Genomic DNA, 71,256 nt, shown 5'->3' with positions numbered 1-71,256 from the left:
ACATGGCCCAATCACAGTTCGAGACCAGCGACAACTTTATAATCTCCCTAACATCTCATATTACAATCGTACCCTTATTTGTAATATTTTGTTCATACATCCACGATTCCATCATCGTGCCACATGCTACTCCGATTCAATTTTATTATAAGAAACTATTAAAACATTTTTTTAAGACAAGGAATGGAAATGTGCACACTATTGCTACAACAAAGCAAAAATTTGCTTCCACCCCTTGTGGATAAAGTCTCTTACTGACTCCTGCCATGGAAGGGACGACTTACCACTCTAGCTGGCCATTCTATACTGGTCCAGTCGGTTCTCTCTTCCATCCCGGTCCATGTATCTATGGCGATTAGCCTTCCAGTCTAGGTTATTAAGGCCGTTGACAAGAAACATGACGTCTTCTTGTGGATGGGTATGGACTCGGCTCATTGGGGGGAGGGAGGGGCAGTGTCGGGTGTCCTGGACGAACGTCTGTCGTCCCAAAACCTACGGTGGGTTGGGGATTCCTGACCTCAGGTTGGCAGGATTTGCCATGCGTGTTCGCTGGCTCTGGCTTCAGTGCTCAGGGCACCCCTACTGGCAGGGACGAAGCTAGCATCAAAACAAGGGGGGTGCACTACCATTGAGAATCTACAAAATTTCACTACAACACTGTACATTCTAGTGTTTTTTAGTGAGAAATTAGGAATTTGGGGGGGGGGGGGGGTTCATGTGCACCCCCCAACATAATATAGCTTCGCCACTTCCTACTGGGATGGCCTGAAGGCCCCAGTTGAGCAATCCGTCTCTGACATGTTCGCGGCATCTACTTTCATCGTGCTGGGAAATGGTGAGTTTATGCTCTTCTGATCTAACCAATGGATCGACGACCGCTCGATGGCATCCTTGGTTCCAGATCTCTTCTTCGCCGTTCCCTAGCATCTCCGAGGTTTGAGCACGGTTGCTTCTGGCCTGGTGAACAACTTGTGGGTCTCTGACATCCACGGTGACCTCACTGTCCTGATCATCTCCTAGTTTCTCCTTATTTGGGATATGGTGCTTCACGTACAGCACTCGCCGGGTGTCGAGGATCGTCTCGTTTGGCGTTGGACGTCTGACCAGCGGTAAGCGTGTTGGGCGTACTAGGCTTTCTTCTATGGCCAGCATTACTTTGCCTGTGCTAATCATTTTTGGTACGCAAAGGGTCTTGCTAAATGCAGGTTCTTCCTTTGGTTTGCATTCCAGCAATGCCGCTGGACGGCTGATCTCCTCCAGAAGCATGGCATCGTAGTCACTCGGCCTGCCCCTTTTGTGCTCAGGATCTTGAGACGACAAACCACATCCTCCTCGACTGCGTGTTTGCTCGGCAGGTCTAGCTCCGTGTGCAGCTGGTTCTAGGACCGGTGGCTGTCCTCCAGGGCCTGCTTACGTGAGCATCTCCGCGCCGGCTTCGACTCCCTGGTGCTCCTGGTTTCTTGGCAGCTGTGGAAGGAATGGAATTATAGGGTTTTCGACTCTGCTTTCTCTTCAGTCTCAGTGATTCTGGAGTCCATCCACTCGGAAGGCCATCTGTGGTCTTTAGCTGGCGTTGTTGCCGCTTTTGGGATCTGTTGGGAGTGTAGCATGGCTCGGCCCCTTCTCGCTGCTTGGAGTTTGTGTTTAGCCACCGTAGTTTTCTAAGCTTCAGCTTTTTATTTTGCCTTTTCTCCTTTTGCTTGGCATAAGCCGGTCTAGCTGATTGCGTTATGTAACTATAACTTTTTTCTTCTAATATATTAACGTGCAATCCTTCTACGCGTTAAAAAAAAAGTTTGCTTCCAACACTCTTAGCAACGGGGAACATCTTAATATGGGCATTAGATTTGATTTCACTCGTGTTCTGGATATCTCAAACTAATTGTACTTAAATTATTGCTAATTAAGTAATTGACTGGTATAAAGCTCACATAATCTCGATATGAACCGAACCAGAGCCAGAAGTTATGATCGTTTCAGCAGCAGATGAGGGCTTACTCTACACCCTTAATTTCGTTTGGTCAGACAAAATTAAGTACTCTATGTTACTAGTAATATTTGCAAAATTCTGTTCCGAAATGATTTCTTAGCTTAAGAGATGGTGTTTTTCTTTTCTCTGAGATAATACTGTTCTCTCCAGATATGAATGAATTCTGGACTTCAGTTTATCCAATGTCTGAAATAGCGCTGCTCTGTTCTGTTGCGTGTTCAATGTGATTCCATTATTGCAGCAAGATTTGAAGAACCATGAAAGTTAAGTATGCTGGATGTTTACAGTAGCCACTCCACTACCCAAGGGACAGAAATATGAAAACCGTTGCATAAAAAAAAAGTTTGCATTCATCACAAAATTATATAAACTCACAGGTTTGCAACGGGGAAACAATTACAATACTCACGAGCAAATGAGTATCACAGATTAATGATACTTTGAGTGGTGTTAGTTAAAGCTCACCTGACAGCACATAGCAAAGTCGAGTAACAACAAGTTGATGTTAAAAAACTACTAGCTGGATATGAAATTTCGCACATGTATATCGACTGGCACATTGATATAGACGCACTTTGCACTAGAGAATCGAGCTGTGCTAGTGCATAAAAGCATGCAAAAAGAATGATAAGTTCAATTAAAAAAAATGCAAAAGAGGATGATAGGTTACTTCTCAGTTGTATCCCTTCAAAGTTCTTTTTTACAGAGAATTTTTAAGTTAAAAAGTTTGATGCACGCGTTGATGACTCGGATCTTCACATGAACATTTAACGAATACAACCTGTTAAATTTCTCACCATTTAAGGTAAAGGGCTGGATGTTGCCACTAACCTTGATTACTTGGATCACTAGATTAGACTGAACATGTACTAATAATCTTCTAAACACACACCGTCCTTTGAGGTTTAGCTTGCACTTGTAGCATTTGCTTGGCTTCACTGATTATTGTTTACAAAGTATAAAATGCACACATGATCAAACGCTGGGCCGGGCCGGGCCGAGCTGACGGGCCAATACCGAGCCACGGAGTGCTAGCTAGGCCTGAGCTCGGCCAGACTCCAATTCTCTTAGACCGATACCCAGCCCAGGCTCGAGCTTGCGGGCCTCCATGTCCAGGCCCGAGCCCGGGCCCAGCTGCTCAGGAACAGGTCTTGTGCCACGGAGCATCTCAAGGAAGAAATCCGTGAGGGCCGCCTCGTAGCCCGGCATCTTGGCGTAGCCCGGGAAGTAGTTGATGTCGATGATGAAGTACCTGTCGCCGTGCTCCTCGCTCCTCTCCCGGATCATGTCGAAGTTGAACAGGTGCAGGCCCAGCCCTCGCCGGAGCCCGCGCGCCACCTCGTCCACGAAGCCGGCGGCCGGCGTGTCGTCGTCGGCGGCGCCGCCGTCGTCATCAGGTGGGGGGAGCGGCTGGTTGGAGATGTTGGCGAAGGGGACGGAGGGCTCGGCGTCCAGGTCGAGGAGGCGGTGGGCCGGCACGTCGGGGAGGCTGCTCCGGCGCACGCAGGTGGCGCGGTCGCCGACGACGTAGACCTTGAAGAGCACCCCGCCGTGGTTGACGAACTCCTGGAGGACGAGCGCCGCGCGGAGGAGGGGGAGGACGCCGTCGCGGCGGTAGACGAGGCGCATGTCGTGCGACTCGGCGCTGCCGTCGACGGCGAGCGGCTTGGCGATGAGCGGGAAGCGGAGCGCGGCGCGGGCGAGGAGCTCGTCCGCGTCGGCGGCGGCGTCGCTGACGACGACCTGGGGCGGGACGGAGACGGGGGCGCGGAGGCCGGAGACGACGTCGAGCATGGTGGCGCGGTCGAGGAGGCGGTCGATGGCGCCGGGGGAGTCGACGACGACGGGCACCCCGGGGTGGCGCGCGGCGAGCTCCTCCAGCTGGGCGCGCCACCCGCGGTCGTACATCTTGTGCACGAGGAGGTCGAACGGGCCCTGCTCGGCGAGCGGCCGCGACACGTCGACGGCGACGAGGCGCACCCCGCGGTCGGCGGCCAGCGCCACCAGCGACGGCCGCACGACGCTGCTCACCTTCTCCGGCAGCAGCGCGTAGCCAACGGTGTAGCGAGGTGACGACGACGGGGAGGACAGCTCGGGCGCCATGGCCGCGCGAATCGATGGAATCGATGCGATGCGAGGTATATATATGTGATGACTTGTGTGTTGTACTTGTTGGTAGTGACCAGCTGTAACGGCTGTGATGTGCACCTGGTGGATGGATGCGTGCGAGGCCTTTTATAGGCGGCGCGAGGAGGAGAACGGTGTGTGGTTGATAGTGGTGGCAGTGGTGCATGCATGGCGCGTGGCGAAAGCGGCACGTACGTACGTATACAGGAGGAGAAAGGGAGAAACGTGCGAGTTTGGGACGTGGTGGTGGTGGTTGCAGGGAGGAAAAGGGTCAATATTTTGGTCGTCGTTTGCCTTTTCGTTGGCTTTCTTTTCTTCGTTTTCTCTCTCGTGTGTGTGTGTCAAGCTAGGTCTCGATCTCCTCTCCCGTCCGGGCTCTACTTTCCTACTACTATCAGACAATTGGTGTGTTTTGGCAGTTGGTAACCTTACATGCACCTTGCGTGTCGACTTTGTGGAGATCAAGTGGTGTGTTCAGGACTGAGGATAAGATAACCCAATCAGGCCGGCCGGGATTTTGATCTCTCCGCTATGGCCTTCCACGAAATTAAGACAGATATGCGACACGGAATCAATTGTACCTTGGTCGGTTGTGGGAGGAGAAAAACTATCGGGATTTCGGCACAAAATTCGATTTTTCTTTTAAAATATATTTTTTAGAAGGTATGACATAAATATACTCATTTTAAACTATTAGCAAAATTATACCGTTGTCACATCCGCGAGATATAGAACTGGTGACACAGTGATGATGTGTGCGAGTTCACACTGCCAACGCGTGAACTCGTTAAGTCATCGGCATGAAGTCGTGCGAGTTCGCGAGTTCACCATGTGAACTTGTGCGAGTTTGCCATTTCAACGCACAAACTCATGACGTCACTCGTGCGAGTTGATAGCGCGAATTCAGGACGTCATCAACACAAACTCATGCAAGTTTACGCATGGGTGGAGATACACTGGATAGTGCAGCGGTGAGTCATGTGTGTTCGGTTTTCAACATGCTCATATTTTTTTTCCAATTATCCGATAACAGGTTATCCTCATTTTTATCTTTAGTTTGCAAATGGTTGGTATGAACTCGCGCATGCCATCGTCATATCCAGCGTTTTTGCGTCCCCCAGATATGATGACAGTATAATGTTACTAATTATTTTGAAAAGAGTATATCTATGTCATAGCGATAAAAATATTTTCTTTTTATTTTTTAAAATTGACCTTCTTGGTCACATGGAAAATGGAAAATCCAGCTAATTATCCTTGTACGTACGTGCGAGGGAATGTCCCGTTACAACCATCACAGGTACTTGTAACCATGGTTGGGTCGTAATACCTTGGATCGAAATTTCTAAAATTCAGGTAAATTGTTTGGCCAAAGAAATTATTATTTGGCTAACCAAATTAATTCAAATTTCAATAGTGGATCGCCGGGACCTTTTTGGCCAAGGATTTACTGGGCCTGTTCAGCTGCGCTGCAGCTGCACATATAAAGTACTGTCCGTATAGGCTGCAACACAGTGCAAATAAGGGCAGCCAAATAGGTCCACTAATGATCCTTACTCTAGTTAGCAATATTGCTAACTAATAGGTGTGTGTGCATGTAGTGGCATCACTACTAGAATTAGGATATATGATATATCCTATGTCCTGTGTGGGTGAACCCACAAGAAAATACGACTTCACATCAGAAGTTATTTTTCTGATGGTTGACCATTAATTTAGCACATGGAAAAATATCAGAAAAACAATACTACGACAACATAGCGACATAATTATAATTTATAGTGCTAATTCACCCTAAGTAAGAATCTTGAGAATGTTAGGTTGTACGGTTAGTTTTCCGCGTCGAATGTCTTCTACATAATAGTAAAAGAAATTGAAAAAAAAAAGACGTCATGGAATATGTTTGCACCGTGGGCTTCCTTTACTTTTTGTCGACATATTTAACTAGTGGATACCTCGCACGGTGCGGTAGGAAGTTTAGAAATACTGGGTGAAACTCCGCGCGTTGCTGCAGGAGTTCAATACTATATCAATAAGTAAAAATAATGTGTAAAATAGCTAGACAACATGAGCTCACATAAGTTGATATGGTTTATGATAATTTAAATAGTATGTAGAATGATGATCCAAATGTAAGAGTAAAGCGATATAGCTTTATGAGAGAAAAAAAGGAGGGAGGTAATTTGGACCATAGATTAATCATCTAAGGACTAAAAAGAATTAAGGTGATATGACTTAATGAGAGAAGAAAATAAGGTATTTGAGCAATTGTGCTCATTTTGAGAGAAGAAAATGTGCTCTTTTCGCTTTGATAGGTGTTGGAGTATTTGTGCTCTTTTAGTTTTATGTAGGGTATTTGAGCATTTGTGCTCATTTTGGTTGTAAACTTATGTGTAATGACTAAGCTATTACGCTTGGAATTTCTGTAGTTGTATGCACCACGTTGGTGTAGAAGCCGGGTTTTATAAACTCCTATTACTTAAAAAAAAATCTATATCTCCAATAGAAGCAGCGCGAGGCTCTCCAACAACATATCAATCAATGTACGTTGTCTCCCTTAGTTTCATGGGCGGATGGTTAGGGGGGTTGAGCTCCCTTACCCCACTAGATGATCATTGAGAAAAGAAGAGAGGAGAGGGAAAATAGGGAGAGGAGGAAGAAGGAGATCAACCTCTCCAATCTATTTTTGGATCCGCCCCTGCTTAGTTTGGACTTGGACTTATACGTAGGTTTGCATATGATGTAGGAGCGGCCGTGAGGCAGATGTATCAGTGGTTCGCCGTGCTTATGTGTAGGGGTGTTTTAATGTTTTCTCGATCCTCAGCAACCACGATTCACACACGGATGAATGTATTGGGGTAAGTACATGTTGTGAGATCTTTTGATGTGCTTGAGAGGTACCTCAAGTACCTCCACCTCCAGTAAAACACACACCGTTGATTTATTAAGGATAACTGGGCATAAAAATATTTTAAAAATCTCTTTCTTTTTTCTTTTCTCTAGGAACACTATATGAATCTGAGCATATAGATTAATTTAAGGAAAATATATAGTTATTGATTACTTACTTAGCTTTATCATTAATTATACATTCAGTGTATTAAATATTGCTACGTTGTTGCGAAAGGGCCTGTAGCCTAGTAGTTACAAGAGCCTCAGTAGCACCTGAGGTCCTAGGTTCGACTCTCCATGGGAGCGAATTTTTCAGGATTTAACGGCGTTGTGCTTTGAGTGGTAGGCGACGTACCCGTCGACAGCGAGGCGCCTGTGGTGACTTCGTCAATCTCTCCAGAATTTGCCGGCCCAATCTTCGAAGATGCTCATAGGGGTAGGGTTTACGTGCGTGTGTCCATAGGGTATTGCTACGTTGTTTTGTGCGTTACAATAATAAACTACACATCAATCAACTTGTCCTTCCCATAAAAAGTTAATTAATATTATTTAAATATTGTACATTATCAACAGGTATTTATCGCCTGTTATATAATCTATATGTTCAGCTATATATGGTTTATTTGCATAGCATAAGTTGTGATCGCCCTCTCTTTACCATATCTAATCTGATAAAAGGGATACACACTACTGGAGAATCGCTTTTTAATCCCGGTTGAGAACCCCTATAGTCCCGGTTTTCCAACCGAGACTATATATCCGGGACTAAGATATTTTTAGTCCCGGTTGAAATAACCAAGACTAAAAATAGATTTTCTATTTACCATATCTAATCTGATAAAAGGGACACACACTACTGGAGAATCGCTTTTTAATCCTGGTTGAGAACCCCTATAGTCCCAGTTTTTCAACCGGGACTATGTATCCGGGACTAAAAATATCTATTTTTAGTCCCGGTTGAAATAACCAAGACTAAGTTCGTAACACCAGCCGGGACTAAATCGGTTCGTAACACCAACTGGGACTAAATCTTTAGTCCTGGTTGGTGTTACGAACCAATTTAGTCCTGGTTGGTGTTACGAACCGGTACAAAAGTTTTTTTTTTCCTTTCTTTTCTTTTCTGGCGCCAAATATCTCCAAATCATTAAAAAAATAATAAATCACAGATTGTGTTCACACATCACAGATCGTTCACACATCTCAACATCCCAAATCATCCACAGCAACAACACAATATTTCAATATCCCAACTCATCCACAACAATAAATCACAAATCATTCACACATCATTCTCAAATCACAGATCAAATCAACAAACAATTATTCACACAACGAGAAGGAAAAAGAGAAAAAAAAAGAAAAAAATCCATGGAGCCTGCCGCCGCCGCCACCTTCCGCGGCGGGCCGCCGTCGCTCCGCCACCGCTTGGCCGCTGTCACTCCGCCACCGCCTCCCTAGCCCGGCACGGCCCGGCCGCCGCCTTCCTCGCCTGGCACGGCCCGGCCGCGGCCACTGCCATCCCCGCCCAGCACGGGCCCGGCCGCCGCCGCCCTCGCCCTGCACGGGCCTGACCGCCGCCGCCCCTCCCTGGCACGGGCCCGACCGCTGCCGGCCGCTTGTCCCGCAGATCTGAGGAAGAGAAGAGAGGAAAACTTAACAGAAGGTGAGATGAGAGGAAAACTCAGATGTGGAAGAGGAAGGGGGAGAGGAAGAGATGAGAGTGAAAAAGGAAGGTGAGGAAAAGAAGGGAGAGATAAAGAGTGGAGGGGAGGAAGAGATAAGGATGATGAGGACTCAGATCGATGCGCGCGGAGAGAATGATGGAAGAGAGAGAGCGAGACGTGGGAAACTGATTTGTAGTCCCGGTTGGTATAAACAACCGAGACTAAAAATCTGATCTTTAGTCCTAGTTATTCATACCAACCGGGATTAAAAATATTAGGAGACCTGCCACGTCGTGCTAATAAATAAACCGGGACAAAAGATGATCTTTAGTCCCGGTTGGTAACACTAACTGGGACTAAAGATCATTGCACTTTTAAACCCTTGGTTTTTGAAGCAACCGGGAGTATTGTTGTTTTTGGTAACCGACCAAAGATGATTTCTCAAGTAGTGACAATTACATATTTAACCTTTCACCTAATCTACAAATTAACTGCCTGGCCCATTTTTTACTACCTTTTGTAAGACATCTTTTTTTTATTGTTTGAACCGTTAGATTTTTATTGATAGACGGACCAGATATATAACATCCAAGCACGATAGAACGCCTCACATGTTGGAGCTATGAAGTGCATGGGGCTCTGGGAATGGAATGTCGTCCCTTCCTTCTGTTTATTTGCCTGCTTTTGGTGAGTTCCTACAAGGAAGCTACCGACGAACCGTTACAATCGCACCTGCATAACGGGGTGAATTAAGTTAATTAAACCCGTTTATGCTCGGCGCACGAACAAAAAAGTTGCAGCAATTTCATCAGACCAGAATATATGCTGCTAGCTACTGCACATATGGCATTGCTTTTTTCTGTTTATTATTTTGTGCGTACAAAGTGCTCAATCATATATGCTTGGGAAATTTTTTTTTGTCAAAGCATATGTAACCTTGTAACTTTCCTATTGGGAATGAGGATGTGCTTTAGTTGGTAGCTTTGGGTGTTCTTTACTTTTTGCATACGTATGGGCATATCGTTTAATTTGTACATGTATATGCATGCGCCATGAACATTTTATTTTACCGAAAGCAAGATAGCACCGGATCCGCCCGCGGCAAAGGCCCTCTCTGAGTTTCCTCCTCGTGTTCTTTCGTTTCACACCGACCGAGCGGGTGAGCTTAGGGACGGGCAAAATAAAACGAAATCAAATGATTCGGTCACTAGTTCAGACAACAGTTTCAACGACTGAATTTATTCCGATTAATTTGGTCATCTTCATTAATAAACCGATATAACGAAGTGCAGGCTGGGATAATGGTCGCATGTAAAAATTGTATATTTTTGGAGGCCTTAAAGTGCGGACGGGGTTAATGACCGCCTGTAATTTTTTTTCCCGTTTGAAAGAATCAGTTTTCTAGTTGTGTAGGTGGGTGTGCCTTTTAATGGATGCGTACCCGCAAAGGAGCGGGCGACGTGTAGTAGGGAACGTTTGAAAAACGACTCCGCTTTTAAAGTAGTAGAGAAATCAACCAACTTTTATGTTGCAAATCTCAACGAATGAAAAGTGAAACCTAAGATATAAATGTGCCACATTATCCGATGAACATTGGCCATCAGATTCACAATGACAAAAGAGTTGGAATCGATTTTAACAATAGGATCAAACTTAAGTAGCAATAAAAACATGGCAAATTTTGGTACAGGACACTATGATTTTGTGGTTTTAGCCGTGGGACACTGCCCAAACTCACTTTTGGGGGAAAACACTTTATAAACGTGGTAATTTGCCAATGGACACCGCTTCGATTAAAATAATGATTTCCGGTTGAGGAGGAGAGAGAAATCACGTGAAATGTCAAAAATGCCCTTAGGCCCACATGTCAGCTCTCCATCTCTTTCTCCCTCCTTTTCTCTCTTCTCCCCGTCACGGCTTGCTCGGTGGCGGCGGCGACGCTCGGAGCGCCGACGCCTCAACGCATCTGAGAAACTGTTCCAATCTCGCCGCCGACGACCCGTCCGGCCCCTCCCACGCCGCTGCCATTGCGTCTGCTATCTCCTCCGCCTTCCTCCTCATCGCCTCGCCCTTCTCCTTCTCCCGCATTACCGTCTCCTCCTCCCCACTCTCCACCACCGAGCTCTCCAGGCTCCCACGCGCCACCTCCACGCAGACCCCCCCCCCCCCCCCCACTCCACCACCACCATCGCGTTGAAGAACTGCTCGGCCCCCACCGGCCACCCGAGCAGCGGCACGCCATGGCGGATGCTCTCAAGAACGCGCCCGTGGACGAGTGCGCCAGGATCCGCGCCCACCCACCCACCACTAGTCCCCTGCTTGCCTACGCCATCTAGTCCTCAAATCCGACGGGGAGCCAGCCGGGATCGAATCCGTCCTTGTGGTCGAACCCCACCAGCGGCTGGACGGCCCAGAGGAACGGCCGTCCGCTCGTCTCCAGCCCCAGTGCCAGCTCCGCCATCTGATGGATGCTGATGCTGTTCTGCGACCCAAATGAGATGTACAGCACCGAGCGCCGCGGATGTGCGTCTAGCCACTGGATGATGCTGGTGTCGTCATCCTGCGATTTCAACGGAGCCGGCGCCGCGAGGATTGGCCCAATCGCCCATGCTTGGACGTCGATTCGTGCTTGGGTGCTTCGTGATCGGTGCAGTGCGAATGGTCGCCGGAGTCCCGCCGCATCTCCCTTAACCACCGCCGAGCCGCCCTTGCTTCACCCCGGCATGCCCAGCCGTCATGCTCCAGGCGTCGCCGCCGCTGCCGAGCAAGCCGTGACGGGGAGAAGAGAGAAAGGAGGGAGAAAGAAAGGAAGAGAGATAGAGAGTTGACATGTGGGCCCAAGGGCATTTTTGACATTTCATGTGATTTCTCTCTCCACCTTAACCGGAAATCATTATTTTAATTGGCGCGGTGTCCATTGGTAAATTACCACGTTTATGCAGTGTTTTCCCTAAAAGTGAGTTTGGGCAGTGTCCCACGGCTAAAACCACGAAATCATAGTGTCCTGTAGCAAAATTTGCCTAAAAACATACAGTGATCTAGATCCTTCTAGCATGCTACACAAGAACCTCTTACTTGAGATGGTAGAAAGATATTGCATAACCATAGTATCTAGACTTCATTCAAGTATGCAAAAGAAAAAAAAAGTAAATTTGCTAAAAGCAACAATGAAAATGGTGTTTATGTAAAAAGCATTAAACAAAAAATGGTTCGTACATTTCAAATTAAGCTTATTTAATCGAGAGGAAAGTATAGTTACGTAAACACCATAGTAAAATTATTTCATAGAATAATTATATGTTTTATATGTTTTGGACAACAAACTATGTAATTTCATATTATCATTAATATATTTTTCTTACATGTACACCATTCATAAAATTATCAAGTTTAGCATAATTATTGTAAATTATTTATTGTCATGGTAATATTTATTTATTACAGATCAAGATAAAACAATTCGTGTTATACATAGACTTACTGCTAAATACGTTATCTTAACATATATTCATGTATGCAAAAGAAATTAAATTTGCTAAAAGCATCAACGAAAATGGTGTTTATGGTTGGACTCACTATTTTGTTCAGACTAAAGATGGGACACACAATTCAAATTACAAGTCTATTTACACTATTACTAGAAATGAAACATTTAAAAGTTCAACAAGAGGGAGGCAATGGACACAATAATGTATGTTAAATTATTTGTTGTTATGATAATATTCTTATAAAGTATGTTTGAAAAAAATATATATATTGTTAATTATAAAAAATTAAGCTAATCACTGTAAATAATGTGTAAAATATATTTAATAAAGAGGGAGGTTATAGTCACGTAAACACCGTAATAAAATTATCATAAAATAACTATATGTTTTATACTTTTGAACAACAAATTATAATTTTTGATTAACGTTAATATGTTTTCTTACACACCATTCATAACGTGATGGCTGTAGTCGCACGAATGCACGACTTAATACACTAGTACATATATATTATACAACTCACACTAAAAATTTTAAAACTTATATTAATTTTTTTAAGTACAAACCATATTAGGATAAAATAAGTTATTACAACAAGGGAAAAACAAGAAAAACATATGAATAACCAAGAGCAAGGAACATGTGTGCGCGATGAAACCGGATCCTCTGATGTGAACTGCCCCTGACGTGGTCACTGACAGGTGGCCCCGCGAGCGGTGAGGCTCACATATCAGTCACTATGTTCCTCTGACTTCACGTCAGAGGATCCCAATCCATGCACAACATGTGAGGATGCCCCAAAATTTGGCTGAAATCAATCGAGAAATTAATATAACGATAGTTTTCTAGCAAAACCGTTAGGCCATTCGTTAGCTGACTCAAAAATCCTGGGCCATACATAGTTTAGCTAGGGAGCAATTCTTGCCTGGGACAAGCTTAATTATTGGAATATGAAGCATGAAATAATCAAGTCCAAAATGGTTAGGCTGCATTCAGTTTTCTCATATCACAATCGGACATTACGATGGAGGTTCTGAACTCTGAATCACAATCGGACATTACGATGGAAGTTCTGAACTCGATCTGAAGTGGCCAGCCCACAACGTTCGCACATATTGGGCCGCCCAAAAGTCCAAGAGAACTGTTCATCGGGGAAAAGTGTCATCTATGCTGTGTAGTACCAAAACACACACAAGATGAGATAATAAAGAATATTTTTTACAAAACTATGTATACTTCGTCCAATTATTAGAAAACTACTTATATTGATTTAAAAATATGTACTATAAAACTATATTTAGTGTCAATTATATATATAAAACTACATATTGACGATATCATATCATAAAAACCACGGATTTAATATCAATTATCACAAAACTATATGTATGTATAAATAACTTATAGTGCTATGGATCTAAACTCTAAAAATATGTAGTTCTTTAATAACTTTATCACTAAATTTATAGTTTTATGATATGATACTTTCAATATGTGATTGTATGAAAGGTTTGATGCTAAATTTTTAGTTTTATAATCGCTAAAAGTATTTTTTAAAAAAGTTTACTTGAAATAAATGATAGGAAGAGACATAGAAGAGGGGGTTTTTATCAAGGACAAGTGTTTGGGAGGTGGAGTTGGAGTTGGGAACTTCACCTCCCTGTGCGCAGAAAACGGAGTGCGCGTGATTAATTAAGTATTAACTAATTTCTTTTAAATCAATATGATTTTTAAAGCAACTTTCATATAGTAATTTTTGCATCATTATTTAGCAGCTTGAAAAGCGTGCACGTGTAAAATGAGGGGAGTGAGTTTGGAACTCAAAGAAAAGAACTCAGCTGAAAGCAGTGTGTACCCTTAATCAAATTCTAAGGTGTATGTACTCAATTTCTTAAAAAAGAATGGGACACCCAAAAGAATAAATGGAAGAAATAAGAAGAGAACTGATTGTATTTTTATCATTTTCTTTCGCCTCATTGTCCATATGCTTAGTATATATTACATTGTATAAAATAATGACTAGTATATAAACAATCAAGTACGTTTAGACTGTTTCCTAATGAAGCCACTACTTTGTGAATTCTTCTACTAGCAAATATCATATTTTTCTAATACCTAGTTGTAAACTTCATCAATTGGCAAATTCTCTTCATCCCAAAATAACTTAACTTAAAATATGATGTGACTTTGAGTACAACGAATCTGGATACGCTTTTATTCAGAATATATAGGACGACAGCAAAATTTGACGTGACCTTATGGTTATTATGAGGTGTTGCCATCGATAAATATCACCGCAGTTCACAAAAAGCACCGAATAAAATTTATTCGTGGTATAGAATAGGCCGCAGGAATATATTCGAATATCATGCATGTTTGCACGAATAGCATATTGAACTGCTCTATATCTCCTTAAGAAATATCAGAATGTGTCGCTGGATCGTAGACTAGAAAATATTGAGTTTGCAAGACTGAATAAAGTAACATAAATAAAATAATACATGTAGCAACTATATGCGTATCATATTTCTTCTCTATATGTCATGCCAATTCAGAATATATGGGACGACAGCAAAATTTGACGTGACCTTATGGTCATTATTAGGTGTTCCCATCAATAAATATCACCGCAGTTCAAAAAAAGCACCACAATTTAATAACGGATTACATAAGGTTAATATTGATGTAGTGAAGAATTAATCCCCCTCATCATCCTAAACATCAATGTTATTATCACGAGTACCGCATAAATAATTAAGATAAATTTAACATGTACTAGTAGGTAAGATATATATATATATATATATATATATATATATATATATATATATATGCATCACAACTAGAGTTTTAAATAAATCCCTTAAGAAACTATATTAAATAAACATAAAGATCCGCAAAGAAAATATAAAAAGAAATTTACTCCCACATTACAAGTGAGCAAGTACGTCATGATTTCAGTTTTAAAAAATACGCCACGATTTGGTAAAGAACTTAAATTTTGTGCAATTTGATACATTTGACTTAGCAACTGGGTGTAATTTTTCCCGAAGTATATATAGGCGTATTAAAAAGCGACCATGTCTTCCAAGCTGACTTGGAACAAATTTACAAAGTGCCCTCTTGCCAACAATGATAACCAACCTCTAAACCATGCGCATTGTGTCTATCATATATTTGAATAAATTATTGATTTGCCTATGTAAGTTGACCATATTAATGGTTTGACCCTTTGAAAAGGCCTCTCTCTCTCTCTCTGTGTTATGCCTTATTTACCCGTTTTACTAATTTACTGTTGGATTACTGTTAAATGGAACACAAAATGACAGATCTCTCTTACTTGAGAGATTTCCTCTCGACCTTCCTCCTCATCATTTTTTTTAAAAGAAATCTCAGAAACAATCCCCAATACATCGCCAAACAGATAAATTTAAAGCATTGAACCATCTTCATCTAAAAGATGGATAGCTAAACTAAGAAAGCAAACTTGCTAGTGAAACCAAATAGCAGCAGAGGAACTAATCGAGAGGGATTTGTGGTGTGGCTCCTTATATCCTTGAGCCTCTTTTGATATGAACTCCGCTTGATAAAGCGGTAAATCTCGTTCGGCTGTCTCTACGGAAATAGCACAATTTAAAGGTTTGTTGACCCTAGATTTTGGTGTGAGCTTCACCAAACTCAGCAAAGAATATCCATGAAGTTCACCGTCGTTGAATTTGAGAAGCTTGAACTGCATGGGCGGCTAATACTTGCACTGCACGCATGCTTGGGCTTCATCAACCACGGGCATAGGCACAACCACTTGGCTATGCATCTAAAAGAAGAAAGGCAATTACTACTTTTTCCGTTTCACAATATAAGTCATTCTAGCATTTCTCATATTTATATTGATGTTAATGAATCTAGACATATATATCTATATAGATTCATTAACATCAATATGAATGTGGGAAATGCTAGAATGACATACATTGTGAAACGGAGAGAGTAATATATAACATTCCTTAACCGTAGTTTAGGCCCCCCTTTGATTCAAAGGAAATTCATAGGAATTTTAGATGATTTCATTCCTATAGGAATTTTTCCAACAAAGCCCTTTAATCAAAGGAATGAACCCTATGGAATCCTATAAAATTCCTATGGAATGGCTCTTCCCATACAAGTTTTAGAGGAATTTTAACAAGAGGTAGAACCTCATGGAAAAAATCCTTTGAGTCTTTATCTCTCCTCAAATTCCTGTGTTTTTTCTGTGGTCCAATCAAATGATCATTCCTATGTTTTTCCTGTGTTTTGCAATCCTCTGTTTTACACTTACATTCCTGTCAGAATCCTACGTTTTTCCTATTCCTCCGTTTTTCCATTCCTGTGATTCAAAAGGGCCCTTAACGATAAATCAATATAATGGGTAAATAAGGAAATAGAATTGCTAGAAAACTTCAAGTTTCTTTCCTCTAAAACTTTTAAATTTGTGACCATAAGACCACATCGAGATTTGTGCATGCGAACAGAAAAAAATTGTTAGAAAGAAAATTTCACATATGTCGTGTTTAGGATCCCAATGCTATTTAACCAAATCATAGTTAAATACAAATTTTATATAAATTATATCGTAGTTACAATATAGGTACATTATAGTGTATCATGCTATAGTTACACCTGAATGTTTTTCACTCGAAAAAAACTTGTGGCTGTTTCTGAAGTACACCGATCAGGAAAACAAGTTGAGAACGATTTTATGGAGAGGCAATTTCAAAGCAAATAATGGATACGGTCAACTTAAATGGGCCAATAAATAATTTACTCTTTATATGTATGTTTGTATATTCAGCTTACCTTTGAACCAGCAACGAGATTTGTCAAGAAGCTCGTGTTTCATCACTTAACTTGGCTTTTACGGTGGCATAAATGTAACTAAATATCTTTTTTTTAAATGATTTCTCCATACTTACTAATTCACCATGATTTTTTTTACGAATTACACAGTATAACGCAGATACTCACAACGCACGCACGCTGACCCTATAAACGCACGCACCCAAACCCTACTCCTATGAGCATCTTTAAAGACTAGGCCGGCAAATACTTGAGATTGACGAAGTTATCACAGACGTCTTGTTGTCGACGGGTATGTTGCCTACCACTGAAAGCATAATACCGTTAAATCCTGAAAAATCCGCTCTCATAGAGAGTCGAACCCAGAACCTAAGGTGCTACTGAGGCTCTTGTAATCACCAGCGACTATTATAACAAAACCAATCCATATTAACCAATGAAATAAAAAAACAATCCATTTGATTGTTTGGTGGGAAAAATATTCAAATTTCACTAGTACAGAAATGATTTTCCTGGACAAGCACCCCAATAGGTTGCAGACGGGCCATAAGTCTGCGAGGGAACGGTGGCCCCCTCCGGTGATGGCGGCCAAGCCCCGCACGAATCCAGCGACGGCGGCGGGTGTAGGCGATGGTGACGGCAGGCGAGGGCACGACGGCCCCCTCCGATGGTGGAGGCGCGGGATCCAGCGGGTGGCAGCCAACCCCGACATGGATCTGGCGACGGCGACCATCCTCGCATGGATCCGGCGGCCAGTCGCCCTCCCCCTGAGCGGAATCCGGCGCGTGGCGACCTCCCTCCCGACGACGGTGTGCGCTGGTCCTCTACTCCCTCTCCCTCCAGCTCCCCTCCCCTTCCTTCCCTCCCCTCCTAGATCCGGCAGAGGGGAGGGGCGTCAGCTGCGTTGCGGCCGGAGAGGAGGGTGGCGGCTGTCGCCTGCTTCTGCGGAGAGGGCGGATGCATCATCGGCGATCACGGCGATGACGACGGCGGGCCTCGGATAGGGCGGCAACGATGACGGCGATGGCGGCGGCAGTCTCCCAACAACGGTAGCGTTGGATCCTCCGCCGCCGGGCCTCGGGCGGCTGAATCCGTCACCGGCGACCGTAGGGATGACGACGGTGGGCCTCGGGCAGGACGGTGGCGGCGGCGGCGGAGGTGGCTAGATTAGGGTTCCAGGGCTAGGGTTTTTATTTCGTTTTTTTCTTTGTTGTGAATTTTTATTTTCTTGTGCGGACGGCTTAAGTGCCCGCACGCGAAAACTGGATTTTCGTGTGCGAGTGTGTCACCCTCACAAAAAAATCAAATTTTTGCAGACCCCTCGGTGCAGACGGATGGGAGATCCGTACGCGAAAACCCCTTTCGACCTCACGGAAAAAATCATTTTTGTAGTGGTGTTTACATGGCTAAGCATGTTTGAAGGTCCGAGCGTGGAATCTTATATCTTCATCTCTTTCGTCCGCTCTATTTTTTCCTCATACTCTTGTGACACGATGTCGTTGCTACCAACTCATCCTCGACAACACCTCCATGTAACTGGGCTAGCCCCATCAGTCACCTATTCCCTTCTACCCTCCCAGCTATTTTCTTGATCGATTCCATACTCGAGTCAATGTCTTCTTCTACAATTTTGATAATGACCTTTCCCCATGCTACTGAGCCTTCTCCATCTCTGATGGCTAGCATTGCCGGATCCGGTCACCACCCTGTCGCCTTGTGTGACATCCTGGGCCAATTAGGATGAGGTCTGTGTGGCCCATGAGAGCTGTGTGGGCATGTTTAGTACCACCTTGCTAGTTTAGCAAGGTTGGAACCAACTTATAAGGCATCTTCCCTTCAACCTTATCACTTCCGGTTTAACCCTTTTGCACAAAGCGAGGGCAAAATTGTAAGTGGAGTGGTATGTGTTAGTGGCCCGCTTGTCATTTAGGCTGGGCTGCACGGTTGTGGAGGGAGTGCTGTTACACCTTGTAACCTTTTCGATTTTGTGTTGCAACAATTGACTTCGCTCTCATGACTCCGATGGCACCACCGTCACTCGGACCCTTCCTCTAAACCCTATATCCATCTCTTCACACTCCAATAAGGCCTCTTAGATCCCTAATTCCATTCGTAACCTAATCATGCATGCCATTTCTGCACGACCACTGGAGCTAAAAGGAGCACTTTTAAAAAAAAGTCTGAGTACAAATCTTTGCATAGATCCAAAGTCGAGGAATTTAAGTGCTCTTGAAAATATTTTAGGCTATTGTTGACAGTCGTTAAGTGCAAACTTTAACTATCAACTCTTGCATAAAAGAATTCAAAATATAATATCAAACTTAGTGGTAGGGTATTACTAACCATTTCCACTAGTATTGGTAAATATGTTTATGTTGGTGAATTTGGAGAGATTTACACCCGCCATGCGACGCCACTTCCGGCCAATCAAAATCGACTTAAAATGGATCCAACCAAAGTGCAGCGCCATAGGGGCCCACCTGTCAGCCTCCCAGCCGAAAGAGCAGCTGAGAGGTGGGGCCCACGGTTTGGCCTAACCAAAATAGACGCCAGCCTCCATCTGCTTCCACGTGGAGGGCCTGGATCACTCCCCAATGACGGTTGTGGGTGAACCAACCTCCACAACCATCATAAACACCCTATAAAAGAAGGAGAAGCTCTCACTTTTAACTTGCACAACAATGCGAAGTACAAGTCATTTTTATATTTTAGGCACCACTTTAGTATGTGGAATTAGGTAGAGAGTGAGGGGAGCTCCAGAAGGAGTGCCCAAATATCGGAGTTCTCTCCGGGAAGTTGGTTTTGTCAACATTCTTCCACTGGAGTTCTGAAGAAGCGCTGGAGTTGTCGTTCTTCTGCTATCGCTTGTACCTTGGCGGATGCTTCTTTCAATAAAGTAAGTATTCGATATCTCCTTATGGTATTTAATTTATTTGCTTGAGTGAGTTATATTCCCATTGTTGCGGGTTCGTCTCTTAATTGAATTATTAACTGCTCTAGTACTAGGACTCTGGATAAAAAAGAAGTTCATGCGCGAGACTAGAGTAGTAATCAATAACTTAGGCGTGATTTATAGGTTAGCGGTTACCTCCGTTTGTTGTGTGCTCCATGGAAAGTGAGGTAGGCGGTAGGTCGTGACAGTCATGTCTGCCCTTTGTATCCCTCCATGTTCGGGTACATCATAGAGCCGTAGGCTAGACTCAGCTTGAGAGACCAGTGGAGAGCCGGTGTGCCCGAAGCAATCGACAGAGTTTTACCTTTAACTCAACACTAGTAAATTAACCCATAGGAATCCTCTTTAGTCTAAGCCTACCCTTAGTTGTTGTCCTTGGATTGAATTCTATTCTTAGATATACACACACATTCCCTATGATTTGATACTCTTGGAATGCTATGAGAATGTTAACGCCAAAATTTGATAAGATTCTTTAGTGGATTCGGTTAAGGAAAGATTACAATCAGCCGATTAAAAGCTTATCCAGAAGAGAACGGGTTCGAGAAGGAGTCACGAAGACCACGACATAGCAGCTTGAGTTTATATATTAATTAGGCAAGTTTTGTATTTAGGAAAGTTTGTGTCATGTCCAATCAGAACTTATGTTTTTCCTTTTATCTTTTGGAAAGTTTGTGTCGTGCCCGACTAGGACTCTTATCGGCCTATGGGTATAAATACGTACACCCGGGGTCCCTGTAATCTATCTCTCGATCAATATAACTAGTCTTGATGCATCACCACCTTATTTTCCAAGGTTTTTATTTATCACCGGCGGAACTTGGCACTTAACACGGGGCTGCATCGGCTTCGATCTCCTGCAAAGGAGTAAGCCCTATGTTCCGTCGGCCCTTGAATTATGTCGGCTGCATTGGTGTTATTCATGGCTATATCGCTTTGACCTCTTGGATCACTCTGGTTTGGTTGATATTTTGCCTAACTGATATTTCGATTCTATCTTTAATCACATTGTGTTTAGAGACACATCAGTTTAGTTGAGACTGTATCGGTTAGGTCTGGTCTTCTGTCTTAGACGATATATCTCTACAATTACAATGTTGTTTTAAATATATGTGGTATGTCCATCATGTTTTCATAGGCTTATCGGCTTATTGAGTATTAGATTATTATATACAATCATCGGTTAGGTTTGACCTACTACATTATTGTTGATAATCTAAGTATTGTTAAGTCGATAGGTTTCTTACCTATGTTTTATCGGAGTGCTAGCCAATAAATTATTTGTGCACCAGATTTCCAGCAACGTAAGTTTTAACCACTGAACCAACATTTAATATTCAGCATAAATATCGTCGATTGGTTCATCGGACATCTACTTCATTATATTATCATCAGCTGATTGGATTGTTTGTTAAAGTTCTATCATTGTTTATACAAGTGTTAGAATCTATATCGGACATATAGTCGATTGTTCAAAATTCTATGGACATTGGCTAGTATCGATATCAACTAATATCGCTACATTGGCTTGTTAGCCGATCGGCTTTTCGATCATTTACATATTTATATGTCTTGTTAGTCACAGGATCAAACTGACTAGCGCGCCCGCATCTCATCAATAATTTAGAACCTGCACTAGCGTTTTTTTTCGGAGACCTGCACTAGAGTTAAGCAGATCTCCCAGACAATTGTGTTGTTTTTCGCGTCAACGGAGGTGAGTGTTACATCGATAATGGTGCGCTTGCGAATTTTATATGTGACCATATCACAACGACGACTATGCAGTTTTTTTTTGTTAGTTCTCAACTTCACCTTTCTCTTTTTCACACGCATGTTTTCTCAACTGCTAAATGGTATGTATTTTACAAAAGTATTAGTAAGAAAGTTACTTTAGAAAATTATACTCCCTCCATCTACTTTTGATAGTCATATTTCATCTTGACACACAGACCAATGATAAGTGATTCTACTTATCATCTATTTAAACATGCTACTAGTCATTCCTCGTAAACAAGCGATTCATTAATATTTACATTTCTCGATGTCCATGCAACCAATCTTGTGTGGAAGAATGGAGAGTCATGCATTAAATCCGAGAAAGTCATTAAGATGATAGGTTGTTGGATTAAAATATGTCTATCAAAAATAGATTTTTCAGATTTGGAAATATGATTATCAAAAGTAGTAGATGGAGGGAGTATTAACCAAAATTTTAAGTTATTTTAGTTAATACTTAATTAGTTAGGTATTAATCTATCGTTTTCCATGTTGCATACGGAGGGGAGGAGGAGTTGAGAATAAGTCACATCAACAGTAAATAAAGTCAAACTCGCGACAGGCGTGGCCGACCACAACCACACCCGACCGTCCACTGAACCGGGACATCCTCACGGCTCTCCCCAATCCCCTATCCCCCAAACCCGTCCAGATCCATCGTGCCAGCTACTATAGCTCCCAAACACCGGTCGTAACTCGTAACCCCGTACGGAGCGTGTCGGTGTCCGGTGCCCCCCCGTATCTCCGTGCCCCCCCACCACCCACCCACCCACCCCCGTCACGTGCCGGCCATCCCAACCAAAACCAGCTCGTTTTCCGCGAGAACCCACGCCCCCCTCGGTCTCCCCTCCGTCTGCAGGGAGCCAGACACGCGGGGTCGCGGCCCTCACGTGCCTCGCGCCGTGCGGCCCCCATCGCCGTCCTCATCCTGATCCTAATCCCGATCGACCGCGGCGCGATCACGCGGCGACCAACCATCTCTCGTCGACGAGACGACGTGCCCGCCGCTCGCCACCCCCCCACCCGCTCGCGCGGCATAAATACAGCACGCCACGCCCATCCCTCTCCCTCTCACCAACAACAGTAACCCAACCAGAGAGCTTGCGGAAGCGGGGGTTGGGTGCGGGCGCGCGCGTGAGGGGGGAGAGAAGGCCAGGAGGAGGCGACGCCGTCGCCCGAGGGAGGCAAAAATCCGATCCTCCTCCTGCCCTGCTCGCTCGCTCGCTCGCCTGCGCTGCGCGCACTTGGCCCCGTCCCGTCCGTTCCCGCTCGCCAGGTGATTTCTTGCAGCCATTTTTCCCCGAGATTACATGGTTTGTGGGGTTAGTTGGGTGGGTGGTGATGCCATTGTTGCGTCGAATGGCCCGCTGGGGTTGGATTTGAGGTCGCAATCCTCGTCGGTGTGCCCCGAATAGAGTGATTCTTGTCTGCTTCGGGGGATCTCGATTTGGGGATTAGGAGAAGCTTTACAATCTTCTCGATAGTATACAAGATTTTCTTTCTGATTTATCTGCTGTTTTTGCGCTCAAAATGTGCAGGCATAGAAAGATGGTGCTCTGGGTCTTCGGCTATGGCTCCCTGATCTGGAACCCCGGATTCGACTTCGATGAGAAGATCCTGGGCTTCGTCAAGGGCTACAAACGCACCTTCAATCTTGGTACGATAGATTTACTCCTGGTTGTCTTGGAAAATGGGCTTGGAAATGCAGAATCAGTAGCTTAAACTTGCCGCTGTTCTATATTGGCCTCAACTTTTATGTGTGCATCTTCATATTTTTCTTCCTCCCTGCAGCTTGCATTGACCATCGGGGCACGCCGGAGCATCCTGCGAGGACCTGCACACTTGAGTCCGACGAGGAGGCCATATGCGTAAGCGAGCTGTCATCTTCGTTTTCCCATTTCACCGATGCACCGCATTGAAATTTTTGCACTGAATTGAAGTATACTTCACTTATTGTGCTATATATAAATACAACTATCTTGACGATTCTTCCGTAGGATTTGCATCGGTGACATTACCGATACTCTGTTGAACCTTGTAGATGCTTTTGTTTTAGGAACTAGCCATACAAAATGGTAAGTTTTGATGACAATTAAAATAACCTTCTTAAAGGTGTCAATGATTTTGGAGAAATAACTGCTACATGAGGGATTTTTTTTAATTGAATACTTCAGTTTTAAATAGTCTCTTGTGCAGGACTGGAGAGAAAAGTTGCTTCTGTGCCTTGCTTGATTTGTTATTTGGGAGAGGAATACAACAGTAACTAACTCTATAACTTCATTAGAAAAAGAACACAATAACCCTGTAGCCTCCCTCATCATAGGGGCATACTGACCTTCACTGTTCGAATTTCCAATAACCTATAGTTTTTTTGACTAAAAAAACGACTCTGCAATAACCTCTAGTAACTTACTCACATTGGTATGGTGGATCGGCAGTCTGCAGATTAGCTTAATGCAAAGCATGACTGACCAACTCATGCACCTGATATTTACAGTTTGACATATCATGCTGAGCAGTGGCACCAAAGCACAATCCTATTAGGGACTCAAAAGCTCATGTAAAGCAGATGACTACTGGAAATCTGGAATCAGATGGCAGATGACTGAGCAGGAATCTGCCGGTGGATTCTCCTCACAAACCATGCTTTACACTCTTGTGCTATTTGTCTCTTGTTTTGGTCCAAAGACACGTCATTTGCCTTAATTCATAACATACAGGCAGGACATGAACTCAAACCAGATTTACTGTTTTAGCAAGTTCTGTGCACTGGAAATCATTATCCTGACATATGTGACTTTTCTCAGGCTTTATCATTACCACAGAGATGTTAGTTTTACTAATTTCCAAAGATTCATTTCTGAATATTATATCAGCTGTATTTACAGTCCGATATGAATATTTGCAGTGGGGGATTGCATACTGTGTCAAAGGGGGGCTTAAAAAGGAGCAAGAAGCAATGAAGGTTGGTGCTTCTTTTCCTTGTAGATTAAAAGAATGAGTAGATTTATGAGGCTAGAATTATCTTGACAAATTTATTTTGCAATTCAGTACTTGGAAAGAAGAGAGTGTGAGTATGACCAGAAGATCTCTGTGGATTTCTACAAGGTACTCGTTTTGCATCAGGCATTATTTTAGAAAATAAAAGTCAATTATTTGCATTACTCTAATATCCTATTGTTGAATTTTATTGTTTAGGAAGGAGATTCTTTGAAGCCAGCTGTGACAGGTGTACTAATGTAAGGGTTCAATCTGCACGATTGAAATTTCCATGATATAACTTGTTAATTTTCTGTTTAACTCACTTACTTTGGTGCTTGTGCAGCTTTGTATCCACTCCTGATCCAGTAGGCAACAAATACTATCTTGGGCCTGCTCCTTTGGAGGACATGGCAAGGTGGGCTATTCATCTCATGGTGCACTTTTACTGGCTTACTGCTTGATTAGCATCATTTTCTGACTACTTGATCATTTTTTTTAATACCAGGCAAATTGCTACAGCCAATGGCCCCAATGGGAATAACAGGGATTACCTGTTCTCAATGGAGAAGGCATTGTCCAACATATGTAAGAAAAAGATCTTTTTACGTTATCTTTATTTGATCAAAGCTCATGACATACTCATTTCTAATATTCCTATTCATTTTTTTATATAAAAAAAAATGACTGCATCAGTTTTCAGTACATGTATGTGCTAGTTGATGGCCTGCTGCTTATATATTTGGACAACAGGACCGCACTCACAGAGATTTTCATAGTACAATTACAAATGATGCTACGTTGCTTTGTTCAGGCCATGAAGATGATTCAATCATCGAGCTAGCTAACGAGGTCAGGAAGGTGTTGAGCCGGCCGAAGGAGAAGATCACTGGCTCCGATAGCCCACTAAAATCTCACGCTCTCGTACACCTGTCTGCGCTTCCTGAGGGCACTGTTGTGGACTCAAGATAGCAAGCTCGGCGGTGGAAGAGATGAGATCTCCTCTGGCCTACTCACTCTTGACGCTGGATTGAACGAGTTTAACAGTCTGCTTCGAGCTCCCTGGCACACTGGGGAACCAGAATGTGCTGATTTTCTTTCGCAACCGCTGCGGCAATGCTGTAACTTTCATTTTGCTAATACTAGAGCCGAGACTGGTGTGCTGCTGTTTCCTTTGACACACTAAATAATAAAGGGATTCCATGAGCTTTTCACTCTTGAGCTGTTGCAACTTGGTTCTCCTCGATTGTTGATATTTGGAGAGTTGTAGGAGAGCTCGAGAAAATGAAATTTTCACCTATCCATGATTTCCCCGTTGTCTACACATCATCTGTGCACATGAATTTTGTTGAACAGATAGATGTAAAGCGAAGTTCTGTATAATAGCATATCAGTTGGCATTTCCCACGATTGACAATTTAGGAGAACGGGAGAACCGAACCATCGCGAATGCGTTTTCGTGGTAGGTGAAGAAGCCTGTGGTAGTGGGAATCAGATCCTCTAAAGTCGGACAAATCGACTTCCCTCTCCAGTCACTCATCTGGACCATCCGATTTGGATCTAACCGTGAGACCAGCAAAACACTAAAACAAACCAGGCCTGTAACCGGCCCATATCTGCCCAATGACTAGCGTCCCTGACTCTGGTCGACTCGTTCTACTCCGCCGCCGCGATGGCCAGGTCAGCGTTCCCCTCCACGACCGGCCGCCACCGCGACGCTCGGCGCTCCCTACCTCACCCCGGAGGTCCGCCCCTGCGAGCCAGCGCCCCAGCGATCTGCGCCCCGTGGGATATTGTGAATGAAATCCAAAAGATGTTTGCTGATTACTGCAAGCTCATATGGCTGCACAAAATAATTGCAAGTCCGTAACTTGCAACTTTCATATGGCATTATGGCTCATTACACAGAACTAGGAAACTAAAACTGTCTGAACATGATGGACAAGGAGGTTGTTGAGCCATACTCCTGAGTGCATATGGGATATAATCTGTACTACTAGAATTCACCAATAACAATAACAGCATCTGTCATTGCTCCCTGATAATTAGAAAAACAAAATTCAACATAATGGCCATGTATGATTCAGAGAAAAAGTGTATTACTTTGAAATATTACCATCAATAGTTCAGATAAGCTATTGCTGACCCCGTAGGATTCAGAGATCCCTTCTTCAGGCAATGATGTATGATTCAGACATGTATTTTGTATTGCTGCACCATCATCGACCACCACTTTTATAGTTTCTTGCTCCTTTAAATAAAAGATAATTAAATAGTTACATACAATTGAAACTTTTTGCAGGAAATACAACTAGAGATAATCTGGTATATTTTGTGCTGTCATTGTTGAAATTATAAGCACATAATGATTTAATTTATTCTATAAATAAATCATGACATTGCAGATGTAAACTAGCATGAACGAATCATTAGATCTACACATGTAAACTAAGCAGTAAAGCATGAACAGATCAAATATGCGCAGCATGTCGAACACGTACTGAGGTGGCGGAAAGACCGGTTGCTTGGCAGGAACTACTCGCGGTTGCAGGCGTCGACGAAGGCTCGCAGCACGCGAGTGGAGAGGAAGGCGAGCAGTCGCGGACGAACAGGGAACAGTCGCGCGAAGCGCTTCCCAAAAACCTTATGCCGCATTCTCCCGGTGCAGGACGTCAAAGGCAGAGGTTCCGGAGACCTGCTCTCCCGATCGCCGGTGCACGCCGGCGAGCGGGATGGAGTAGTCTACGAGCGACGGCGCAGCACAGAGTAGGAGGCAAACCCTAGATTGATTTCGCGTATATTGCGTGAAGGCGGCGGCTCGGCTTATATAGAGATAGGTCGCTTGAACAGGGCGCCCGCACGATCTCCACTCCGCGTAACCGAATCGGATAAGTCGCACATAACTTATCCGGACTCCATGCCGTTTTCACGCACCGGATTTTTCGGAATGTTTGCAAAACAAAACAAATCCGAATTTCTTGCAGCAAAACAAAACTGCAAAAGGAGGCTGCATCTGCGCAAGGGTGAGGAGCCAATTTTGCGGACCATTCGACGCGTACGTCATGCACGCCCGCCGCCTGCCCTGCCCTGCCAGGCCAGGCCAGCGAGCGCGCACGTGTGTTTCCCCTCTTCTCTCCACCACACATGCTTCAAGTGGCTAGGAGGGCATCCTCCCTTTTAAGGAGGTCTCCCTCTCCTAGAATAAGCAAGGTGGTACTAAACTCCACATGCATGCCATCCCATGAGGTGCGCTTTTGTGATTTTCCAAAGAATTAATCTTCGAATGGGCCTTAGCCCATCTATTAATTCCAACAATCCCCCACCAAATCTCAAAATCCCACTTAGATTTGCCTTTTTCAATGTACTATTTATATACCAGCGGTTCGATGGAGACCGATTAAGGTTGAACATCCACCTAGAACTCCAAGCTACACTTACTCACAACTTGAACAATGGACTACACCTTGAATTGCAACTCTTGTACAAGCAAGTTTCACTCAGAGTCTTATCTGGTACTAGACCGTTTGTAGACTACCCCTCGGGTGGAACGTATAAGTCATACTCCTAGGTCTTTAGTAAGCTTCCTAGAAGATTCACCCAAAATCTCTATAGACTGCGACCAACAGTCAAGCTCACAAAGGTGAGTTCTTTCAAGAATGCTCTGCGGGACAGCATCTTCGCTAATTAAAGCCAACAGAACTCATTAAGGCATAGCCAACCTGCCTTGCAGCTCACGAGAGTACATACATCTTCACTTAAAGAGGGTATTGATTGGTACTCTCCTCTAGTTTACTAATGGTTTGTTCTTCCCAGGTTCTAATTCACGGGATCTCCGATCACATAGACTGGGTTACCACCATAGTATAACTCACATGGGTCTCAAGCCCATCTCCTTCGATGCATTGTCTATCACATTTCGTGATAGTCCCTTTGTGAAGGGATCTGCTAGGTTTCTAGCTGTTTGGATGTAATCCAACGTTATAACTCCGGAGTTTCTCAATTTCCTAACAGACTTCAATCGTCTTTTCACATGTCTAGATGATTTCATATTATGCTTAGAACTATTCACTTTGACGATTACCATTTGATTGTCACAGTTCATAAGGATAGCCGGCACCGGTTTTTCAACAATAGGCAGATCCATTAATAGATCACGCAACCATTCTGCCTCAACAGTAGCAGTATCCAGTGCCGTCAACTCTGCTTCCATGGTTGACCTCGTCAAAATGGTCTGTTTGCAAGATCTCCACGAAACAGCACCACCACCTAGTGTGAAAACATATCCACTGGTGGCTTTCATCTCATCCACATCAGAGATCCAGTTAGAATCACTATATCCCTCCAGTACCGCAGGATACCCAGAATAGTGAAGCCCCAATTCCATAGTACCTTTCAGATAGCGCATTACTCGCTCAAGCGCACGCCAGTGATCATCTCCCAGATTAGAGGTAAACCGGCTCAACTTGCTCACAGCAAAGGAGATATCAGGCCTAGTTGCACTAGCCAGGTACATCAGTGAGCCAATGATTTGGGAGTATTCCAATTGATTCCTAGCAATTCTCTTGTTCTTGCGAAGCAACAAGCTAGGATCATAAGGTGTTGGAGAAGGCTTACTATCAATGTAGCCAGAGCGATTCAAGATCTTCTCCACATAATGAGACTGCAAGAGTGTAATCCCATTCTCACCTCTAATTAGCTTAATGTTTAAGATAACATCAGCTACTCCCAAATCCTTCATATCAAAATTTTGAGACAAGAATGATTTAACCTTATTTATCACCTCAAGGTTTGTCCTAAATATCAGTATGTCATCAACAAACAAGCACAGAATAACTCCCTCACCCCCACCATGGCGATAATATACACATTTATCTGCCTCATTGACAGCAAAGCCTGCGGATGTCAATGTTTTGTCAAATTTCTCATGCCATTACTTAGGAGCTTGTTTTAGGCCATACAAAGACTTCAACAATTTGCACACTTTGACTTCTTGACCTTCAACTTCAAACCCATCAGGCTGATCCATATAGATCTCCTCATCCAGCTCTCCATTAAGAAAAGCTGTCTTAACGTTCATTTGGTGAACGAAAAGACCATGTGAGGCTGCTAGGAAAAGTAGCACACGAATTGTGGTCAGTCTAGCAACAGGTGAGTAAGTGTCAAAGAAATATTCGCCTTCTTTCTGAGTGTAGCCCTTAGCAACAAGCCGAGCCTTGTACTTTTCAATAGTACCGTCAGGCCTAAGCTTCTTCTTGAACACCCACTTGCACCCCACAGGTTTACACCAATAGGGTCGCTCTGTCACCTCCCAAGTCCCGTCAGCGATAATGGAATCCATTTCACTACGGACAGCCTCCTTCCAGTAGTCTGCATCAGGAGATGCATATGCTTCTGAAATTGACTTAGGAGTGTCATGCACGAGGTACACAGTGAAATCATCACCAAAGGACTTAGCCGTCCTTTGTCTCTTACTCCTTCGAGGAGCTTCACTGACATCCTCCTCAGTGACATGTTCATGTGTATGTTCAGTTTGTTCTGGTGGTGTGATTGACTGGGAATTATTTCAGAGGGTTGGCTCGAACTACTATGTGTATCCTTCATTGGGAAAAAGCTCTCAAAGAAGGTAGCATCACGAGACTCCATAATTGTACCAACATGCATGTCAGGTACCTCAGATTTAACTATTAAAAATCTATAGGCAATGCTGTGATGAGCATATCCCAGAAAGATACAGTTCACAGTCTTAGGTCCAAGTTTGCGCTTTTTCGTTATTGGTACATTGACTTTCGCCAAACACCCCCATGTGCGCAAATAAGAAAGTGATGGTTTTCTCCCAATCCATATCTCATATGGTGTTTTGTCCTTATTTCTGTTAGGAACTCTGTTTAACACATGATTCGAGGTCAACAATGCCTCCCCCCACCATGCCTTAGGTAGTCCCGCGGTGTCCAACATGGCGTTCACCAAGTCAGTCAGAGTGCGGTTCTTCCTTTCAGCAATCCCATTAGACTCGGGAGAATAAGGAGGCGTCCTCTCATGTATGATGCCATGTTCCTCACAAAATAAGTCAAACTCGTTTGAGAAAAACTCTCCACCACGATCAGACCTTAAGCCTTTTTATCTTTCTGTCAAGTTGATTTTCAACTTCTGCCTTATAAATTTTAAAATAGTCTAGAGCCTCGTCTTTCATTTTCAACAAGTACACATAGCAAAATCTAGTAGCATCATCAATCAACGTCATGAAATATCGTTTTCCACCCTTCGTCAACACCCCATTCATTTCACAAAGATCTGAATGTAGGAGTTCTAGTGGTGCCAAGTTTCTCTCCTCGGCAGCCTTGTGAGGCTTGCGAAGTTGCTTCGATTGCATACAACTATGGCACTTAGAACCTTTGACAATGGAAAACTTAGGAATTAAACACATGCTGGAAAGCCGAGACATCAAACCAAAATTAATATGACATAAACGTGAGTGCCAAACATTAGCCTCATCATCCACACTGCCACAAATATAGTTCACAGACTTATTGCAGAAATCAGAAAGGGAAAAGCGGAACAGGCCTCCGTACTCATAACCTTTACCAATAAAATATCCATGTTTAGACACAACTACTTTATTAGACTCAAAAGACCAACTTAAATCCATCTCTAGTCAGACGGGAGCCACTAACAAGATTCCTGTCGATAGAAGGGACATGCTGCACGTTCTTTAGCTGCATGATCTTTCCCGAAGTAAACTTTAGATCTACCGTGCCAACACCATGAACAGAAGCATGTGACCCATTCTCCATTAGGACGGTGGAACCCCGTGTGGCCTGATAAGAAGAAAACAATGAGATGTCAGCACAAACATGTACATTGGCCCCTGTATCAACCCACTAATTAGTAGACTGATTAACTGAAAAAACAGTAGGTAAATTACCATACCCGCTTCCATCTCCAGTGTTGCCAATGGTCACATTAGCAGACTTAGAGGTCTGCCCTGCAGGTGCCTTCATCCCCTTGCGTTGTGGACACTTCCTGGCCAGATGGCTAGGTTGACCACACACAAAGCAAGTCCTCTCATCCTGATTAGGATTGTTGTTGTTGTTCTTCTTCTTGAAGTTGGTGGTCTGCTAAGCTTTGTGTTTTCCCTTGCTTTTGTTCTGGGCCTTGTGCACAACATTGGCAGTGGACTGCCCACCATCGCCCTTAGATGCGGCATCTTTTTCCCGAGCTTTCTCCTCAACATCAAGAGACGCTATCAACCCCTCAATGGAGTATTCCTGTCTCATGTGTTTGAGTGCAGTACCGAAACCTCTCCAAGATGGAGGTAGTTTCGCGATAATGCACCCAGCCACAAATTTGTCAAGTAAGACACACTTAAGGAGTTCGAGTTCCTTAGCCATGGTTTGTATCTCATGAGCCTGTTCGACTACAGAACGGTTGTCAGCCATCTTGTAGTCATGAAACTGCTCCATTATATACAGATCATTGTTAACATCAGTAGCACCGAATTTAGTATTCAGTGCATCCCACAACTCCTTAGCGTCGGTCATATGCATATTGTAACACCCTGAAAATTCCCGACAATAAAAATCACTAAAATTTCAAACTTTTTAAAACTTTTGCATCATGCTGGTTGTTATGATTGCTATTGCTTGCAGAACCATAAATGATCACAAAGAAAGTAAAGTAAAGATCTAAATTTAAGTAATAGATAAATTTATGAGAATATATTATTTATGGATAACCCTACAAATATTTACGTACGCACAAGAAAACAAAGCCAGACAAAGGGAAGGTTAATTACTAATTTAATTTATGGAACAATTATTAAATACTTGAACCATGTGATGCGTGCCATGAAATATAAACACACATGAAATGATGATCACCACTATCATGATCCTATTTACAAAGGAGTATTTCATGGGAATATATAAGCTAATATTTAGGACATTTCATTAAGTCCCTTGTGTCATAAAATCAACTAATGCAAAATAATTGGTCACACAAATAAATTGAGCAAATACATCACTATATTTATAATGGGCTCATTAGGATAAATTTTAGGATAATCTAATTAAAAAGCAAATTCATTTGGGGAGAAACAAACAAAAAAATAAACATTCAAATAAAATATTTGAGTTCTCAAAACAAAATGTATAGATTGCATCTCAAATAAAATTCCAATCCCAGCCATTTTTCAGTTTGGCCCCTCCATCTTTCCCTTTTTCCCTTTTCTTCTTTTCTGTGATTTTCCCAGCTGGCTACTGTTCATGGGCCGCCAGGTGCTCGACCAGAGCCCAAGCCGTACACCCAGCGACCCACGTCGCATCGCTCCCATGTGCCACGCTGATCTCGCGCATGCGCCGCGCGAGCGTCCCATCGCCGCCCTCCCCCTGCCGCGCCGTGCCTAGCCCTGCGCACGCCGCGCGCGTCGCGCCCCGTGCCGCTGCCGCGCGTGCCGTCGCGTCGCGTCGTCATCATCGCTGTGCCGCGCGCCGTCGCCATCGCCGTCGCGTCGGCTTCGCTGCCGCGCCGCGCGCCGTCTTGTCGCGCCTCGCACCACGTGCCGCCAAGCCATGTGCCGCTACCGCGCCTCGAGCCCCACGCTGCTGCATGTCGCCGCGTCCCGTCGCTGCCACATGCCGCCGTCGCCGCACGTCGCCCTCACCCTCGAGCCCCGTGCGCCGCCCGTCGCGTCGACCATTAAGTCGGCCACCCTTCCTGCACCCTATAAATACCCCCTCCCATCTCCCTTCCTCTCCACACACCATGTTGGCTGCCATCACAAGGCCCCAAGAGCCCCCACGAGCTCGTCCACCCCTCTCTGCCTCTTCTTCTCCCTTGTATGCATTTTCTCAAACACCTTGTGTGCATGCCTGTCCACCAACGCCGCCGAGCTTCGTCGTTCCTCCATCCCTCGGTAAGTCCTCGCTCCTATGTCCTCTCCTAGTTCCGTAGAAACTAGAGCCCCCTTTAATTTCACCAATTAGCAACCGTAGCCATGCCGGTCCGGCCACCGTTTTGCCGCCGGTGAGCTCGCTGTGGACAAGCCATCCCGGAGCCCCTTCTCTCCATCTAGCTAGCAAAATGGAACCCTCACACCCCGTAGATGCTCCCACGCCCATCAATTCGGTCAGAAATTATCGCTATCGCCCTAGCCCCATGTTGCCCGAGCTCGGCCATGGCGTGGCCGAGTTTAGCCGCCTGTCCACATGCCGCCATGCGCCGTGGCCGCCTTCGGGTGGTCGCTGGAGTTCCTCCGAGCCTCCTCTGGTCGCCGCCGGGATGCCCTCGCCTGGGCTGGGCCACACGCGCCGCGCCTCTGCTCCGCTCGATGGCCGGCGCGAGGAAGAAGACGACGGGAAAAGAAAGAACGAGAGAGAGAGAGAGCAGCCGGGTCCACCTGTGCAATTTTGCATTGAAAAATAATTCGGTAGGAAAAAGGAATAAACCCGGGGTCCCACTTGTCAGTTGGTACAAGGCTGTGGATATGTCTTGGGTTAAAAATAAATCGTTTATGAACGGCAGCTTTTCGCATTTTCTCGGATTAATTCAAATTTGAATCTTTACACTAGCGTAATTTATTCATTTTAACTCGGATTTAAGTGAAACTTGAACCTAAATTCATATAAATTCATAAGCTTTCCAATAGTATATAATTCACTATTTAATAAAATATATTTATAATTTTTAATAATTAGTATCAAGATGATGCATAATAGTCAACTTAAAAATGAGCTAATGAATAGGATTGATATTGTACAGTAGAGTAGATGTAATAATATTGGTCTTTGATATGTTTTGTCACTGTAGCAACCACATAAATTAATTATAATTAATGTTTCAAATCAATAGGAGCATAGGAAATATTAGTGCCATTAACTAATAGATGCCCATATATAATTATATCCATGACTTATAAATTATTTACATAAAGTTTAGCCTCATATTTTGTAACTAAAATATAAACACACATAGATGAATCCTTAACTTGTTTAGGAGAATAATAACAGAGCTAGTTGTATTTGGACCACTTAAAAGTTAGTCAATACAATGTCAATGTCATGTGAAGTAGAATATATATATATATATATATATATATAGTTCGGTTGACATCCATTAGTTAACCAAACAGAGCCATCTTAAAATCAACATGTATTGTATAGCTTACAGTAAAAAGCAACTACTCAAATATATGATCCAATAATAAGATATTGTTGCTTACACATATACTATACATCCCATTATAGTTGTACGGTATAGTATTATAATTTGCGTGTTGAATATATTAAATTAGAGGGAGTATATGACAAACATGTATATTAGATAAATACTAGTTATAAATCTTGACCTCATATAATTATAATTATAGTTCAACTGTAAATTAGGATTGTTCATTAAGGGATAATCTGTAACGATAATATGATTAACCTAAACAACTCTAACATTCAAAGCATGGATAATTATTATCCTTTCATAATTTGTTGTGACAAGAAAATTATGTTCATAATTAAAGTAAAACCTCCATCAATAAAATAATGATACAAATGATTCACTGTAATAATTTGATTGATCCTAAATCCATCCGATAAGAGAACCTCTAGTATATGACCACTTTATTTAAATAAATGCATGTGTAGCCATAATCCTTCCATAGTCATTAGCTAGACTAAACCTCACATTAGCTAGATGTATATCTCATTTATACACTATTGGTTAACTCCTAAATAGACCATGATGACGATAGAAAGATTAAGAAGCCTTAGCCTCTAGCATGATTGGAATCCATTAGCAAGCGCGAGCAATATGAGCAACCCTAGGTTTGACCCCAACAATTACATTCTGTTTGTGCATATTTGGTTGTTGTCTGAATATTGGTTTTTCTCGCGTATTATAGAATCTGTGTACCGATTAGTCGTGAGGCAACGTCTGCAATTTCCAGGAGGTGAAGGTTGATCAAGATTATATCAAGAATAAGGACTATTCTGAGCAGGCAAGTCATCACTATTCTTTGAACATGTTGATCCCAATTGCGAAATTATTTTATTTACAAATAAAATTGCATGCAATGATGAACATCCTACTTGTGATTATGCCATGCCTTGATTATTGTTTACCCATTATGCCTTCGTAACCATGTTTACGTATGAGTCCCTAGTCAATTATGACAATTGCTTAGAAATGCTATTCTAGAATCATGCATACTCATATTTATCAAATGCTATATGCTTGGGCAATTACCTTTGGGAAGGCAATTGAGATGCGGCATGTGGAGACATGAGCGCCACATTGCCATGATGTTGATGACATGATTTGTGAAAGGAGAAATAAAATTAAACAACTGTTTTCGACTGGGGCGGACGGAGGATTTGGGTGGTGTCCGGAAAAGGCTAGTGCCATCCCCGGTCAATTAAGGACCGAGCCATGAAGTTAAGCATAAAACGACCCCCGTACAACCGCACTTCTCGTATGGCTATAGACCTAACGGAGTAGATAGCTGAGCGGAGGCAGTATCCATGCATAGTGGTTTCTTGATATGTGAGGCAGGGGCTCTACGGTGGGGCAGCCATTGGTAGGACCGCGGGGCGAGTGTCTACAGTGGTATCGCCATCGGTAGGACTGCCATGTGAGAATCTAAACATAATTATAACTTAATGCATGTGTGAGTCTTCCCTTCCCGGGTGCGCCAGAACTCCTCTCACTGCTAGAAACCGTGTACGTCTAGAGTGCATGAGGATGTAAAGTTCATGGAGCGGGTACTGCCAATGCGAGGTTATCAAAAAGCTTTGCCGTGACGCGTCTCATGTGTTGGGACGAGGCTCATGTGTTGGGCAGTCACGGAGTGCGGGTAAAGTGTACATCCACTGCAGTGTGAGTAAACCAAATCTATTCGAATAGCCGTGCTCGCGGTTATTGAGCACCGGGACGTGTATTACACTTGGCTAGACTCTAAATTCTTAACTTGTGTGGGATGGGTTATTGCATGATGAGCTTTATGCTGATGGAGCCACTTCCTGAGATAAGGGAAGACGGACGTCCTCAGAAAACCATGACGACTCAATGGCGGGAAGCTATCCTTGGGATCACAATGGATGGTGGACAGAACCGTCGTTGTATAATGTGAACATTGGTGGTAAAACTTGATCAGTCTATGCTAGGTCTTAGGCTTGTGAAAAGATTTGCAAAGTTTGCTTTACGCAAAAGAACCTGGAGCCCTTCCTTGAAATACCCTCTATCATATGCATTGTTGCTATGGTGGCTTGCTGAGTACGGTTGGTACTCACTCTTGCTATTTATACATCTTTTAGGAGGGTGTTGAAGAGAAGCCCTTGTTAGTACGCTTGCGTACCTGACAAGATGATCGGAGTGCGGTCTTGTTCTAGGTCTCGTTCCCCAGTCGACTGCCTGTGGCATGTTAACCGGGCCCTTATATTATTTTGTCTTCCGCTGTTGTTCTCTGATAGTTGTTGGCCTACCTGGCCCTAATGTAAGTATTTAACTCTTTTAGTCTGAATTCATTCGTGATATGTTGTGATCCAACTATGTATGTGTGTACCAACTACTGATCCAGGAATTGGTACGGATAAACACAGAAGATTTTCGATTTCCAAAATCGGGGGTCTACACATATACACCTCGACCAGACGATCGCCAAGCACACTAAGAATGCATCCCACAAAGAGAGTAGTGGCCTCATCGATTTCTTTCTGCTGATCAGCATTAAGAACGCCCATAGGCTTGCCAGTACTCACCCAGAAGCATTTCATAGCTGTCAGCCACAGAGTGACCCTGATCTGCCATCTCTTAAAGTGCACACCGGTAAATTTATCCAGCCTCAGTGCATCGGTAAAACCAGCCATAGTAAAATCACAGCGCCTATAATAAGGTTTTTGGATTGTTGAAATTATAAGCACATAATGATTTAATTTATTCCATAAATGAATCATGACATTACAGATGTAAACTAGCATGAACGCATCATTAGATCTACACATGTAAACTAAGCAGTAAAGCATGAACAGATCAAATATGCGCAGTATGTCGAACACGTACCGAGGTGGCGGAAAGACCGGTTGCTCGGCAGGAACTACTTGCGGTTGCAGGCGTCGACGAAGGCGCGCAGCACGCGAGCGGAGAGGAAGGCGAGCCGTCACGGACGAACAGGGAGCAGTCGCGCGAAGCGCTTCCCAAAAACCTTATTGCCGCCTTCTCCCGGTGCAGGACGTCGAAGGCAGAGGTTCCGGAGACCTGCTCTCCAGATCGCCGGTGCATGTCGGCGAGCGGGATGGAGTAGTCTACGAGCGACGGCGCAGCACAGAGTAGGAGGCAAACCCTAGATTGATTTCGTGTATGTTGCGTGAAGGCGGCAGCTCGGTTTATATAGAGATAGGTCGCTTGATCAGGGCGTCCGCACGATCTCCACTCCGCGTAACCGAACCGGATAAGTCGCGCGTAACTTATCCGGACGCCACGCCGTTTTCACGCACCGGATTTTTCGGAATGTTTCCAAAACAAAACAAATCCGAATTTCCTGCAGCAAAACAAAACTGCAAAAGGAGATTGCATCTGCACAAGGGTGAGGAGCCAATTTTGCGGACCATTCGACGCGTAACACGTCGTGCACGCGTGTCGCCTGCCCTGCTAGGCGAGGTGAGCGAGCGCGTGTGTTTCCCCTCTTCTCTCCACCACACATGCTTCAAATGGCTAGGAGGGCATCCTCCCTTTTAAGGAGGTCCCCCTTTCCTAGAATAAGCAAGGTGGTACTAAACTCCACATGTATGCCATCTCATGAAGTAGGCTTTTATGATTTTCCAAATAATTAATCTTCGAATGGGCCTTAGCCTGTCTATTAATTCCAACCGTCATATACCTTTGAACAATTTCCATTTTTCTTGTCATACACCTTTGAACTTTTTTCTTTTTTGTTTCCTCCCTTTTTTTGTAAACTTGCTCTTGTTGTCAAACCGGCGCCAAAGTAGTGAAGCTTCGCGCCAGAAAAATTACAGCAGCCAAAAGCTCTTACGTGCGTCCTGCTGAGTTGGGCCGACCCAGCAAGCCGAGTGGGACAGCAGATATTTCTGGCTCCACCGTTCGATAGGGACTGGGTGGCCAGATGCACGTGACTGCAGACACAAGTCATTTTGGTCGACTTTAGAGGATCTGATTCCTGGTGGTTAGGGATGGCAATCGGGCGTGACGGGCACGAGTAGTGCCTACCTATACCCATGCCCGTGAGATTATTTGTGCCCATGGGTATACCCATTACTACATGACGGGTAAGGATGGTTGTCCATGCCCATTGCCCGCGGGCGCCTTATACCCGCGGGCGTGCCCGTTTACTCGCCACAACAAAAGCAGTGGAACAAAAAGTCTACAAGCTACTAACTTCGAATCGAACTTAAAACATCAAATATTCTCCGCCTCGGTATCGTGTCTCTCCTCTGGCGGCGATAAAGTAAGAGGAGAGAAATAATAAGGGAAATAAAAGGGAAACCGTAGAAAACAAAGAACGTGGCTTATGTATTCTAGTGAATTTTACTCCTAGCCTACATGTAAGTTAGATTTCGCGGGTAAACGGGCAAAGCGGGCATGGGTAGTGATTACCCATACCTATGCCCATTTACCCATCGGGCATAACTTTTGAACCAATAAGATACCCATGGGTATAAAATGGAGAACAAACCCAACCTATTAGTTTTTACCCGCGGGTAAACGGGCAAACGGGCACAATTGCCATCCCTACTGGTGGTGGTAGCATGAACAATGTAAGAATTTTGTCGATTGCAGTGTCATGTAAAATCAAACAGACTACGCATGCAATAAGCACCAGTGGTCTAGTGGTAGAATAGTACCCTGCCACGGTACAGACCCGGGTTCGATTCCCGGCTGGTGCATGTGCTTTTCTTTTTATTTATTTTATTTTAGCGACGGTATATAGACAACATCACTTCGCAAGTTCTCAAAGTGTATGTATGTGCTTCCCATTTAGCCAATATATATCACTTCAATAGATTTGTTTTTATCGTTTTTTCTATGAAAGATGCATTGTGGACCACAAAACCATAAGGGCAAGTTCTAGTGTTAGTTAGGTAAGTTTGGACAATGGAAACTTTGGTTCGATGCCTTCAGTGTTAAAATCAATTTAGGAAACCCATGAAAATGAAAAATTCAATCTCACACTTCCCCTCACCCTCTCTCGCCCTGCCGCAACAAATATTTTTTTTTTGTTGGCTATGTTTAGGGATTGGCTCGTGAAAGCTTGGCGAAGAACAGGCTCGGCTTGATTAATAAAATGAGCTAAAACAACAAATAAAGAAATAGAGCAATAATTCTTAACAATAGCTAGCAGCAAATAAACACTTCAACAATAGAACAATCAATTTTCAATAAGTAAACAACAAGAATGGATTATAATCATACTCTTACAGATCATATAGGCATTAAATAATGCAATGCAATAGCAAGCCAACAAGTAACGGCTGTGTTTAGTTCCACGTCAAAATTGAAAGTTTGAAGAAATTAGAACGATGTGATGGAAAAATTGAAAGTTTGTGTGTGTAGAAAAGTTCGATATGACGGAAAAGTATATAGTTTGAAGAAAAAAGTTTGAAACTAAACACGGCCATCGTATTTGAATTTCTGACATTTCACAAGATGACAAGACCACAATGTCCATTCTCCATTCAGCACGTACATGTCCAAACATGACACACATACGCATAATCTGACGAGTCATGACCACATCAAAATAGAAGTACATATAGTACATAACTTAGTCCACATTCCAAAAATCCAAAGTCTCCAATTTGCCAACTAATAGAGTAAGGGTTTGTTTAGTTTGCGAAAAGAAAATTTTTAAGTGTCACATTAGATGTTTGACCGAATGTTGGAAGGGGTTTTCAGACACGAATGAAAAAACTAATTTCATAACTCGCCTGGAAACCGCGCGACGAATCTTTTGAGCCTAATTAATCTGTCATTAGCATATGTTGGTTACTATAGCACTTATGACGACTAATCATCGACTAATTAGGCTCAAAAGATTCGTCTCGCGATTTCCCCCTAGCTATGCAATTAGTTTTTTTAATCTATATTTAATGTTCTATACATGTGTCAAAGATCGATGTGATATTTTTGGTAAAAAATTTTGGGAAACTAAACCAGGCCTAAGTTGAGAATAGCAACTAGTGCATGGAGATTTGACACCTCCAGAAAGCTTCACATAGCAGGCTGCGACATGTGAGTTGTACGTGGTTTTCGATCAGACAAGGATGGATCGAACGATGGGATCAAGTACAGCTGTTTAGACTAAGGGGCAAAGTCGATCGTATTGAGACATATGGCGAGTAGACTGACGGCGATAGACTAGTCAGGTTGTATATGGAATTATCTAGCGAAAACATAATATAACTGAGACTCGACGACGAGTTGAGAATATATGGAGTTAGACCATAATTGAAGAGAAAGAGAAAGCGTTATGATGGTAATTTATTCGAGTGATTCAAGACAACGGTGATTTTTCTCAAAGTGTCATGGGTCCAATATAAGGATGCGAAAAGGATGGATGTTGGATTTGTTTAGCTCAGTTCATAAAACAACATGGAAGAAAAGGATTCTCTTCAATAATTTGGTGACTTTGATTTGCCTCTTTAGTCATGACATGGGTTATCTGGCCATAGAATAGAATAGATAAAATCAAATTTAAGACGAAAGATGGAGGTGAACATAATCTTCGAGGAATCTATGATGTGGCAGCTAAGGAGCAATCCAATTTCGTTTGGCAAGACGATTATGATAGTAAGAGAGAAGATGGAGCACTGTTGCAGATAAAGTTAAAAGTAAGAAGTTACAAGGATAGCGTAGTATCTTAACGACGGCGAGTCTAGTGCAGTCTCGTCAATCGGCTCGCAGTGAAACTACAAAAGGAACCAACCTATGTCTGGAGGACATGTGAATCAATATGTGATTCTATTACTTCTAGGTGACGTATATTTGTCAATGTGGAGTTCAAATATACTAGTCCCACTAGAAGTTGGAATATGTATAGGATAGAGTTAGAGTCAGACTCTGTCATAGGTAAGGTGGGCACCACAATGTAACTATAACGACTATAATGTAGCGTAGATACGTAAGAAGATGATGATGGTGTGGCTATGGATTCATAGCGGCTAGGTGTTATGTTGGTTGGAACGGAGCGTTCATAATCAGAGCTTTGGGGATTAGGTTTCGACTGAATCTCGTTAACAAATATTGTGTGTTGTTGTGTTGTCATCTGATATATTTTAGGTGATGAATTGCTGAAGCCGTCAGGAAACGTTAGTCATGCTTCAATTTCTTCCGTGCATGTCCTGTTTCAATTTCGTCCAAGTAACTCTGGTGTGGAATGGCATCACACACTCGTCAGCAACACGTCTTACATATTTCACCAACCCCGGGAAGACTACTCATCATTCGTTAGGTCGTAGTCGGGTTGGTAGGTACTTGGCGCCATCAACGATTCGACCAACAGATTAACGTTAATATAGGAGTAGTTAAATAATGCATTTGCATTTCAAAAGAAGGTGATCGATTAATTCATCCACTGATCCTCAAGCAGCAGCAGTGCAGCTAGAATCCCATTCCCATGGAGGCGGCGGACGCTGCCGACTCCGTGCTGCACGGCGACCTGCTGGAGTGCGTGCTGCTGCGCGTGCCGCACGGCGAGCTCACCGCGTCGCCCGCGCTCGTGTCGCGGGAGTGGCGCCGCGCCGCGCGCGAGGCGCACCAGCGCCACCGCCGGCGCCGGCGGCACCTCCCCTGCCTCGTGGCGCACGTCCACGGCGCCGCCGCTGGCGTCGGCCGCTCCACGCACGTGTACGACCCGCGCGCCGGGGCGTGGGCCTCCGATGGGTGGCGCGTCGCCGGGGCGCTCCCCGTCCGGCGGTGCGCCTGCGCCGGCGGCGACCGCGTCTACGCGCTCTCCCTCGCGTCCATGGCCGTCTCCGAGGACGCGGTCGGCGCCGCGTGGCGCGAGCTGCCGCCTCCGCGGGTGTGGCGTGTCGACCCGGTCGTGGCGGCGGTGGGTCCCCACGTGGTCGTGCTCGGCGGCGGGTGCGGGGCGACGGCGGCCGCGGGCGTGGTGGAGGTTCTTGACGAGGGTGCAGGGTGGGCGACGTGCCCGCCGATGCCGGCGCCGTTGGCGTCGAGGTGGGTGTCATCCGCCGCCTCGGAGCGGCGGGTGTACGTGGTGGAGAGGCGAACGGGGTGGGCGAGCTGGTTCGACCCGGCGGCGAGGCAGTGGGGGCCGGCGCGCCAGCTCCAGCTGCCCGAGGGCAACAACACCGCCTCCGTCGAGTCATGGGCGGCCTGCGGCGTGACAACGAGCGGCGGCGGCGGCGCCAGCGAGCGCCTCCTCGTGCTGGCCGGAGGCGGCGGCGGCAACGTCTCGCTCTGGGGCGTGGACGGCGACACGCTGCTGCTGGACGCCGAGGCGAACAACACATCGATGCCGCCGGAGATGTCGGAGAGGCTCGGCGGCGCCGGCAGCATTGCCGCGGCCGCGGCCGGCGCGGCGAGCGGGTACGTGTACAACGCGTCGGAGCCGAGCAAGGGGGCGGTGAGGTACGAGCTCGTGGACGCTGGGGTTGGTGGCGGCCATGGCAGTTACAGTGACAGTGACAGCAAGAACGATCGCCATGAGAAGACGTGGGGGAAACGTAGCAGTGGCGGTAGTAGGTGGGAGTGGGAGTGGTTGCCGTGTCCGCCGGCAGCTGCTGCAGCCATGTCGACGTCGTCCTCCGCCGTCGTCGTCTTTGCGTGTTGCGGATCATCGTCGGCTCCAAACAAATGATGTTATCTACTCCTATTGCTCCGTGCATGTATGTACAGTACGCCATCTAATGATGTTATGATGAAATGAGATGGTGATTGGTTAATTAGTGCTCAATAACTGTTTCTTACCGGCCGTTCAAACAAGAACAAGATTTCATGGGTCGGGCCAACCAAATTTGACCAGCTTGATACTTGTTAGGTGTTGCTGGTCAGACAAAGACCAAAGAGATCGTAGTTTACATACTATTGTGCTTTTATCATTTTTTAGGTTAATACTAGTAGTATAGTACGATACTCCCTCCGTCCTAAATCGTCCTGTGCATGCATCTGGGAGTCCAGGTCCGTCCGCGTCTCGAGCAGCAGGCCGGGAGTCCATGTTCGTCCAGAAGCCAAGCCTTGGGCGAGGAGTCAGTCAGGTTCACCAAACCGTTTTTGGTGGCGTTACCATCACCTCACGGTTTAGCGGTTATCACAGTAACCCCGCGGTTACGGTGACCCCGTGGTTACGGTGAGGTATACTGTGGTTTTAAAAAATAAGAAAGTTATCGCACGTGATAACCGTACGATTTTGTAAACGTGATGAGTCAGGTTTGTCAAACTCAAATATAAACGCAAGTAGAAGCAGAAGAGACTACTCTCTAGCCTTCCCTCCTCATCCACGCTACTGTACTTCAGTATTTCCTCGTTGAATTAACCTATCCAATTTCTCCCCAATTTTAGGTCGTTCTCACAACCGGCATTCTGGCAATGATGGTTCTCCCCAATTTTACTACTAGTATTACTACTATATATATTTTTTTTGATGTATAAAAAAATATACACAGATGCAAACTTTGTATACGACGTGTACAAACTTTATATATAAGTATACAAACTTTGTATACATACGTATTAAAAAATAAAAAAAACAAAAAAAACATCGCGTATATTCGTATACAAGTATACAAACTTTATATACGTACGTACGTGTATACAAACTTTATATATATCATATACAAAGTTTGTATATATACGTATACGTATATGCTTTAAAAAACCGAAAAGGAAAAAAACAGAAAAAAAAACGGAAGAAAAAAAACCCAAAAGGAAAACCGCAAAAAAGGGAAAAAAACCAACGGAAAAAACCAGCGGGCCCCAACCTACGCACGCGGCCACACGCTGCCGCGCAGCCCCCTCCGCGCACGCCATGTGCCTCGCCGCGCCGGGGGGGGGGGGGGCACGCGGCTGATCGCCTTTTAGCTCTTTCGGAGGGGATCCCGCATATTCTCGGTTCAGATTTTGTATTTTAAGGAAACGGATTTTATGCATTCTACTATTTCTTTTGTGATTATGATTGTTCCAGAGAGAAAATTTAATCTCTGAATATGATTGTTAGGGTATATATAATGGTTGTCAATAGTGGTCTATTAGTGTTGCTAATTAGAAATACTCGTTGATATGGAAGAAAGAGAAAGAGGAGAGACAAAACATTGTTGTTATGTATAACAACGGCTTAACAACGACTTTTAATCACTATAATATATATAGAAATATGGTTGCATGAGGGTAAAAAAATGAAAAGAATATTAACAAAAGGAATATTTTTTGAGTTAATGATTAGAGTCTTTGTCGTGTTAACTATTGTAAAGACGCGGTCTCTAGATAATCTTGTATTGTTTAAGAGACCATACTCGTCTCTACCATTGAACATGCCCTTACAGTTTACCAATACGGAGTAGCATGTGTTTTGTACTAGCTTACACTGATCTGATTTCCTACCAAATCCTTGATCACTTCTGGGGGAATTGGTTAAGATCTAATAGGTAATTCGGACTATTAAATTATTTATTTGTTTTAGGGTTTGGTTCTTTACATTGACCTGATAATTTGGAAAATAGTCATATCATGAAAACTGAACCTTAATCATGCAATGTTTATCATAAAATTAGTTTATCCCGTTGCAATGCACGGGTATCTTTTATAGTACTATATTATTTTCCAACTATGAAACCAACATCATACCCAATTTGGCCACACAAATCCATGCATCCACTAGGTCATGTATCATAAGCGATGCAAAACCCCCTTTAATCTAATTAGCACTACCCAGACCACAATTTCATCTAAATAATTAAAGTACAAGTGATCAACATTTCATCACAATTAAATAAAAAACATTTACCTGTTTCATGTCTAAGGCATGTATCTTGAGATAGAGATAATCATAATAATATATATTTGATTGGACTCGAACAAGAAAACAGTAGTAACATAGGTTTCCATATCACATACAAGCGTCTGTATGAAAAGCAGAGCTAAATTTGGATTGGAGTCCAAGTTTAGAAATGTTGGAGTTTGGAATTGTAAAAGGATGTTGTTTCCCTAGTTTGAGTGGTTTCCTATGTAATTAGGATTTCTAGTTCTATTAGGATTTGTGGCTAGCCGCAACAACCATGTTTTGAGTATAAATAGAAGAGGGGTTGAGGCTAAAAATACATCGATTTTTTGGGAGAAAAAACTTAGAGTCTGCTTTGAGCTTTCAATTCTAGTTCGTGAGTTGAGACGGGAGTGATTTACTTTATAAACACATCTTGATATAATAAAGCTGATCCACTTTCAAGAGTTTCATCGAGGCATATCTATACTTTCTATATATTTTGTACCCACTAGCAATTATTAAAAGCTAAAGCTCAATATGCAAGTATGTCACCTCATCACCCATTAGCAATTTACATGTTAAATTTCATACAAGCATGACACATCATCTTGTCCCCCACATCATTTTCACAACATTTCAACATTCATCATTTGTACAATATTTCACATATATCCATCCATCAATTCCGCAGCAAAGCGCGAGGTATCACCTAGTTTTTCTAAATCTCGACAGCCAGACCAGCGGGCAATCTAACCAGCAGCAAGCAAGCGGTCGAATTGGCGGTAGCGAGTAGACAACAGACGAGTAGTCTGGCCGGAGGCTCCAAGGCGGTTTGACTAGCGGCAAGGTAGTGCGGCACATTAATAGTCTAACAAACATTGATCCAGCAGTTTGACCGGTCGCATCTCCACTCCACCAGATTTGTGGGTTTTTTAATTCTACAAAAGGATTTGGTTTTTAGTGTTCGTACCATTCACCCTCTCTGGTAGGTTGGTCCTTATATTCGATCCTACTGAGTACAAACTTGTGCAATTTAGAATTGATTGATACGGATACGCTAATCCGCAGGGACACACACACGAAATTGGACCCAAAGGCATTTATTTTTGTTTTGTAGTATCTTCTCTGGCTCGATGTCATCATTGATGTCGGAGATGGTGAGTAGGACGAGGTGTAGCAACAAAGTAACGGGATGATTGAAGGTACAACGAGAATGGCAACGTCAGAGACATCAAACACCACGGCATGTACTCGGGGGACCTTATCGCAGACATGGATTGCGATGTTCGAGGCAGCCAAGCCTACGTGGCAGACCCATAGGCCCGCGACCACTAGGTACATGAGCGCGTCATCGGCGGTCACGGTTTCACGACTGCGTGCTGCAATGACCATGACAACAATCTGCACCAGTTGTTAGAATGTAGCTCTAGGAGACACTCGCCACACAGTCTCTAAGTTGTCCCTTGTCTCCCTCATCACCCTTGTTGCATGCGCAAGGAGCTTGAAGCATGATGGCGGGTTGTGAGAGAAGGCCGGTGGCACATCGGCGGCAGTAGCAAAGGAGCTTCAGCAAACAAAGACGCCACCACCAACAATTGCTTAGGAGGACTGGACTGGCATTAGCTATGTCACTGGTAGATGGGACTCATGAATTATTTATATTTTGTTTATAACTGTAATGACATATAAGCACCACGTAGGAGCTACAACAGATGAAGACCATGTCAACCTGTCGTGTGGAACGAAACCACCATCCAAAATTGGATGTTTTCCTTTTTTTTTTTCATTGCAGTTCGGCTCCGCTCTGTTGGGCCGAAGCCACCGATGTTGGCCCAACTTAAGTCCACCGAGGTTGGTCACGGTGGGGAAAGGGCCACCAGCTCTCCGGCGTCCCCCGGCGGCGCTTCCTCCCTAAACCAACCTCAGCCTCGGTTGCTCCGTGGCCGTGCGTGCGATTCCGCGTCTGCCGCTGTCGGCCGCCGACCGCCGACCGCCGGTGCGCACCTTCGCCGAGGGAGGAGGAGTCTGTTATCGAGCAATTTCAACAAGGGCGGGGCCTTAATCTCCTCGTGCAGCTTGTAAACCTCAGAGTAGGGGTGGGAAAGGTAAAGCGTTCTTGCTTTTGGGGGCGAAGTGTACAAAGATTAACTAATATATTACTATATGGTGACAACTTCCTAAACACGATGTTGAAAGAGGTAGTGATATGCTAGCTTTACTTTTCTTGCATGTATCCACTACTAGGCAGCTAATTTGTTTGAACCTCCGAGGACCTACATGTGTTTGATGGTATTCAATCTGTGCTCGTTTTCTTTTTCAGAAGTTTGGTGCGTGGATTAAATTAGCTGAAAGAGAAATTTGGGAGATGAGTGAGCTTGCGAACAAGTTCTTGGTTCTTCATCTAGATGGTGAAGGTGGTGGAGCAGATGATACAGAAGAAGCACTGATCCAAACATCTTCCAGCATCAAAGAGGCTGATGCCGGTAAAACCTGATTGTTACCCCTGTTCTTCTAAAGTAAACTAAGTAATGGATTACGGCATTACGCTGATATAGATTTCCGCTGCTTTATTCCTGCATAGAGAATTGCTACTGTAACTCATGTTTACTCCAGTATTCTTAGTTTAAGCAGTTACATTTTGTATAGTATGCCTGGGGGTTCACTGGACTACAATTTAACTTGAATTAAAAAAAAAACCAGCAAACCACGGTGCCTACTTTTGTACTGAATTCAGTTAGCCTTGCAAAATGTTTTGCTCTTTTGACATTATAACCACATGCCCTATATGTTTTAGAATATTTGATGTTTGATCTTGAATAAATTCCTTTTCTGTTATGTTGAAAATTTATTTACAATGGACTTGTTCCATAAGCATGTCTACCAGCGTCATGGTATGTATCTTATTAGATAAAGGAATTTTCATTAAGCAAATGAAAGCATTATGATACATGTAAGGAAGACCCTTTTTCTTACCTGTAACTACAACTGACACTTATGTTCATGTCTATACGATTCTTTCCATTGAATTTCTTATTCTCAATCAATATATATTCATTAATGGGGTTAGATATTGCATCCACCATGCAGGTGAAAATGTGCTGAGTGACACGTTGGTACTAAATTACGATGAAGGATCTCTTGTATCATCATCTGGTGATTACCAGATGCCTTTGGTGTGGATAGACTTGGAAATGACTGGTGTGTTTTTTGAGTTATCACTTGTTTATCTTGCAACATTATGGGAAGAATTCATTTTTATGTTGCATTTTCATTACTTTTTTCGTCCTAACAGTTTGTGTTTTTATCATGCTTCAGAATAGAATGTTTTATTATTTTTATTATAATGTTTCTCTAAGGAGAGATATGGTATCGTTTCGTTATTAATGGACCTTTAATAAGTATATATGCACACAGTTGATATGTAAATGACAAATCATTCAAGATTGCTCAGTGGTCTGGATGATATAGCAGTAATTTTTTAACAGAATATCAGTGGTCTATTAACATGGTATCAAGCCATTGTTCACTTGTTCGGTCTGGATGATATAGCATTTTTCACAGAATATCAGTGGTCTATTAACATGGTGTCAAGCCATTGTTCACTTGTTCATTGTGAAAAGGGAGACATACATCAAATTTCTGATGTGTGGGTTTCATTAGTCGGGCTATAATCTTGGATTCTAATGAACAACAGAACAAATTTCGAACCAAATATGGTTATCTCCAGATCTCCTATATCCTATATAACTGGTTAGTTGGTGGTCTTCAACATCCAATAAGAAGGATAATACTGGAACTTTGGTAGTGATAGCTAAATGTTGTTTGATTTCTGATCTGATGATGGTTGCTGCAGTTGGGAATTTAATCACTCTTTGCATCTCTTTCTCTCAATTAATTGTTTTATGTATAGTTAAAAGAAATATATTTCAGATCATGTTTTGTCTTTTTTACATCATACCTAAAATAATTAGGTAGGACTAATGGGAACTCACTTATTGGATAATGTAGGTTTGGATGTTGCAAAGGATCGGATATTGGAGATAGCTTGCATCATAACGGACGGTAAACTTACAAAACAAATAGAGGTGGCAGTTGAATTTAAATACCTTCGTAGTTTGTTCTACATATATTCTGGATACTGTAATTCGTACAACACAATGGTGTTCTTTTCATCACATCCGCTATTTTGATTAATACTAGATGAGTGACCGTTGAATGCTACAAATATCATATGTTATGAAACCCACAGCTATTTGTTAATCTAGTCTGTTCCTTAGTTCTTTGTTCAGGTGCCAATTGAATATTATGACATGACTGTTTTTGGTTATGCAGGGCCCTGATTTGGTTATAAATCAGAAGAAAGATCTGTTAGATAACATGGATGAATGGTGCAAAACTCATCATGCAGCTAGTGGTAAATTGTTTGTATTTTTTTTCCTGAATACACAGGAGATCTGCGTATCATTTCATTAAGAGAGAGGTTGTTTGTTATATTCAAAGTACCATTTTCTTGTTGTGTGTTAATTTTCTAAATATTAATCTTATGACATGTGAAACTTATGTAGGATTGACACAGAGAGTACTACAGAGTACGATTTCAGAGCATGACGCAGAGACACAAGTATGCATATGTTTACCCTCGTATTTTTCAACATATTGGTAGACATGCTTATGAAGTTACATCACTCAACCAATATGTCTCAATGTTTAAACCTTTGGTGTAGTTTAGGACTTCTTTAGTTGCCTATTTGCTACTTGAAACTCACATTTCGTATAACATTTTGGTAAATGTATTTATATCAAATAGTCATCATGATTTAAATTTGCAGTATAGTTTCATTTACTTATCCTCATTCTGAATAATATGATATTTGTCAGAATAAGTGGCTCTAGTAATATATTGTATTCCTATAGGTCTAGTTTACGCCCAGAACTACAGGGGTTAGTCTACTTGACTCCCTGATGGAATGATGACTATGTAACGAGCTAGAGATAACTGCACAAATCTTAAATCCTAATTAGGTGCTGCTGGTAGCGTTCCCTGTCTGAGCCCCTTGCATCCTCCTTGGCTGTGGCTTGCTCATGACAAGATATAAATTAATGTGTATCTTGAAAGATTACATAGTTACACTAATGTTTTTGTAATAGAAACTTCTGTTGGTCCATTTGCAGGTGTTAGATTTTGTTAAGAAGCATGTTGGTTCATCTCCTCCATTAATAGCTGGGAATTCTGTTTATGTGGATTTACTATTTTTGAAGGTTAGTAAGAATTGCCCTTTAGAGGTGTCATATACTAGCTGGGATATTGATGCTTTATTTCTTTTACTTTGTGCAACACAGTGAGAAATGATACACAGTGAGATGAGCATTTTTTTCTGGGGACATTTTCTGGTCATGGACCAACACATCTGCCCATTATGAATTCTTCACTCTGAACGCATGTTATTGCACAAATATATGCTCAATATTTCTTGCGATACTAGGCATAACATATTGATCATTTTTGCAAGGTTTTTCCATTTTAAATATGACTTATAATCCCTTGGAGGATGATATTTCTATTTTATACTTTTCTTTACAGAATTATATGCCGCAGCTTGCAGCCATCTTCTCTCACGTTATTGTTGATGTGAGCAGTATAATGGCTTTGTGCATCAGATGGTACCCCAAAGGTGAACTAAATTTTTTAAGTTCTGCCTGATGAGTATTAGTGTTTGACTGTTTTCCTAATTCCTATCAAGTCTGGGATATTCCATTAATTTATTTGGTAACTGCACTTATTTGTCTGCCAATAGGGATACAGTTTTCCTATTTCTTAACAGTATTTTTGCTTCAAGTGTTACAATGCCATGAAGAATTGCAACTCGTATTATGATACTATGGAGAAGACTTTTTTTATTTATTTATGATGTTTGAGAAGACAAATAAAACAATTCAATGCCAATATTCTTCCAAGCCTACTATGATCTTGATCCTTACATACCCTTATTTGATGACACGTTACAACTAGTAAATCACTCTCTCAACACTAAAAATCAAGCTAAGAGTAGGATCATTGCAATTTCTAAACTTTAGATTTCTTAACTGAAGTCGTGAAAGTACACAACTATTATGAAACAGAGCCAGGGTGTAACTAAACAATTGCCATGAATAAATACTCCAGTTTGTTTCCAAACAAAAAGAAAAATCTCCAGTTTCAGTAGAAAAACTAGCCAAATGACAGCATTTGTTAGCCTGGTACATATCCCTGTTAAATTTTAACATCATGATAGTTGTTGTTTTATGCTCCCTCCATTGACAAATGTAAGTCCTAAAGTTTGAAATTGAATGGTCTTGTTAAAAATTGTCTTGTATGAAGCTTTTTAATGAGGTTTCATTACTGTGCATCTTTTTTACTCTCTCTCTCTCTCTCTCTCTCTCTCTCTCATATGCATTTATGTATTACCACCCACATCTTCATAATCCCAAAATAATTACATTTGTGGTGCATTTCAAGTTTTTATCATCTATATCCTTGTGTGAAGTCAACGTGCGCCTATGTTAATCAACAGAGGGAGGAGATGTTTAGATTTTGCGCCAACTCAAATTAGAGCTTTAGTTCTACTGAGGTTCAATGTAGTGACATTGTTCTATCAAAGGTCATGTTGCTGGCTGTGCCAGCATCTTCCACGCATCATTAAATTCTAAAATTCAAGATCTCCTGTGATGTGAAATAAATCGTGCAAATATATCGATGAAACTTGACATCCTTTGCCACGTTCTTCGCAGAAAGGAAGCGAACTCCTCGAAAAGGGAAAAAACATAGGGCAATGAATGATATCAAAGAAAGCATCGCTGAACTGAAATACTACAAGGACAACATTTTCAAACCTCAAAAATCTAAGCAGTAGCTACATGGATGGAGCATGGTGGGCATCTTCATGATGGACAGCAAATCGATTCACATGCTAGCCATGATTGAAAATGGATTTTTCATATCAATATTTCCAAGCGTCACTTTGACCTCGTATTTAAATACGTGTTTTGTTTTCATGTCCATTGATCAGTGCCTGGATGTAAGTATGCCTATGTTATTCACCTGTGAATGGTATTGGATCTATGAGCACGGGAGCCCATCACGGTCAGAGATAGCAGTTATATCCGTGTATTGTCCCATTTTGTCAGGTGATATCCCTTTATATAACTGTAATTTCTTGCACATCTGTTTGCATTCATGTATATTCTATTAGGTGAAATTAAATAGGAGATAGTTGTGCTTGGTTAAGATATGGAAGTAGATGGAGAAATTAAATATGAGATGGTTGTGATAGTTGAGATAAGTGAGTATATGGAGAGGTTGCTATATTGTGGAATAAATTTTAAATACTACAAATCGTTATATTTTGGGATAAAAGGGGACATACTTTATCTTTATTCCAGAACATTGGATACCCACTCTGGGAGATGACATTATAACAAATATCACTTAAAATATTATAATTGTTGTTCTAATCCCACTCTAAATAGGTTTTTTTTTTTTTGAACTTTGGCAATTATAATATGATTTCTAAGTAGGACTATCATTTGCATTGATACTTTTGCCCTTGTCTAAGTTTCTCTTCATTATCCAAGAAGATTAAATAATTTATATCAAGAATTGATAAATATGAATATGTACACATCTCAATTTAGTATGTATTAACTTAATTTTGAATAGAGTAATTTTTAGAAAGCTTCATCTATTATGGTTTAAGTTGCACAAAACGTCGGAGATTTTAGCACGTGACACATAACTTCGGGTATTATAGTATTATATAAAGTTTTATAAAACCACACCATTAACCATTATAAGCAAGAGGCAGGCCTGGAGACGTCCAGTCCATTGTGCATGTTATTCTCCCTCTTCTTTCCTGGGTTATTACTGGAGGTTTGTACCAGGGTATGGAGCTTCTCTCTTCTGTACCGCGTTGAGTTTGTTGTGCTGTTAGACCTCGTCGTACTTCCATTTGGCGTGCACCGGATTGGGAGGTGAGCAGGATCTCCAAATTGTTGCCGCGGAGAACACCTGCAATTGGACTGGAAAGTAGCAGGGGATTGGGAGTTTGGGGCTAGAGAAATAGAGTGTTTGAGGAAGGGAAGAATCAGGAGGAAGAGGAGACAAGGCAGCAGCCTTCTGTTCTATTGTTTATAGGCCTTGTTTAGTTGGGGAAAATTTTTGGGTTTGGTTATCACATCGGATATACAGACACACATTTGAAGTATTAAACATAGTCTAATGATAAAACAAATTTCGCCAGGGAACTGCAAGACAAATTTATTAAGCCTAATTAATCCGTCATTAGCAAATGTTTACTGTAGCACCATATTGTCAGATCATGGCGCAATTAGGCTTAAAAGATTCGTCTCGCAATTTACACGAAATGTGTGTAATTGTTTTTTCCTTACATTTAATACTTCATGCACGTTCTGTGACGGCGTGAAAATTTTGTTTTGGGAACTAAGGGGCTGTTTGGATGGGACTAAAAATTTTTAGTCCCTGTCACATCGGATGTTTAGACACTAATTATAAGTATTAAACGTAGACTATTAACAAAACCCATTCCATAACCCTGGACTATTTCGCGAGACGAATCTATTGAGCATAACTAATCCATGATTAACCTATGTGATGCTACAGTAAACATGTGCTAATTATGGATTAATTACATCTCATTTATGTAATTAGTTTTGTAAGTAGTCTATATTTAATACTCCAAATTAATGTCCAAACATCCGATGTGACAGGGACAAGTTTAGTCCCTGGATCCAAACACCACCTAAACAGGGCCTTAATCAATGTCCTCCTGGTTGCAACGAGGCTGGGTTTCGTTGTCTTAGAGCAAGTTTAAAAGTATAGCCAACTACTAGCTCCAAATCATCTATAGTCGATTTAATAGCCAATTCATACAATATTTACCTATAAACATATATTACACTATTGATACATGGTCCCACCTGCCATACACACACTGCGTCTTGGAGTTCGTCCTGCAGCTGATTATAAATCTGTAGCTCACTGCTCTTCTCTCTCCTCTTTTATCTCTTTAAAATATGTTTATAGTTAGCTTAATAGTCTGCTATTGTACCTGGCTAACTGCTCTTATCTCTCACACATTAAGGGCAAGGCCAATGATGTGTAACAGTTGACAATAAGGGTGTGGTCAACTGTAAGTAGTAGTAGCAATTATGGATCTTCCTACTACCTCCGTCCCAAAATATAGCAAACTAGCAGTTATGGCCCCATGTCCAAATTCAAATTCCTATAATGGGTCTCATCCCATCCTAGGTTGCTACATTTTGGGACGGAAAGAGTATAATGGTTATAATGTGTGTGGGAGAAATTAAAGTGGGTCCCATTGGTCTCAGTGGGGATAAAAATGAATCGGATCATATTAATACCAAAATTAGTTGATTCGGTTAAGAAAAGAAGCCGATTGGTAGATGGAAGTTTTTTCAGATCAAATTGAATTCAAAGAGGAATTTGTCATTTAAATTTTCTTCTAATTATAGAATACAACGATGGGTATTTGTCCTTTAAATAAGAAATCCCTAATCACTTATCCTCCCATAATCTGACCTGCTCACAATTTTTAATTATCCAAGAACCCATACAACTCTTAACCTTCATCAGACCAGATAAAAAATAGGAATTCCCTTGTTTTCTCTCGACTTGGGTTATTGATTTAGTACTAAGATATTTCCTCTTAAATATGTCTTGCCACACACCTATTAATTTAAACAACCATTTATTGAAAAAACATTGGTCCAAGTGTGTTATATTGTTTCAGCATTAATTGTTTAAGGTTACTTTTTCAACGTACTGGATGCCCTTAGGCCATCTTCAACGCTCCAGCGTGGAACGTGGTCTCACCACGCCCGAGTCGAATATTCCCGCTGGCTCGGTCGGGACCGCACCCTGGCAGAGCGCCGCGATGCCCAGCAGAGGGCCGTGTAGTTTGGGCAGCTTTTGGGCGAGGAGATGCCTTGCCCTGAGCCGTCACCCCGCACCGTTGCGGCAACTACCTCCCACACGAAGATGGCGGGAAGCTGAGGAGGTAGACGGGGAAGAAGAAGATGGATCCCGGCGCCGCCGTGGCTCGATCTGCCGCCGTCGCCGCCCCCGCCTCGATCTGCAACTGCCGCCGCTTGATCCGCCGTTGCCGCTCCCGCCTCGATCACCGCCGCCGCCGTGGCCTCGATCCGCCGCCGCCGCTGCCGCCTAGGGCCGAGGAGAGTGGCGGCGCCGGGAAGGGAGAGACGGAGATCTCGAGAGAGAGGATGGGAGAGATGGGGAGGGGAGATGAGGAGGAGAGAGGGTTTGATGTTTATATATGTCTGTGATTTTTAGGGGTATACTGCAAATAATAGACGTATATGCAAATAAAAATAATCCAAAGGTTTAAATGCAAAATGTGACCGACTGAGATACTGCAGGGCAAAAATGAGATAGGGGTATAGCTTGCACTGTGTGAGACATATCTCTAGCTGGGTGCTTAATCACTTTTGCTATGAGGGTGCACGCTGCATTGGGCATGACCTTAGGCCTAAAGCCTGATTACATGAGACCATGTGTGTGACTGTCAATTGGCAGTATATGAAATAAATATACTTCCAACAGACCCAGACCACGGTTTTCCTAGCTTAAAAAAACTCCCGATACAATTGGCAAATATTGAAATACTCTGACAAAGCGCTCATCACCCATCACCGTATCACCCCCCCTACAGTACCAAGGAAAACACGAAATATCCCCCCGTGTCATACGGCCAGGCATAGCAGTGGACACAAATAAACAGAAAGCAGTGCCGTCGCTTCGTCGCGTACTTGCAGGCCATGCACGTCGCAAAGATTCCCATCCATCCATCCATCCCCTCCCCTTGGGCGCGTTGCGTTGGGGCGGAAATCCCGACGCACGCGCCGCCCTCCGATCCGCGCGAGAACCACCGATCCACACCCACAATCCACACACAAAAACACTCGCCGGCACGGGCATTCCACCCTGTTGGGCCCCGTCTGTCTCTGCCCCACCCACGCAGCCACGCATACTAGGAAGGCAGGGGAGACGAGGAGCCAGAGCCAAGTCAAGCCGCTTCCTCTCCTCTCGTCTCGGCGCCTCACTCGATCTCCTTCCTCCACTGTCGCTCAGATCGACGCGGGCCATGGCCAAGCCTAGGGCCTCCGCCGCCGCCGCCGCCGCCGCCGCCGCCGCGGCCGCGGCGAAGGCGCCAGCCGCCACGCCGCCCAAGACGGTGCACTCGGCGCTCGTCACCTACGCCTCCATGCTCTCCCTCCTCTCCCTCTGCCCGCCCTTCGTCATCCTCCTGTAAGCGCCGCGCCGCATCTCCCTCTCCTCCGCACCCGATCTGTGACCTGACCCCCGAGATTTTTTTGGGTTTTGCGTGCGTGCGTGCGTGCGCGTGCGTGCGGGGGCGTTGCAGGTGGTACACGATGGTGCACGCGGACGGATCCGTGGTGCGGGCGTACGAGCACCTCCGCGAGCACGGGGTGCTGGAGGGGCTCAAGGCCATCTGGCCCATGCCAACCATGGCCGCCTGGAAGATCATCTTCGGCTTCGGCCTCTTCGAGGCCGCGCTGCAGCTTCTCCTCCCCGGGAAGCGCTTCGAGGGCCCCGTCTCCCCCTCGGGCAACGTGCCCGTCTACAAGGTGCCTTGTGCTGGCTGCCATGGACTCTCTTCTCAAATGCATTGCTCTAGCCTCTCCGAAATGGAGAGAAACGTATCACATTATTTTACCCCCCCCCCTCCCCCCCGAAAAAAGAAAAAGACTATTGTGATAGTATTTTTTGCTCATGTCCTTTTAGTTAATAATTATCGTTTTCTCTGTTTTTTTTTCTCTCTTTCTTTCAGGCAAATGGCTTACAAGCATATGCAGTGACCTTGATAACATACCTGAGCCTGTGGTGGTAAGATAGTCTTCTCTCCTTATGTGGACCTGCTGATTGAGGATACAGTTCAAAACTTGGGATTACGACACTCAACATTCACCTGCCTTCTCTGTTCAGCCATCTAGCAAATTGTCTGTCTGTCCATGCTTGCTTGTTCCCTCGATAACTATGCCTATCTATACTATTTATATGATAGTGGTCAGCCGGAATTTGTTAGCTAGTGATTGTGAAAAGTAGCTTTGAATGTATAGCCATTATGTTCTCCTGACTTCGATCTAATTTAAAATACCATGCTTAATAAACAGCATTTTCTCAACTGTAGCAACTATAGCTTCCCCATTATCATGATGGCTGACAGGACAATTTCATACACACTTCTTTGGTTGCCTGTTGTGGTTGTTTAATTCTCGAGGACTCAAGGTGCCATACTGTCCCACAAACATTCCAACATACCTTAGTTTATTTTGAAGTTAAAATAGTTACTAATGCCACCCAAACACAAATCAACTCTTGGAGCTTGGCACCAATTTTTTTACCTGAAGTTGCTAGGTTAAGCCGTGTGGTCCCCACCTTCTTACCATCTTGCCCATGCTATCCACTGCGGATGCTTTTGGGTACTATCCGTTCTCATTAAAAGCACCACCATGGAAGTTGGGACTTGGCAGTGAACTCTAGCAAAAGCACACACAGGCAACTTAGAGCACTTAAACATGGGCTTGTTTGTTGCATTATTTTCTCCCTTTCAAATTTGAGTAGAGTAGTTGTTATCCTGGATTAATGCACGCCTTGCACGAGGCTCAAATTGATGAAGGAGCTTCGATGCACCTTAGCATATGATGAGCACTATAACATATTAATATTTCACGCATGATTTTGGTACATTACACAATGGAGGAATCAGGAAACCATTAATAACTTGTTCTGCATATTTTCAAATTATATTTATTTTATTTTTATATTGTGTTTGTGACAACCCTTTTTGTAAGCTACACCATGGTGATTCAAAGCCTTTTATTGTACAATTATCATTTGTATAGCCACCATTCGCCTAAACCATTTTATCATCTGTCAGGTTTGGAATTTTTAACCCTGCAATAGTATACGATCACTTGGGGGAAATATACTCTGCTCTTGTATTTGGAAGCTTTGTGTTCTGTATTTTTCTGTACATAAAGGTGAGCTTATTTATTAGGCTTGTTATTCTTTATGTAGATATGTACCATGCTTCGTTTATTGATGGGCTACCCTTCTTTTTTCTCCATTTAGGGTCATCTTGCTCCATCCTCATCTGATTCTGGATCCTCAGGGAATGTGATAATTGATTTCTACTGGGTGAGTTACATTTCTTGCATGTGATGGGTTAATTAGATCGATCAATTATATGGACTTGTTCTATCATTAGTATTGTATTAGCGATGACATTCTTCACCTGTGTTTATATTTGATAATTGATACACAGTGATAGTGTTTATTATTTATTTTCTCTTTTTTTGTGGGGAGGTATTTTCATTATTTTGATTTTACATGAATTTTTCTTTACTTGTGTATATAACATGTAACATTCCAGGGAATGGAACTATATCCTCGCATTGGTAAGCACTTTGATATCAAAGTGTTCACAAACTGCCGTTTTGGGATGATGTCCTGGGCTGTTCTTGCTGTAACCTACTGCATAAAGCAGGTCAGAATACTATTATACTCTGGTGATATGCTAGCTTGCAACTTAGAGGCACATCTATGCTTTGGTTGCTATCCAATATCTAGTACTTTTGTACATAGAACTCACTTATGTTCTCTAAAATAGTACAATGGGAATGTAAAAGATAGAAAGCTTTTGTTAACATTATATGATTAAGTTATCCACTAAACTTAGTTGATTTCTTTGAACTTTGCAATGCAGTATGAAATGAATGGCCGAGTTGCAGATTCAATGCTTGTGAATACTGCATTGATGTTGATCTATGTCACCAAGTTCTTCTGGTGGGAATCTGGATACTGGTGCACTATGGACATTGCTCATGATAGAGGTTGGTAGCTCCTATGTTTTTAATTACATGCATCTTAACGTTTCAAAATATGATGTTTGAAAAGAAATTTTCTCCAAAATGAAATGCTGTATGTAGGTTAATTCTACAAATTTATTCATGTTCTTTAAAGTTAAGAATAGTAGCTCCTTACATTCAAAGGATGTCACCGTGATGTATGCAAGTGCTTAAATGGTGTAATTAACTCAACTGTCTCATAGTGAGACAAGCTAAGTTGACCTGCGAAGATAACCACAACCCCCTCCCCCCAACCCCCCAAATAATAATAAAGTTAAATAAAGTAATACACAAGTGCACTTAATAAATTTATATACGACAAAATGTGAAGACTGTTAATATTGATTTTTCTAGGTTACCACATCATCATCATAAAACTTCTGGGCCATTACCAGTTATTACTATTTCAAAGAGGTTTTGCATGTAAACTTGAAGATACATGACCCTGTAAACCTCAGTCAATCATTGCAGAAATGCTTTCATCAGTGTATCTTAACAAGTTCATCAGTTACTGATCCTCGTAGATGCATTTAATTAGTTGTGTGGATCGAACACAACGGTGTAAGTTACATGTTTTGCAAAAAGAGAAGCCGCCGGCGGCAGCACCAACTCTATTTGCTAGATAAGGACCCATCAAAGCAAGGGGTGGGTAAGAGAGGGCATTGCGTAAGGACACATTAGCATCACTGGTATCGGCATGGATTTTTTTTTTGGAGGGGCAAAAGATGTACCTTGGATTTATGTTCTACAGATCAGATTGGATGGGTATCTCACTGCACCTAGTAGCTAACATATGGATGCCATGACAAAAATCTCAAGCCCTAGGGCCTGAGGCCCTAGCTGTCCTAGGCCTGATACCACCCCCAATTATAAAAATAAACGCACTTAGTGACCTCACTTGAATCAATTGTACAAGTTCGATTACTAGATACTTAGTTTCTTAGTTTACAGTAACCTATTAGAACCACCATGACAAATTTGATGAAGCCAAGGTGTATTTTATTCTAATAATCCCTGGAAGATGTAAATAAAGTGAACTATTTGAACCACCATGACAAATTTGATGATGCCAAGGTATTTTATTCTAATAATCCATGAAGATGTAAGTTTGAAATGAGAAGCCAGGATTGGACTGGTATTGTCGTGTGATTAATTGATACAGCACTCAACTTTTAATTTGCAAGCATGCACTATTTTGCTGACATATATTTCCTACCAGCTGGTTTCTACATTTGCTGGGGATGCTTGGTATGGGTTCCATCAATATACACCTCTCCTGGAATGTACCTTGTCAACCACCCTGTGAATTTGGGCCCCCAGGTTCATCTTTCAGAATGTTTTTCTTTCATGTGTTAATTGTATTTGAATATACTGTTTAGTTCTACCAGATGATATTCGTGATTGTTGTCTAACAGTTGAAATGAATATCTGTTAAATTTGTTGCAGCTAGCACTCTCAATTCTCCTTGCTGGAATATTGTGCATATATATAAACTATGACTGTGATCGTCAGCGCCAAGAATTCCGTCGGACAAATGGGAAATGCTCAATATGGGGCAAAGCTCCATCTAAGGTTGAAGCATTAAATATTTAGCTGCTTCCAAATTAACAAATAGCATGTTTATAACATTGCTGACGTCTTTATTTTGGTGGAACTTTAGATTGTTGCTTCCTATCAGACTACAAATGGAGAAACAAAAAGCAGTCTTCTCTTGACTTCTGGATGGTTAGTATATTCGTCATTTCTTCTTTACATAGTTCATCAAAAGTGATTTGTACCATGTTTGTTTCAATAGAGGCAATGAATGGCTTTTGAGCATGCACCCTCATTTTCCATTTGGACAGGTGGGGCTTGTCTCGTCATTTTCACTATGTTCCAGAGATTCTATCTGCTTTTTTCTGGACAGTTCCAGCTCTTTTTGATCATGTAAGCACACCCTGATTACAATTTATCTCGACTTTAGCCAGGATGGTAATAACTGTGGTCCCTGCTTTCGTGTAGTTCCTGCCGTACTTCTATGTGATCTTTCTGACCATATTGCTGTTCGACCGAGCTAAAAGGGATGATGACCGATGCTCATCAAAGTAAGTAAACTTTACCACCTGTAATATATAAGTTGAATGATTCAACATTTTAGCTAATGTTTCACACTGATAGAAGCACATGTTCCAAATATTAAAGCTTAGTAGTGTAGAGGATAATTTCTGGGAACAGCCTAGTTGTGCAAGTTTTATCCCTGATGGTTGATTCTGAGTAGGGATTAAAATGGAGAGGATATGGACGGATAAAGCTCATACCATATCCGTTTTCGTATTTTAGTTGGATAAGGAAACAAATACAAATTATCTCAAATACAAATAAGGACCAAATATGATTGGACATGAATACGGAAACAAATATTTCTCGGAACACGAAACCACCTAAACTTTTAATAAAAACAAATACAATCATACATAATTAACTCATATTACATAAAACGTTTCATCATAGACTAAACAATGCTAGTTAAGTTCAACACGTACAACATTACCGGTATAAATGCATGTCTAACTGATATTCGTATCCGTATCTGGATTATCCATTTTGAATTGTATCCGTATTTGTTTTTCTCTAGAGCGGACGGAAACTATTCGCTCGTTTTCATCCTGATTCTGACGTGAGTTTTATGCATTCTGACAGGTATGGCAAGTATTGGAAGATGTACTGCAACAAAGTACCGTGCAGGGTTATTCCTGGCATTTACTGAGGTTGTTGACCATGTTCAACAACTTCTCGGGATAAAACTCAGCCATGTTGTGAATTCCTTTCTCTGGGACGATCTACTGCTGTTTGTGTAATATGTCATTAGCTTGATGTATGCAGGATTAGATTCGGGCTGATTGGTTTCTACCTTTTGAGTTTGCTGTATCCAACCCTGACACAGATGAGTCAACGATGCCGCCAAATCGTGATTTTTCTTGTTAGCTCGCTGATAGGAGAGATGATTGCAGGATCATAGTTTGTGTAGTTTGTACCTTATAATGGATGTTTCGACTTCATTTTTCTGCTAGAAGCGATTAGGCAGCACGAAAATGAAATTGTTTGAGGTTCTGTACTGCTCGAATAATGTTGCTGCAACTGTATTATCCATGAACTGTAATAATTCAAAGTTTGGCAACAGGCATGGTGATTGGTTCTACACATTTTATACCTGACAATACCTCTGCACAATTCTCTTGATATCCTACACAGAACAATGTGTGGCGTGTGGTGTGTTTGAGAGAGGGGAAAGAAAAAGATTGAGAAGACACGTAAATTGAGGCAAGCCATTAACATGTGATTAATTTAGGTATTAATTATTTTACACTTAAGAAAGATTAATATGATTTTAATTAACTTTTTAAGAATTTTTTTCAATTAAGATACACATTCCTCCTCTCCCTCGCTCTTCTTTCGGCGCATTTAGGCTAGGCCGGCCTATGGATGGGGATATCGGACATTATAGATGGGCGGCTTCTTTCGGCGCATTTAGGCTAGGCCGGCCTGTGGATGGGGATATCGGACATTATAGATGGCCATCTGGGCCGCCCGGCACTGCACGGCTCAAGCTCGGCTGTGCCTGGGCCGAGGCTTGTCGGGTTGGCAAGACCCGATCGACACACCGGGCCGTGCCATGCCAGCCCACGAGCGGCATACACGGCCCAGGCACGGCCCAATACTACTCGGGCCATGCTGGGCCGGCTCGAAAGCACGATAGCCTATTGTGCTTCCTCACAGAAAAAGTCTATTTTTGGTCCCTCAACTCTGTGGTTGTGTTTAAATGGCTGAAAAATTTGTATACCTCTTGTTTTGGGCATTTGCCTTATACGATTATTTAAGTCTATTTTGTGTCCCTATATTTTTTTTTGATCGGGCCGTGCTGGGCTGGCCCACCGTGCCAAGGGTGCAGCCCAGGCACGGCTCGGCTATTGGGCCGGGCCGGCACGGGCACGACCCTAGTCGGGCCATGCCGTGCTTGGGCTAGGCCAAAATTGCGTGCTTTGGGCCGGGCCATGAGCTTCGGGCCATATGGCCATCTATATCGGACATTTCTATATCCCATGCCTAAATCCTTAACGGCGGTCTATCGGACATTTCTATATAGATACTTCAAAACGCAAATTTTGGGCCAAGATCAAATGTAATACAATTTCTCCTAAGATAATTAGCTATGTGTTTAAAATACTCTTGTCCAGATACATAGCTAAAAGTTAATATAGTTTAGTACAGTAGTAGTATTAGATGGAATATATAGGCAAAAGGACTTAATCTTAAGAGTTATGACTTGGAGCTTGAAAATCTTCTAGCAGCCGCAGCCTTTTCTAGAATCTCAAGTCTCCCTTATTTAAACAAAAATAGTTTAGATTATTAGTCATATTATGAGAATTTATACATGTAAAATAGAAGATGAATTAGAAGCTATAAAAGAAACATAGCTTTTGAATCTTAGGACCCGTTTGGTAGGGCTCTAACTCATAAATTTAATTTTAGGAGTTACGTCTGGAGTGGAGTTATGGAGCTCCCTAAACTCAATTCCATCTATCTTAGTTGGTGAGAGCACTTCAGCCAGCTCCATTTTCTTTTGAGTGGAGTTGAAATCATTGGTTTGTGCCAATTGATCCCTTAAGCTCCTCAAATAGGATCTAGGATTGTGAAATGACACAAACTATTACCTCTTTTTTAAATTGTTTTCGTTCCTGCAAATCTCATACAAACCAAACGGATGTGGCTGATTACATGGTTATCCTTGTTAAATACATCCTAGCAAGAGTTTGTGACTGTATTATTTAAGTCTGTTATTTTTCCTCGGAAAAAGTACGTTTTACCCCCCTGTACTATCGTGGTTGACCGAACCCCCCCCCCCCCCGAACTTGAAAACCAGTCATTTCGTACCCCGAACTATTAAAACCGGATACTTAACCCCCTTAAGCACACATTGGGGCGGTTTTGACCGGAGTCGTGCGCACGTGGCAGTCCAACGTGGCAAGGTGGGCTGAGTCAGCAGAGTCGCGCCTGGTTTATAGCCTTGACCCAGAAAAATTTCCCCTCCCTTTCTCTCTCTCCCTCCCAAAAATTTCCCCTTCTCGTGAGAACCCTAGCACAGGCGATCTCATCTGCGACTCTTGCACGGCGGCGAGAGTGGTGTGGTCAGAGGCGACGGGGCCAGAGATCTCTACCACGGACGAGGCGGTGACGGTCTGCAGTACGGCCACCTCGACCTCGTTGGCATGATGACGAGCTCAGGTACGTCCCGGGGCTCGGTGTCGTCTTCTTGGGTTGGAGGTCGTGAACCAGGAAGGATGCAGCCGCCAGTACCATATAGGGAGGGGCCTCTCGATTACGAGCCGCTAGTGTTTTGTGACTGCAAAATGAAGGCGGCTAGGTGGATTTCGTGGAGTGTGGGTAACCCCGGGAGAAGATATTTCACATGCTACAATGCGCGTGTGAGTAAATTTGTATTTATTTTTGTTTTGGCTCATTTGTTTGGTTTCAAACTCATTCGACCTTGGATTATACATTTATTTGTGTAGACTGGTGGTTGCGATTTTTGGGAGTGGCATGACCCTGAGTGAGATCCATATTGGAAGCAATTGCTGCTTGATTTGAGGAATGCTGTGTGGACTACAAGAGAAGAAATCAATGGGCTAAAGGCTCATCTCCAGGACAACAGGAATGAAGCCTTGAAGAACAGGGCAGTGAGCCGTAGCAAAGAAAGCAATGAGCTTGAATCATTGAGAGCAGCTCTTGAGCAGATAGAAGCTACAAACTGTGTTTTAGTTGATAGGATTACTCAACAGCAGAAATGTATGAACATGTTGATGTTGCTGTTGTTGTTTTGGTTGGTGCTATGTATGTTAGATTTTAGTGCAATCCTAAGTGTGAAATGCTAAGTGATGGCATGTGATGTATGGATGCATTTGGCAGTAATATGAGCCTTAAGAAATTATGTATGTGGACCTTGTCTGGTAGTTTGGAGTGACATTTGGAATAAATTGGAATGGCAGTAATGGCATTTGGTGATATAGCCTTAATTTCTGGAAAATGGTTAAAGTTAGCAAGCAACTTGTAATTGCAACATAAGTTTGCATAAGAACAAATTCACATTTATGGCATAGTAGCACTGCATACTGCTTTTCTGTGATCATCTCAGACATGAATAGATTGCATTGCATTTACTGCATTACTGCCTCAAATTCAGACATTAACACCAAGCATTGTATTGCTGCCCCAAATTCAAACATTAACATTGCAGGAGTATCTCAGGTCATAACATGCCATCAGGTACTACACAAAAGATGTCACATGTCTTAGATTACAGAAGTTTCATGCCATATCTTACTGCAGAAAAGATGGTGAACTTCTGCCTATTGCTATCCCAGTAATCTGGTCCAAAAGTATCCCCACTAAACAGGCCCAAAAGTATACCCACTAAACATAAGTACTATGTGTCCTACTAAACATGTCCAAAAGTATCCCTAGGTTACTTTCTTATCCTATTCACTAGCATTCAACTTGTAACTATCAACTTTCAACATCTATCCAGAGGACCTTCTAACTTTCAACTTCTTCCTGGATTGCTCCACTGCAACCATTCCAGCTGTAGCTGATGTTCTCTTTGTAGATGCCCTAGGTGATGTCCTTGTCTGTGCCACAGTCCTTGTCTTTGCCACATTCCTGGGTGAAGTTCTTGTCTTTGCCACATTCCTGGGTGAAGTTCTTGTCTTTTCCATAGTCCTGGGTGAAGCCCTTGCCCTTGTAGATGTAGATGCACTTGCCATCTGCTGTATAAGAACAAAACAACATCATTAGGTACAGTTGGGACAAGCTTCTATATTGCAGTTCAAAATAGAATAGTGAAATAAAAATACAAAGAAATAAGCACTAGTTACAGTTGGTGGAGCATCTGGCTGAACAGGTGTGGAGCTGGGCTGAGAACCTGTAGCCTGCAAGATCAAACTATATTAGCAAAAGCAGGAAAAAAACTCAATGGGAAATATCAGGAAGTGCAGGAAAAAATTCAGAACTTGTAAGGGAAGTGTAACCTGCACATTGGGCTGTGTTTGAGATCTCTTAAGACAAGAAGCCTTGTTATGTCCAGGTTTTTTGCACAACCTGCATGTCATAACAGTTCCAACCCTTGAGACTCTAGTTGCCTTTGGCTTCTCATGTGGCTCTCTTCTCCTATCCTTTTTGGAAGGCCTTCCTGGCATTTTGACATAACCAGGTGCCTGTGGGCTAGGCCTATCAGATTTGGGCCAGCTCTCCATCCCCTCAACTGATTCCAGGCAGTAGCTATATGTCTTCTTGAATGAATAGATTGAGTAGCATGGTGCGATGTATCTGTCTAAACAGTTGGTCCTAAAATGTATGCAGGCTATAGCATGGCAGCAAGGGAGACCACTTAACTCCCAGTATCTGCATGAACATGTCTTTTTTTCAAGATCAACTGTGAACCTATGAGTTTGATGCTTCACTTCAAACTTGTCCATCCCATTGCAGATTGCATGACAAGAACCAGAATCTATGATGTAAGCATTCAGTTTCTTAAGAATGTTAGGACAAACTGATCCAACCCATTTATCCATCACTGTCCTTTGGGCCTGGATTCTAACCATTACTTTCCTTCTAATAGCTTCTAGCATGCTAATAATGGGTAGGAATCTAGCTTGAACTATCCATTTGTTGAAAGTCTCACAAATGTTATTATCTACAGAGTCACAGTTAGAGCCAAACCTGAACCATGCCCTACTCCAATGCTTTGGATCAGTGTTCATTATAGCTCTTGCACCTTCCACAGTTTCTTGTGCTAGCTTTGCCTTGGCTAAGTTGAACAGCATCACATTTGGTGCCTTGGCACACCTCCAGAACTTCTTTTGCCACTCCTTTTTGCTGAACTTCTTCTTCGAATTGGCATAAATATGTCTTGCACAGTTCCTGTGTTCAGCATTTGGTGCCCAATTTTCTACAGCATTTAGTATCCCCTGAAAAACATCACAGAGCAGACAATACATCAATCATCGGAGCAGAAATTAATAGCAAACAAAATTCGATTTTCGGCTAAAGTTATGTATCTTCTGCTGATCTAAAATAAACACCCAACCATTACCATCACCCACTCCTAGGTCCTTGAACAGCAGATCACAGAACCAATCCCAGGAATCATTTGTTTCTTTCTCTACTATAGCCCATGCTATTGGGTACATTTGGTTGTTGCCATCCCTACCTATGGCACATAAGAGCTCCCCATTGGTTGATCCTTTAAAGAAACAACCATCCAACCCAACAACTTTCCTACAGCCTGCTAGGAATCCCTGTTTGCAAGCAGCCAGGCAAATATATATCCTTTTGAATATAGGACTAGGCTGGTCAGTATCTAACTTGACAACAACTGTACTCCCAGGATTACTCCTCAGCAACTCTAACTGATAGTCAAAGATTCTAGAGTATTCACCCCTGGTGGACTCATATATCTTCCTGAATACAAATGCTTTGGCTCTCTTGCACTGCCCAACACTAACATTTGCAAACATTTCCTTTGAAACAGTGGACTGCATGCTCTGTATACTCCAAGTTGGATTATCTGTGATCATCTTCTCATACTTCTGAGCAATCCTCTTGTATGTCACTAGGTGGTTATCTTTCCTTGGTGGGCAGGTGTGTTCATCAACTAGACTAGCTATTTGCCAGCTTTCTGTCCTGCTATTCTTTGATAGCAAACAAGCCCATGGGCAAGTTGCCCAATCACACTTGGCCCTTGTTCTGTAACCTTCATCCTTTATAAACCTTATGAACCTCTTGCTGTCCAGTGCAAGCTGCACCACTGCCTCTTTGAATTCTTTCTTGCCATCAAATTTCATTCCTAGTGCAAGCCTAGCAATTGGCCTATTCACATTAAATCTGGGGTATTTGGACTTCTTTCTGACCAGCTGTCCATCACTATCCTCTTCATAGGAATCATCATCTGCACTGCTGTTGTCATATGGGCTAGCACTGTCATCACCCTCAATCTGAACCAAAGCTCTACTATTTGTCTGCCTAGATGACCCCTCACATATAACATCATCCAAATTCCCTACCTCACCATCCTTCAGTTTCTTCTTGAACTCTTTGTAAGCCTTCCTGATCTGCTGAACCTCTTCATCTTCTTCTGATGAACATGAGTCTCCACCAACATAATCACTGTCAGAGTCAGAAATCACAGGTTTCTTCGGCCTCTCTTTACCAACTACCACTGCCTTCCCCTTATCACTAGGTTCAGCTACTACCATTGCTTTTCCTTTATCAGGTGTACGAATGCTCGCACTTGTTCCAGATCTCTCTTTGTCTTCTCTGGTGTAGATACTATGACAAGAACTTCCTTCCCTATATTCAACTCAAACAAATCCTCATCTTCCTCATCATCCCATTCATCATCTGCAGGAGATATGTCCTGCAGTTCATCTTCAAAGTCACTATCCTCCTTGCTGCCAGACTCACTGGACCCCTCTGCCATTACTATCTCTACATAAATATCAGCAACACCACCTTCCCCAACATAGTTTGACATATAATTGCAGACCTCATCATCAATCAAAACCCTCAGCCCATCTGCAAGTTCTTTGCCAGGAAACAACCATTGCAGAAGCATGCCAGGGATCACTTCACAATGATCTTTCAAATGTCCAACTATCTCAGGCAGAGAGACCTTACACGTTCGACGTAGGACATCTCCTCAGATCCACCAATATAAAAGGTTTCCCTCCCATTGTTAATGAAATCCCCACCAAAGTGAAATCTAACAGGTAAATCTCTAGAGGATTCATTGTTAACCTAAAAGCAATATAGTAACGGCAGTACACAATCAATCCTTTTGCCTGAATCAATTACAAAAATCAAAGGAAAACAAACTCTCACACATCCCAACTGATTCCATATGCCTAACTAAAAAAATCTTACACTTTTCTAGGATCTACATCACATACCTGCAAAGCCTAGTTGCGTCGCTCTTACTTCATCCTCCTCAACAAGCAGCTGGTGCTGGCCGTGGTGGAGAGCGTCGCCGCCACGACCGTGCCGCAGAGATCCCTCCCCGTCGCCTTACAGCGTGCCGTCCCCGTCACCTTTGAGCGTGCCACCCTTGTCGCCTTGGGCGTAGCTCACTCGCCGGCGTGGAGTGTGCTGCCCACTCTCGCCGGAGTCGCCGACGAGATCGCTTGTGCTAGCTAGGGTTTTCGAGAGAAGGGGAAATTTTTAGAAGGGGGAGAGAGAAAGGGAGGGGAAATTTTCTGGTCAACTCTATAAACCGGGGCCGACTATGCTGACTCAGCCCGCCTTGCCACGTTGGACCGCCACGTGCGCACGACTCCGGTCAAAACCGCCCCACTGTGTGCTTAAGGGGGTTAAGTATCCGGTTTTAATAGTTCGGGGTATGAAATGACTGGTTTTCGAGTTCGGGGGGGTTTTTCGGTCAACCGCAATAGTACAGGGGGGTAAAACGTACCTTTTCCTTTTTCCTCCTTTGGCGCTGTAGTTCTATCAACACCATGAAGTCGTGACCGTTAGGGTGGCGTGTTGCGCCACCTGATTAGAGAAAGAAGTATAAGGGTGTGTTTAGATCCATGCTAAAATTGAAAGTTTGACTTGATGAGGACACAACTAGCTCGGATATAACCATGACTACCTTATGTATTAATCAACCAAAGGTGTATATGTTCTACATTAGATTTACTTGATATATATTTGAACAAACGTTGCTACACAATGAGTTTTGTGTGTTTTCATTTGCAGAGGTACTTGCTTGGGCAAAAGAAAAGAGACCGAGCGTAAGGAATGCATGGATGATTGAAGAAGTTGATTGGGGAACAAACCAAGACCTTCTCCAAGTCTTCTTTCATCTCACCACGTCACTTTTGGTCCATAGAAGACAAGAGATAAAGTTCTACACGTTTTGGATTCGGATTCGGGCCTCCTACCAGCATCAACTTCAAACGGACCTAGCCGTTGATCTAGAAGGAATTTCGGGGCCCATGAGTACTTGTTGGAAAGATTATGGAGTCTACTTTCAGATGGTTTTAGTTCCACGTCAAAATTCCTACCAAGCTGCCGGGAATCTACAAAACAAGCCACATATCTCATCCAGTCCGAATCTGATTTCAGTTTTGGGCCTTGTAATTGTGTCGTGGGCTTAACCCAAGGGGGTGTGTGCCCTAGGGCAACCCTAGGACATCCCTAATCATACTTAATCATTAGCCATCATTGTTTAGAGTCGGGTTTTGCTTAGATTATTCTGTCAAGAACAGTTTCGCCGCTAGATCGGTTTGTGGAACCCCAAATTCGAGTACTTAATCATTCATATGCAATTTGGTTGCAATCTATCTTATTCTTGCTTGTGTTCTTCGATTCGCATGTAGGGATTAGCCTTCTCGGCGAGGTCAACCGTGTTTCGGCACGGTTTATAACCAGAGAAGACGTGGTGCTGCGATTGCGGGGCTCAGTAGCGTGTTTGTTTAGAAGCCGGATCGAGTTGTGTTGCGACTCCGCCCAAATCGATTGTTTATCAATACCTATCGGAAGATCGGTACCTAACTTCCCTCATCAGATGGTATCAGAGCGCGGTTGCCCGTTAGGTAATTTATCTTCCCATAACCAGAAAA

General features: G+C 43.0%; 5 protein-coding genes and 1 non-coding gene across 7 annotated transcripts; 5 read left to right on the top strand and 1 right to left on the bottom strand.

The window, feature by feature from the left end:
• Positions 1-2,666: 2,666 nt before the first annotated feature.
• On the bottom strand, positions 2,667-10,761 carry LOC127762532 (inositol-tetrakisphosphate 1-kinase 4). Its single transcript, XM_052287040.1, has 2 exons — positions 10,636-10,761; positions 2,667-4,198 (listed from the first exon to the last, which is right to left on the bottom strand). The coding sequence occupies exons 1-2, from the start codon at positions 10,759-10,761 to the stop codon at positions 3,026-3,028; spliced, it is 1,299 nt and encodes a 432-aa protein (XP_052143000.1). The 3' UTR covers positions 2,667-3,025.
• Positions 10,762-22,772: 12,011 nt separating this feature from the next.
• LOC127763422 (gamma-glutamylcyclotransferase 2-2-like) lies at positions 22,773-25,920 on the top strand. Its single transcript, XM_052288120.1, has 9 exons — positions 22,773-22,999; positions 23,262-23,380; positions 23,515-23,591; positions 24,632-24,688; positions 24,775-24,831; positions 24,922-24,962; positions 25,049-25,120; positions 25,211-25,290; positions 25,517-25,920. The coding sequence occupies exons 2-9, from the start codon at positions 23,272-23,274 to the stop codon at positions 25,672-25,674; spliced, it is 651 nt and encodes a 216-aa protein (XP_052144080.1). The 5' UTR covers positions 22,773-22,999; positions 23,262-23,271; the 3' UTR covers positions 25,675-25,920.
• Positions 25,921-39,516: 13,596 nt separating this feature from the next.
• TRNAG-GCC (transfer RNA glycine (anticodon GCC)) lies at positions 39,517-39,587 on the top strand. The gene has a single exon. It is a non-coding gene; the product is annotated as a tRNA-Gly (tRNA).
• A 2,677-nt stretch (positions 39,588-42,264) lies between these two features.
• Positions 42,265-43,744, top strand: LOC127763686 (F-box/kelch-repeat protein At1g23390-like). The gene has a single exon (XM_052288463.1). The coding sequence runs from the start codon at positions 42,317-42,319 to the stop codon at positions 43,520-43,522; it is 1,206 nt and encodes a 401-aa protein (XP_052144423.1). The 5' UTR covers positions 42,265-42,316; the 3' UTR covers positions 43,523-43,744.
• A 3,731-nt stretch (positions 43,745-47,475) lies between these two features.
• LOC127761419 (oligoribonuclease-like) lies at positions 47,476-53,096 on the top strand. Its single transcript, XM_052285711.1, has 9 exons — positions 47,476-47,745; positions 47,961-48,123; positions 48,728-48,838; positions 49,649-49,725; positions 49,973-50,054; positions 50,206-50,261; positions 50,813-50,899; positions 51,222-51,312; positions 52,409-53,096. The coding sequence occupies exons 2-9, from the start codon at positions 48,006-48,008 to the stop codon at positions 52,528-52,530; spliced, it is 744 nt and encodes a 247-aa protein (XP_052141671.1). The 5' UTR covers positions 47,476-47,745; positions 47,961-48,005; the 3' UTR covers positions 52,531-53,096.
• A 3,596-nt stretch (positions 53,097-56,692) lies between these two features.
• LOC127763841 (7-dehydrocholesterol reductase) lies at positions 56,693-62,787 on the top strand. 2 transcript variants are annotated; one of them, XM_052288639.1, is made up of 14 exons: positions 56,693-56,981; positions 57,097-57,322; positions 57,526-57,581; positions 58,636-58,738; positions 58,830-58,895; positions 59,131-59,244; positions 59,464-59,590; positions 60,825-60,925; positions 61,052-61,177; positions 61,266-61,330; positions 61,450-61,531; positions 61,607-61,689; positions 62,285-62,352; positions 62,468-62,787. In XM_052288639.1, exons 1-13 carry the CDS (start codon positions 56,818-56,820, stop codon positions 62,349-62,351), a joined length of 1,380 nt encoding a protein of 459 aa, XP_052144599.1. In that variant the 5' UTR covers positions 56,693-56,817; the 3' UTR covers position 62,352; positions 62,468-62,787. The 2 variants fall into 2 exon arrangements, with proteins under 2 accessions (XP_052144599.1, XP_052144598.1); XM_052288638.1 differs by having other exon boundaries at positions 56,698-56,981; positions 62,285-62,787.
• Positions 62,788-71,256: the final 8,469 nt, after the last annotated feature.

This window comes from Oryza glaberrima, chromosome 2 (genome assembly GCF_000147395.1).
Source record: "Oryza glaberrima chromosome 2, OglaRS2, whole genome shotgun sequence".
In the NCBI taxonomy this organism is placed as follows: Eukaryota; Viridiplantae; Streptophyta; class Magnoliopsida; order Poales; family Poaceae; genus Oryza; species Oryza glaberrima.
The sequence above is the reverse complement of the archived record's forward strand: the minus strand, read 5'-3'. Positions and strand labels throughout refer to the sequence as shown.

Coding starts and splice junctions, on each gene's coding strand:
- LOC127763841 (XM_052288639.1), top strand. CDS start 56,818: ATGGCCAAGCCTAGGGCCTCCGCCGCCGCCGCCGCCGCCGCCGCCGCC. Junction 56,982..57,096: donor CCGCCCTTCGTCATCCTCCT/GTAAGCGCCGCG, acceptor GGGGCGTTGCAG/GTGGTACACGATGGTGCACG. Junction 61,331..61,449: donor CTTCTCTTGACTTCTGGATG/GTTAGTATATTC, acceptor CCATTTGGACAG/GTGGGGCTTGTCTCGTCATT.
- LOC127763686 (XM_052288463.1), top strand. CDS start 42,317: ATGGAGGCGGCGGACGCTGCCGACTCCGTGCTGCACGGCGACCTGCTG.
- LOC127761419 (XM_052285711.1), top strand. CDS start 48,006: ATGAGTGAGCTTGCGAACAAGTTCTTGGTTCTTCATCTAGATGGTGAA. Junction 50,055..50,205: donor AACTCATCATGCAGCTAGTG/GTAAATTGTTTG, acceptor AAACTTATGTAG/GATTGACACAGAGAGTACTA. Junction 50,262..50,812: donor AGCATGACGCAGAGACACAA/GTATGCATATGT, acceptor GTCCATTTGCAG/GTGTTAGATTTTGTTAAGAA.
- LOC127763422 (XM_052288120.1), top strand. CDS start 23,272: ATGGTGCTCTGGGTCTTCGGCTATGGCTCCCTGATCTGGAACCCCGGA. Junction 24,832..24,921: donor TCTCTGTGGATTTCTACAAG/GTACTCGTTTTG, acceptor TTTATTGTTTAG/GAAGGAGATTCTTTGAAGCC. Junction 24,963..25,048: donor GCTGTGACAGGTGTACTAAT/GTAAGGGTTCAA, acceptor GTGCTTGTGCAG/CTTTGTATCCACTCCTGATC.
- LOC127762532 (XM_052287040.1), bottom strand. CDS start 10,761: ATGCGGGAGAAGGAGAAGGGCGAGGCGATGAGGAGGAAGGCGGAGGAG. Junction 4,199..10,635: donor TGGAACAGTTTCTCAGATGC/GTTGAGGCGTCG, acceptor TCCATCCACCAG/GTGCACATCACAGCCGTTAC.